The sequence below is a fragment of the Scyliorhinus canicula genome, chromosome 6 (genome assembly GCF_902713615.1).
Source record: "Scyliorhinus canicula chromosome 6, sScyCan1.1, whole genome shotgun sequence".
NCBI lineage: Eukaryota > Metazoa > Chordata > Chondrichthyes > Carcharhiniformes > Scyliorhinidae > Scyliorhinus > Scyliorhinus canicula.
The window spans coordinates 130,494,324-130,566,202 of NC_052151.1; the positions used below are offsets into that span (position 1 = coordinate 130,494,324).

General features: G+C 47.1%; 2 protein-coding genes across 3 annotated transcripts in view; both read left to right on the forward strand.

Moving 5' to 3' along the window:
* The first annotated feature begins 12,064 nt into the window (after positions 1-12,064).
* LOC119967494 (cytosolic 5'-nucleotidase 1A-like) lies at positions 12,065-38,535 on the forward strand. The gene is made up of 6 exons (XM_038800137.1): positions 12,065-12,335; positions 12,454-12,621; positions 14,894-15,023; positions 20,191-20,313; positions 33,210-33,394; positions 35,260-38,535. Exons 1-6 carry the CDS (start codon positions 12,186-12,188, stop codon positions 35,623-35,625), a joined length of 1,122 nt encoding a protein of 373 aa, XP_038656065.1. The 5' UTR covers positions 12,065-12,185; the 3' UTR covers positions 35,626-38,535.
* Positions 38,536-59,884: 21,349 nt separating this feature from the next.
* LOC119967495 (cytosolic 5'-nucleotidase 1A-like) overlaps positions 59,885-71,879 on the forward strand; it is a 168,858-nt gene continuing 156,863 nt past the window's right edge. For both annotated transcript variants that reach the window (XM_038800138.1, XM_038800139.1), the window contains exons 1-2: positions 59,885-60,216; positions 60,308-60,475. In XM_038800138.1, coding sequence (XP_038656066.1) covers positions 60,061-60,216; positions 60,308-60,475 — 324 coding nt within the window. In that variant the 5' untranslated portion in view covers positions 59,885-60,060. The remainder of the gene's footprint in view (positions 60,217-60,307; positions 60,476-71,879) is intronic.

Consider the following 71,879-nt stretch of genomic DNA (forward strand, 5'->3'; position numbering starts at 1 on the left):
TCCGTGGTTTACCAAAGAAGTGGAATCTCTTGTTAAGAGGAAGAAGGAGGCCTATGTGAAGATGAGGCATGAAGTTTCAGTTGGGGCGTTTGATAGTTACAAGGAAGCGAGGAAGGATCTAAAGAGAGAGCTGAGACGAGCAAGGAGGGGACATGAGAAGTCTTTGGCAGGTAGGATCAAGGAAAACCCAAAAGCTTTCTATAGGTATGTCAGGAATAAAAGAATGACTAGGGTAAGAGTAGGGCCAGTCAAGGACAGTGGTGGGAAATTGTGTGTGGAGGCTGAGGAGATAAGCGAGATACTAAATGAATACTTTTCGTCAGTATTCACTCAAGAAAAAGATAATATTGTGGAGGAGAATGCTGAGACCCAGGCTATTAGAATAGATGGCATTGAGGTGCGTAGGGAAGAAGTGTTGGCAATTCTGGACAAGGTGAAAATAGATAAGTCCCCGGGGCCGGATGGGATTTATCCTAGAATTCTCTGGGAAGCCAGGGAAGAGATTGCTGAGCCTTTGGCTTTGATTTTTAGGTCATCATTGGCTACAGGAATAGTGCCAGAGGACTGGAGGATAGCAAATGTGGTCCCTTTGTTCAAGAAGGGGAGTAGAGATAACCCCGGTAACTATAGGCCGGTGAGCCTAACGTCTGTGGTGGGTAAGGTCTTGGAGAGGATTATAAAAGATACAATTTATAATCATCTAGATAGGAATAATATGATTAGGGATAGTCAGCATGGTTTTGTGAAGGGTAGGTCATGCCTCACAAACCTTATCGAGTTCTTTGAGAAGGTGACTGAACAGATAGACGAGGGTAGAGCAGTTGATGTGGTGTATATGGATTTCAGTAAAGCGTTTGATAAGGTTCCCCACGGTCGGCTATTGCAGAAAATACGGAGGCTGGGGATTGAGGGTGATTTAGAGATGTGGATCAGAAATTGGCTAGTTGAAAGAAGACAGAGAGTGGTAGTTGATGGGAAATGTTCAAAATGGAGTTCAGTTACGAGTGGCGTACCACAAGGATCTGTTCTGGGGCCGTTGCTGTTTGTCATTTTTATAAATGACCTAGAGGAGGGTGCAGAAGGATGGGTGAGTAAATTTGCAGACGACACTAAAGTCGGTGGAGTTGTAGACAGTGCGGAAGGATGTTGCAGGTTACAGAGGGACATAGATAAGCTGCAGAGCTGGGCTGAGAGGTGGCAAATGGAGTTTAATGTGGAGAAATGTGAGGTGATTCACTTTGGAAAGAATAACAGGAATGCGGAATATTTGGCTAATGGTAAAATTCTTAGTAGTGTGGATGAGCAGAGGGATCTCGGTGTCCATGTACATAGATCCCTGAAAGTTGCCACCCAGGTTGATAGGGTTGTGAAGAAGGCCTATGGTGTGTTGGCCTTTATTGGTAGAGGGATTGAGTTCCGGAGCCATGAGGTCATGTTGCAGTTGTACAAAACTCTAGTACGGCCGCATTTGGAGTATTGCGTACAGTTCTGGTCGCCTCATTATAGGAAGGACGTGGAAGCCTTGGAACGGGTGCAGAGGAGATTTACCAGGATGTTGCCTGGTATGGAGGGAAAATCTTATGAGGAAAGGCTGATGGACTTGAGGTTGTTTTCGTTAGAGAGAAGAAGGTTAAGAGGTGACTTAATAGAGGCATACAAAATGATCAGAGGATTAGATAGGGTGGACAGCGAGAGCCTTCTCCCGCGGATGGAGGTGGCTAGCACGAGGGGACATAGCCTTAAATTGAGGGGTAATAGATATAGGACAGAGGTCAGAGGTGGGTTTTTTACGCAAAGAGTGGTGAGGCCGTGGAATGCCCTACCTGCAACAGTAGTGAACTCGCCAACATTGAGGGCATTTAAAAATTTATTGGATAAGCATATGGATGATAAGGGCATAGTGTAGGTTAGATGGCCTTTAGTTTTTTTCCATGTCGGTGCAACATCGAGGGCCGAAGGGCCTGTACTGCGCTGTATCGTTCTATGTTCTATGTTCTATGTTCTATGTATCCTCTACAAAGCCTCCACATCCTTTTGGTAGTGTGGCGGCCAGAATTGAACACTATATTCCAAGGCCTAACTAAGGGCGAGATTCTCCGCACTCCCGACGGTGCGGAGAATAGCGTGGCTCGTAAAATTTTACGGCCACGCTGTTCCGACGCCCTCCCGCTATTCTCCCCCCCCCCCCCCACGCCCAACTCCCGACACGAATCGCTGCCGCCGTTTTTTTACGGCCGGCAGCGATTCACAGCTGATAGATGGGCCGAGTTCCCAGCCCTTTACGGCTGTTTTTACGAACGGCAAACACACCTGGTCTGGCCGTTCGTAAAAACGGCCGTAAACACTCGCATTTTATAACCATGGCACCGATTGGCACGGCTGTACCACGGCCGTGCCAAGGGTGCCATGGGCCCGCGATCGGTGGGCACCTATCGCGGGCAGCGGGCCCGATGCCCGCGCACTATTTCTCCTTCCGCCGCCCCGCAGTATCCATTCGCGGGGCGGCTGAGGGGCAACCCGGCCCGCGCATGCGCGGGTTTCACGCAAATGCGCGATGACGTCATCCGCGCATGCGCGGGTTGGAATCTTCCAATCCGCGCATGCGCGGCTGACGTCATATGACGCGTCAGCCGGCGCTAACTCCGGCAAGCGGGCTTAACAAAATTCGTTAAGCCCGTGATGCCGGAGCTTACGGCGTCGGGCTGCTAGCCCCGACCGGGGACCAGAATCGGTTCCCGGTCGGGAAGGGGGGGGCTGGCGTCAAACCCGCCCGGGTTTGACGCCAGCCTTACGATTTCTCCCCATATGGGAGAATCTCGCCCTAAGGTTCTATACAGCATGACTTGCCAATTTTTATACTCAATGTTCGGCCGTATATAAATACATAAGTGAAGTATATTTATACTTCATCTGACCAGCAGCACTCCCGCCTACACTCTCTCCATCTGTCTCACTGCAGGACAAACTTGAGCACAACCGAAGTGAGGAGGCATAGCTGGCCTCAGCTGAGAACCCTAACCTTCTGAGGAGAGAGACCTTGAGCTGGCAAGGAGCAGGATCATATCTGTATGGAGGGATAGGTGGGGGCAGCAGACAAAGTAAGAACCGTCAAGACATGCAGCCATGGTGCAAGCCTTGCTTGAGTTAAATTCCTCCCATTGTTCATCCCCTGTGATGCACTAATGCCTTCTCACTTCCATTGTACGTCAATCAGTCGACCAGCCTGAACCATCCCCGTGCCTGGATCATCCCAATGCCCGGACCATGTCCGTGGCCTCAGGAGACCACAGACCCAAGCAGTTCTGAGGAAGCTATCTCGGAGACAAGTATCAAGAGGCGTCAGATCTATCACCCGCAGCCTCCAGCAGCAGATACTCACACTGCGGTGGGATTAACTAATAGGCAGGCTTCTGGATCACTCACTGTGAACATCTCACCTTTGAAGATCCACAGCTGGAGGACAAAGGTACGTTCCAGGGATCCGGCATTCGGTGGGATGCCGGAGCCCAGAACTTTGCTTTGCTCTTGGCTGATGGTGTGCCCTTGGGTTTGGTCATCCCAGAGCTGCTGAAGCTACAAAGGCAAAGTCGTGAACATCGGAAAGGGAGGACAACATCACTCCTCGGACTGCAAGGCCGATTGGAGGAGACCCATCATCTTCTGTCCAAGGACATGTTGCTATCACTCCAATGTAATGAGGCCAACATTTCAAGGAATGCACCCACAGCACAGGGCATGTACTTCTTGGCAAGGAATGTGCGCTCCATGGTTCAGCTCATTATCTCTATAACGGAGGGCATGGGTTCCATGGTGTAGGATGTCAACTGCATGTTGAAGCACTGGTGGGAATCTATGGAGTGTCAGCATCAGAGGACAGCGGGGCTTCTGGGTCTCACTCCAGCTGCCCCTCTATCCCATGGAGGAGCCCAGGTCTCCTGGACGCCCAAAGGGAAGATGTTAGGCAAAAGTGCAGCCAGGGCCTTCCACCCAAGGGACCCTGGGGGGTAAGCCCACCTGATATCCCCCTCCATGTGAGCGACACACCTCCAGTGCCAAAAAACAGGGCAGGCAGCACTACAACACCCGTGCAGCCCAAAGTAGGGCCAGACCCTCAGGATCCAGGCTCTCCGAGGGGATGCTCGCCAAGATCATCACAGGCAATAGGACATGGAAGTCAGCAGGGTGCCTCAAACTTAGCTGTGGATCCTGGCGGAAAACCTTGACGTTGTGGGAGGGTGAGGAAGAGTCAGAAACTATCGGCATCTGGTGGGCACTGGTGAACCTAGGCACTAGTAGAGATAAGTCGCCATTGTAATACTGCACTCATATTAAAAATTACTTTGTTCACCCGTACAAATCCTCCACAATGTCATGTCAGCACTTCATCCCTGTGGAGTTAGAGCTCTGTCACTCCCAATTCCCACATTGACAATGCAGTAAAGAAACACCACTGCTGGCACATGCCCCCAGCCCCACACCCCAACCTCTCCCATCCATGCAACAGTAAATCACACGCCCCAGCACCTTCAATGAGGGTGCCAAAGGGCTGAAAATGTGTTGGGAGCCTGTCTACCTTGTACATGGTTGGAGATGAACATCGGACACCTGTCCCCAGAGGAGGCAGCAGCAGCTAAGATTTGTCATCCAACATCCCTGTGTCCCAGATCACCCCATTCATTGGCAGGTCTCATTCAGCTCTCTGCCAGGAAGGAGTCAGACATATCACTGAGGATGAAAGGAACATCGCTCTTTCCTTACTGCAAGTCATCATCATTCTCCTGCAGTGTCCAGTCAATCATTTTATCACCCTGCCCATAATGTAGCTGCCATCACAATGACCTCTGCAGGCACCACAGTCGTGAATGGATGTCAGACTCCATGGTTGGAGAGGTCTTCACAACCTAGTCTTGGATGTCACCAAATCGAGAATCAATGAGGGGGTCCCTAGCCCTACATCCCATGCGGACCCTTCGCCATCACCCTAAGTCCTTCCTTTTCCCCCCACCTCTCAGGTTACCCCTCATCGCCATCCTCAACAAGCTCATCATCTGAGGATTTTCCATTTCCTTCTGGTCCAGTTGTTCTCCCTGCTGCAGTGGCGATGATATGGGACACCCTCTGGGGTTTGTATTGAAGACCTCCCCTGACCGGTACAGACACTGGAGCTGCATATTGAGCAGTCAAATTGCCTGCTTGCCGAGGTTGACACATGACCCTCATTATTGTGAGCCTCAGTGGGTGTTTGTGGCCTCCGCACTGGCATCATCAGCCATCTCCTGAGTGGATACCCTTTGTCCACGAGAAGCCACGTCTCTCCCTCAGAAACGGCTGGGATTTGCTTATTTTCCAAGTTCACTTTATTAACTCTGTCCTCATATATCTGTAGTTGCCAATATTTAAGTTTACAACTCTAATATTAGAACCACACTTCTCACCCTCAAACTGAATATGAAATTCTATCATGTCATGATTCTTGTTGTCTGGAGGTTCCTATTATCCTGGCCAGAGGTCAGGAAGGAAAATATATACCTATGCCAAACTTCCTGCAGTATAAAATTATTATGGTTTTTTTTTAAATGGACAAAGCCTTGGAATAGGCATGACTCCTACTAAAACATTTCTAACCTTCAGAAAAACACCAGACACTTGTTATCTCAACACACTAATGCCCCGACTGCACAAAGCCCCTTTACATTTCTCCAAAAGAATGGCCAGCAGAGACATTCATGAAGATTCTCCGTTTCAGAAACTAAGGCTGGGATTCTCCTCTGCACCGAAATCACACTCAGCGCAGGGGCGGAGAATGGGGCGTCAGACCGCGATCGGGTCCGACGCTGGTTCACGAAAAGCCGGCGACTGTAGAATTGGCGACAGTTGCTCACGTGCGGATGACGCAGCGCCGGTCAGGGGCCATTGAAAGAGGCTCCAGCAGCGATTCCCCGCCGTCGACTGGCCGAGTTCCCGCAGGCGTGGTTCACGTATGGTTCCAACCGGCGAGAGCTCGGCGCCGCGGCTGCAGTGGCCACCCTGGGTGGCGGGGGGGGGGGGGGGGGAATCAGACACCAGGGGTGTCTCCATGACGGCCAGGCCCGCGATCGGGGGCCACCGGTCGGTGGGCCCGCGTGATCTGGGGGGGGCCTATTTTCTTACGTGCCGGCCCGCTGTGTGGGTCCGCCATGTTGCGTGGGGCCGGCGCAGAAGCGACCTCTGCGCGCCTGCACAGACCCGCGGATGGAAGTGCAGGACCGCATATCGGCAGCCGGATCTGCGTGGAGCACTCTGGCATCGTGCTGATCCCCTGTGGGCCACAGAAGCGCTGGGCCAAGAGGCCCGTTGACACCGGCATGAAACACTCTGGTATTTACGCCGGCCTCAACACTTACCCGCCATTTTTAAGAATCACGGTCTAAGTGTTGACGCCAGGACTGAATCGGTGTTGTACGACAGGAAAACTGGTGCCGTTCCCGGAGCAATTCATCAACTGTTAATGGGTTAGCAACGGTGCCATGTGGAACACGACGGATTACAATGAAATATGGTGTTTGATTCGCCGGAGTCGGGATTGGCACTCGAGAGGCTGACAAGCTGCAGCTGTATGTAAGCACTCCACTCCCCACACACACTCAACCCAGCCAACAAGATAGCAGCAAGAACAGCACTCCGTTTCACCAACACGGAACTGGAGACACTGGATGCCGAGGTGGACAAGCAGGTTACCCTGTACCCCGGGGTGGGGAAGGAGTTTCCACCCGCCACCATGCACTGGGCATGTTTGCAGGAGGTAGATGCAATGGGCAACACTGCCAGGACTGACCAGCAGTGCCGTAAGAAACTGCACAACTCCTCAGGGTGAGTGGCCGCACTGTGTCCCTGGCACCATCACTGTCCCACACACCCGCAACCCCACCCCTTGTAACATGTACTAGATGCTGTGGTATGAAGAGGCAAGAGTTCAGCTCCTTTTTCACCAACACACCTTTAATGATTCAAACTCACTCTGCACAGAACTCTATAGATCATCACAAGCTCCAGAGTCCACCTGAAGCCCCTTTACATATCAGTGTCAATCATTGAACACTTAACATAAATGAGACAATCATTGAACACTTAACATAAATGAGACAACTAATTGCAATGTCTCTTAACCCATTACTTAACACCCCTCCATCCCACCACCCGGAGAGCGAATAAACCCCCACCCTGCAACACCTGCCAGCACCCATACCGGATGCCATGGCCAGGTGCCCTGGCCTCCAGCTACCCACCCACTGTGTAGCATGCAGCTGACTGTCTAACGCTGCGATTTCAGTCACCCGGCCCAGGAGAAGTCGACCCACAACCGCCGGGAGAGGGAAAAGACTGGAGGGGGACTGCCGTACCTGGGGTCCCTTGCCACAACAGAGCAGAGGGCATGACCTGGTCAGCGGGCCCAAAGAGAGGGCAATCAGCGAGGCCAAGGTCAGCATCGTGCAACCAAATGAGACCCTCTGCGATGCGGTGTCCCATGGCATGTGTGTCATCCCCCCTCCACAACCCACCCCCACCTCACCTCACCCCAACCCCACCATCACCACCACAGCTGCTCCCACTCCATCCTCTCCACCACAACCCCTCCACCACCCAAGAGCCCCCCTCCACCACGAGCACCCATCACCCGAACGTGCGGTCCAATCAGGTGTCTTGACTTGTGTCTCGCAGGATCACCTGGCGATGAGGGTGCCCTTCTGGTGCCCTAGCCCCCGACCTTACCACAACGCCAGGTGGAGGATACGGGCACAGACGGGAGCCCTCGACCCACAGACCGAGACAGCACCAGAGCACCAGTCCGGGGACGACACTGACTTCCTGACACACCTGTCTTCAATATCCTCCACTCACCTCAGATAGGCATGTTAGTGAAAAACCTCCTGGGGCAGTATCTGCTGAGCATGCCACATGCGCAGTGGTACAGCTGGTGGAGGGAGGAACACCCGAGGGGGTGGATGGTTGGAGGGATGATCCATCGATAGTGGAACTGCAGTCTCAGAGCCAGGGACTACATGAAGGGTTGTCTGCAACCACCCAACGCCTGCAGTTGGAGGAGTCCAAAGACCTGCAGGAGCAGGAGGTGGTGCTGACCATGCATGCCAGCCAGTCCAACACAGCACAGGTGGTGTTCGCACTGGAGGCCATGTGGGCAAAGGTTTCGGTCAAGAGTCAGTGTGCCCAAGGCCTGGGGCATTCTGTGCGGGTGTTGGCAGAGATCCAGGACAAGGCTGCCCTCTCACAGGCAGCCATCGACCAGGGCCACTTAGACATTGCAGTGGTGCTCCAGAGAGTGGCCTAGGCACAGCGGGCCATGACTGTTACCATCAACGACATTGGCCGGGCACTGGCCGACTTGGGGCAGACGCAGAGGAAGGTGACGTAGTCACTGGCTGATGTGGCACAGACCCACTCCCTGTGCTCCAGGACCACAAGCGTAGAGACCATGATTGGGGTGGGTGTAGGCCTCCAGGACTGGCAACAGCTGGTGGCAGAGGAGCCTCAGGTGTTAGCACCGCTCGCACCCCATCCCACGGAATAGCCCATGGGCCATCGGACACCCCGAGGGAGGAGGGGGAGATGTAGCCTGTGGCGGTGACACCAGCAGGGAGGTGCCAGAGCACTGCAGCACCTCAGACTCCCCCTCCTGTTCCTGGCACAGCTGATGGGCAACGGGCAGAACAGGGCAGCACTCCGTCACCTGGGACACCCAAGCAGCAGCCGGGCCTATCCAGGCCTGATCGCCCCAGAAGACAGCCAACAAAGGGGGCCCAGGTCACAGGTCAGGAACCGTAGCAGCCACCTCCACTCGTGATGTACTATCTGGGAATCCACCCAGGCGTAGCGTTAGGGCCCGTAACGCCAGAAAGGTGGACACCAGTTAAGTTGACACAAGTGCAGCACAGGATAGCAATGGGGACGAGAGCAGAAAGCTATATATATATATATATATATACATGTTTGCTTGTTTACAATAAACACATGTTCCCAACATAACAACCTGCCTCGGTGCTCTGTCAGAATGATGTGAGGGCTATGCTGGTCTGGGCTAGTCACATACGGGCACTGGGGGCAGTGAGGCAGGCGGGGGAGGGGTTTGGGAGGACGTTGGGGGTGGACTTGGCCCAGGGACCCGATTTCAGTCAACGCATACCACTCCAGTGGTCCCACCCCCATTTCTCTCTCCCGACCCCCCACAACAAGGGTTCGATGGGACGTGACATGGCCAGCTCATATGCAGGGATCATGCAGTGGAAAGCCCTATCGTGGACAGAAGTCAGACGTTGTTAAATCGTGCAGAGCACCAGAGCTCATCCCTGAGTGAGTTGTCATCATCCTCCCATGGACCGGCCCTGCTGTTACTGCCAACCCAGAGCCCACACTCCGTAGTGTGACAGGTAGGAAACACGGAGTGGTTATAAGGAGGGGGTGACGCAGGGAGGGCGTTCATGAGAAGGGGTGGTCCATTAGGGGTGGGAGTGTCTGTGGGTGGAATGGGATATCTGTGCCGCTTGCCAGGCCCCCTAGTCTGTGAATCTGGAGGTGATCAAAGGGTTCTGAGTGCACCGGCCCAGGCCTCACGTGCTTGCCCGGGCCCCATGTCCTGCCCATCATTGCCCTCCCCCTCAGCCTCCTTGTTGGACGAAGCCTGGTGTTCTCCTCCAGCACATCGTCCCTCTGCTGAGCAATGTTGTGAACGATGCAGCAGGCCACTATGATCTGGGAGAATCTCCTCATGCTATACTGGAGGGTCCCTCTGGAGCAGTCCTGACACCTGAATCACATCTTCAGTTTGCCAAAGCACTGCTCGATCACGCCATTGGTCGCTGAATGGGCATAGTTGTAGCGGGACTCCGCGTCAGTCTGTGGCATTACCAGCTAGGGCCGCAGAGGATAACACCTGTCGCCATCCCCATACCCATACCCGGCTGATCCCCCAGCATGCTGCCCTCAGCACCCCTGGCCCCATCGGTGCCGGCACCAAAGAGGCTTCTGGCCCTGGTGCCAGTCTCTGCTCATAAGGGTACAGTTGGCTGGTGCTACCGATGCTAGCGGTACACTCCATGGTCCCCGTCTGGTGCCATCCTGCAGGGGCTACTGTGGACATTGCCCATTGGTGGGCCGCGTGCTGTCCTGCTGGCGGCTTCTCATTTCTCTCTCTCTCCTGATGACCGCTCTAAGGTCCTGAAGAAAAGGCCTTTCTCTCCATCTCTCCACAGCCAGTTAATCCTGCAGGAAGTTTCAGAACAAACCAGTTGTTGGCAGGCAGAGTTATTTGAAAACCTCCTTTTAAAATCTGCTAATTGGAGAACTCTTATCTCATCTCTCAGTGAGGCTGATAATTGCGAGTTCTGACTGAATGCACATACCAGAAGATCCAATCCAACTGGTAGTTTTTCCAACACTCCACATCCTGAGAAGATAGTCAACTACAAAGACTTCAACATCAGCAATAAGAACACATCTCTCTTACTCCCATATTTGAATCCCCTATCATTTTACCCCTTTCCCTTCCTCTTTGTGCATCTGTCTTGTGTGTGTTTCGGTACAGGGTGGGACGGTCAAATTGATTAGCGAGCCACAATTGTAGTTCAATTATTTCATGTTTTAACTTGTTTCTTGTTATAAATAAACAATTATTGTGTTTTTACTTACAAATTTGGTGCCTGTAAGTCATTGGAGCAGTCTAGGGTCAAAAATCTCAAAAACATTGTAAGAATTATTGGTTAATTCACTTACGGTATGACTCTGGGTTAAGGGGGCTGGAATTGACCGCATCCTAGCGCAGGTAATGTTTAAAAGTAACATTTATTGAGGATTACAGGTAACAATATAACAAGATGCAAAGTCTGTACCCTCCATAATCAGGGACAATGTAAAGTGTTTGTTGTACAAACATCACTTTTAGAGAGTAAAGACTGCTGGTGTACAGGGAAATGAAGGCAGTGGCCAGTGTCCAACCGGTCTGAGTGTGAGAGAGTTTGCACTCAATGCTAGTGCACCACATGGCAGAAGTGGCAATGCTGCCAGGTTCCTTGACACCATCACCAAGCAGTTTTGGTTTCCTTACCTTAATTTCATCCATGAATATTTGGAGGTTCTATTTTTGAGGAATTGTGCCCTGCCCTGCCCCTTTGTTTGGCTGCATGTGCCAACTGCTCCTGTGTTGGCCACTCATGAAATCGTGTCCAAAAACAGCCAACTGGCTCAGTGTGCCAGACGCTGCTCCTTAGCTATCTGATCCTGACCCCAGTTTGCTCTTGCAGTGTTCAGGCAGAACTGCCATTGTTAAGTCCATACTCCAACCTCCCAACATGTATTTCTGCACATTTGAAAGGGAGGCTTACATTTATGAAGCATCTTATGCTCTTGGAATGTACCAAAGTGCTTTAGAACCAATAAAACGTTTGAAGTCTGGTCACCAGAGTAATAAAGGAATCACATTTTTTAATGTCTTATTCTTGTTTTTCATGGATTTTATATCATCAAACCAATGAATATGCAAATAGAACATAGGAGATTTTCATACTAATACCTCTCCTGGCCATCAACTTTCTTATGGCAGGAAAGCAGTCTAACTACACTGAAATTTGCGGCATCTGCAGTTGTGACACCAAAGCCTTGATACTAACCTTGATACCAAAATGGGGCTGTTAGGAGGTCTGGTACCCATTTTATCCCCTCCACTTAAAGGAATAATTGCAGTATTTGCAACATTTTCTGTTTATATTTAACATGTGTATTTCTGTCCTTTGAATTGTGAAGGGAGTTGCACTCCATCCTACTGTGCTGTCCAAGATCATGGAATTTTAAAAAAAACATGCCAAGCCCAAATCCGCCAATGACTGCAAAAATAAAAAAAGTTCTTTTCTGGAGGGTGGGTTCTTTGAGCAGAATGATCCAGGGTAAAATTAAGTTAATTGAAAATTAATTGAAGGAGGGGATCAAGTTATTTTTTAAACACATTGGACCTGCAGATTTAGATCCCTCCCCTCCCAGTGGGGACTGATCGCATGCAGCTCAGTCTGTGCTGAAGTGACGCGCCTCAAACACAGAGAATCATGGGTTCAGGACCGCCCAGCAGCAAGCTTGACATTTCCTCGTTGTGGTTACAGGAGCTTCTCTTCAGCAGCTAACGCAGCTCTTAAACCTTCTTAAAAATGAGCGAAGAGGAAGTCAAAACGCAGGCGAAAGCTTCCGGCGCAGTTGCTCAAAACAAAGACAAAGGATGCTCTGTCGATAGAGCAACCGATTGGAAAGATGCACAGAAAGACTTTGAAAGGCTGTCATCCACAAAAAAACTGCGGACTGTGAGTGCAAAACGGAAATGAATAGGGGCTTTAGTATCCTTTCAAAAAAAAAATGCAACTGCCCGTATCTTTTAGCAAGGAGATAATTCGTGTATCTATTTGTTTTTCTCTCGGCTAGCCCAAGTCTCAGTATGCCATCACGATCGCCGTGTCTTCACGCTGCCTCTTTAACATGGTGGAGGAAAGAAAAATCTACGAGCAGGACGGAGTGGAAAGTTACGTGAAGTATCAACAGGAACACGAAGAGGAACCGCTGAAGGAGGGGCCGGCTTTCCCATTAGTGAAGGTACAGCAGATTTCTGAGCATTCGTGGTTTATTCCCTCTTTTACTCTTACATTGAGATCATTAAAAAAACACATACATTTTATGATAGATTTGATTTGGCGAGGCCCTGAAAGGTATGTGAAGCAATTTGGATTCCAGAGAAGGGTGGCATGGGTTTGGAAAAAAAGTTGGCTAACTGACATACTGTGAGGAACTTGTGGAAACAAATAAAAGTGCTCCTTTTGAACACTCAGATCTTTTTATAGAACTCAAACCAGAAAATGGAAAAAGTGCTGTCTCTCAGCACAAGTTTCAATTTTCCCAAAATTTTAACCAGAAAATTATTTTAAAACTTATCCCAGGAATATTATGAATATTTCATTTCTCAACTTCTAGTTTCTAATATATGGAAATTTGCAGAAAAACCCTCTTTTTAAATATGTTTAAAACTGTACACCATGCTCTACGTGGGCCTCACCAACACCCTGTGGAGTCGTTGCAAGACTGTGTTTGTATACCCCACCTCCCTAATATATAAGGCTAACATCTATTTGCCTTCCTTATTACTTGCTGTGCTGAAGGCTAATGCTTTGTGTTTAATGTACAAGAACACCCAAATCTCTATATTGCGACATTCTGTAGCCTCGCTCTATTTAGATAATTAAATATTTTGCTTCACTCTTCTTCCTTCCAATGCAGATAACCTCACATTATAATCCATCTGCCAAATTTTTGTCCACTCACTTAACCTATCAATTACTCATACATTTTGTGATGGATTTTTGTCCTCACAACTTGCTTTCCAATCTATCTTTTGTATCATCAGCAAATTTGGCTATATGCATTTGGTCCCTTCATCCAAGTCATTAATACAGATTGTAAATAGTTGAGGCCCCAGTTCTGGGGCTGAATTCTCCACCGTCAGGATTCTCCATTTTGCCGGCAGCTCGGTGGTTTCCCGACGCCGTGGGGTTGCCCCACAATGGGAAACCCCACTGACCAGCCGGCGAACTAAGAATCCTGACGGCATTTCTGGTGCGGCGTGATGGAGACCCTGGTCTCTATTGTACACTGTTTGTCAACCTGAAAAATAATAATCGTTTATCATCTTTATTATTGTCACAAGGAGGCTCACATTAACAGTGCGATGAAGTTACTGTGAATGACTCTTCTTTCTTGACTCACTATTTCCTGTTGGTTAGCCAATCCTCTATTCATCTTAATATATTACCCTTAACACCACAAGCAGTAACCATTTATATGACATTATATTGAATGCCTTTTGGAAATCCAAATACACAACTACAGGTTTCTTGTTAGCCATCCTGATTGTTACATCCTCAAGTTACTCTAATAAATTTGTCAAACGCAATTTCCCCTTTAAGAAAGCCATGTTGACTGCTTCATTTTATTATCACCTTTTAAAAAAATATCCTGCAACTTCTTTAATAGATTCCAGCACTATCCCAAAGACAAATGTTAGGCCAGTTGGCCTGCAGTTTCTTTCTTTTTGATTCCTCCTTTCTGGAATAGTGGTGTTACAAATTCAGTAATCCACTGGGACTTTTAAATAGAATCTAGGAAATCTTTGGAAGATGACAACTAATACATCCACTATCTCTGCAGCCACTTCCTTTTAAGACCCAGGATGCAGGTCATAGTGTCAAGGGGACTTGTCAGTCTTTAGTTCCATTAATTTGTCTGTTACTTTTTCTTCTAGTGATAGTGATCATTTTACAATCCTCCCTTTTGCACCCTACCTCCACTGATTTTCTGCTTTTATTGGGATGCATTTGGTACGTTCTACCCTGAAGGCACTATATAACGTATTGCAGTATTTAAAATAACTTACCTGATGAAGGAGCTGCTCAACGCAGAATCGCCAAGCAGAAACTTATAGCCAAGTTCCGCACACATGAGTACGGACTCAACCTTGGATTCATGTCGCATTACTTTCACCCCCCCACCATCTGGCCTGGGCTTGTGAAATCCTACCAACTGTCCTGGCTTGAGACAATTCACATTCATAACCTGTGGTTATCTCTCTCTCCAGTTGCTCCATCTGGACCTGAATATGTTTAATTACCTGCAAAGACTCTCATTCAAATTCTCGTCTTGCATCAGAAGCATAATGATCCAAATGGCCTCTTTCTAAACTAATGTATCTGTGATTAGACTATGAATTTTCATGAAGAGCTTGAACCTTTCAATAAATTGAGGGTTTGATCATTGCATGGGCATGTAAAACAGTGAATTGTTTTCTCTTGGACTTCAAATAATTTATTTATTTCAGGCACTGGAAACTGTTAATTTACGTCTACGTGAACTTTACCCAGACAGTGATGAAATATTTGATGTAGTTCTGATGACAAATAACCACGCCCAGGTCGGAGTGAGGCTGATAAACAGCATCAATCACTACGGTATGTTCATTGGGATCCCTGTATGTTTACTATCATTGATGCACATTGGATTTTATTTTAATTTTACAGTATAATTTATCTGCTGCCTTCCCCAAACATGCTGCGGGTTCTTTCCACTCCTGGGGTGGCACAGTGGTTAGCACTGCTGACTCACAGCTCCAGGATCCCAGGTTCATTTCCGCCCTCGGGTGACTGTGTGGAGTTTGCACTTTATCCACGATGTCTGTGTGGGTTTCCTCTGGGTGCTCCGGTTTCCTCCCACAATCCAAAGATGTGCAGGTTTGGTGGATTGGCCATGACAAATTGCCCCTTAGTCTCCAAGAGGTTACCAAAAATGATTCACCTGAGGAAGGAGCAGTGCTCTGAAAGCTAGTGATTTGAAACAAACCTATTGGACTTTAACCTGGTGAAGACTTCTTACTTACTGTGCTCACCCCGGTCTACCGCTGGCATCTCCACATCCAAAAAGTTAGATCGGGTTACGGGGATAGGATGGAAGCCTGGGCTTAAGTGGGGTGCTCTTTCCAAGGGCCGGTGCAGACTCGATGGGCCAAATGGTCTCCTGCACTGTTCTATGATTCTGGTGCACCTCATTCAGCGAGAGGAGGTGGCTATGGTAGCAACGTTTTGTTTCTGTGGACAGCTCACTGGAACTTTATTTTTATGGATGGCATGGTGCCTCACAATGCCAGGGACCAGAGTTCAATTCCGGCATTGGGTGACTGTGTGGAGATTGTATCTTCTCCCCGTGACTGTGTGGCTTTCCTCCGGGTGCTCCGGTTTCCTTCCACAATTTAAAGCAGTGCAGCATAGGTGGATTGGCCATGCAGTCACTCAAGGCCGGAATTGAACTCTGGTCCCTGGCATTTTGAGGCATCACTGTGCTAAAAATGCTCCTCAGTGTCCAAAGATGTGGGGTTATGGAGATAGGGCAGGGAGTAGGCCTCGGTAGGGTGCACTTTCAGAAGGTTGATGCAGACTCGATAGACCGAATGGCCGCCTTCTGCACTGGAGGGATTCTATGGATTCTGCATCATTTACCTGAACTTGCCAGCAGATGCTTCTGATAAAATGAACACACCCAATTGAAATAGGTTGCTTGGAAATAGATCAAAGTCAGATGATTTTAAGTTAAAAGTTACCATTTCTGGGTTGGGCTGCCACAGTACATTTATTTAGTCTATAATTATGCATTGATTTTTAAAAGCTGAGTTTACAACCACTCAAAAGGCCAAATGTTTGAAGAGAATTTAAAACACACTCTTGGCTGGATATTTTAAATTTAAAAAGAAAGTTTCAGTAATTTAAAAATGCGGCGTGTTCAAATTCTTGACAATGTTCATTCTTGTCAGTGAGACCATTGACATGCCTGATATGTCAACTTAAATGTAATGCATTCAGTTGCTAAACATCTGTAGCTTTATTCACATAACATTGACATAGCCCATAAGCACTTTTTTTAAAATATAAATTTCGAGTACCCAATTATTTTTTTCCAAAAAGGAACAATTTAGCTTGGCCAATCCACCTACCCTGCATATCTTTGGGTTGTGGGGGATGAGATCCACGCAAACACTGGGAGAGAGTGCAGATTCCAGATGGACAGTGACCCGGGGTTGGACCTGGTCCCTGGTTGTGAGGTAGCAGTGCTAACCACTGCGCCACTGTGCTGCCCTGCCCATAAGCATGTAAAATCCATGAATAATATAGAATGTAGTGGATATATTTACAGAATTGCTATGATGTCAAACATGTTTACATAGAATTTTTTTACATAGAATTTACAGTGCAGAAGGAGGCCATTTGGCCCATCGAGTCTGCACCGGCTCTTAGAAAGAACACCCTACCCAAGCTCACACCTCCACCCTATCCCCATAACCCAGTAACCCCACCCAACACTAAGGGCAATTTTGGACACTAAGGGCAATTTAGCATGGCCAATCCACCTAACCTGCACATCTTTGGACTGTGGGAGGAAACCAGAGGAAACCCACGCACACACGGGGAGAGCGTGCAGACTCCGCACAGACAGTGACCCAAGCCGGGAATCGAACCTGGGACCCTGGAGCTGTGAAGCAATTGTGCTAACCACTAGGCTACCGTGCTGCCCAATGTTTATTTGTGCTAAACTGCTGTGATGTTAAGCATGCTTTTCGGACGTTCAGAGCAAAGTGGGCACCATGGCATATGCATGTTTCGCCGAGAGTGACACACCCAATTGGTGTGTTGGGCATTCCAATGAGGAAGGGCATATAAATAAATGAAAATCCCTCAATGAAAACAGTCAGTTGCAGCAGAAAGGAAAATGCACAACACATAATCTGCAAGGGGAGTGACAGATTGGAAAGTTAATTAAAAAATGCAGGAGGTTCACTGGATTAGTGATTCAGAGACCCAAGCTAATTCTGGTGGAATTTAAATTAAATTAACAAATCTGGGATTAAAAGCTAGTCTAAAAGTGACCACAAGAGCATTGCAGATTGTTGTAAAAATCTGTCAGGTTCATTCTTCTTCATTAGGGAAGGAAATCTATTTTGTCCTGGATGGTGGATCCTGAGTGTTGGTAGACCTGCAATCATCCAGGTGAGTGGCGAATATTCCATCATACTGCTGACTTCGGTCTTGTAGATTGTGGACAGCCTTTAGGGAGTTAGAAGTTACTCGCCATAGGAATCCCAAACTCTGACCTGCTCTTGTAGCCACAGTATTTTCAAAGCTAGTCCAGTTCAACTTTTAGTGACTGGTGGCCCTCAGGATGTTGATATATTCAGCAATGGTAATGCTGTGAATGTCAAGGAAAAATTATTAGATTTGCTCTTGTTGGATATCCTCATTGCCTGGCATTTATGCGGCATGAATGTTACTTGCCACTTATTAGTGTCAGGCTGAATGTTTTCCAGCACCGATGACCTGAGTTCTGCCATCGTTGAGGATGGCAATGTTTTTTGAGTCTTCTACTCCAGTTAGTTGTTTAATTGCCAAGCATTATTCATGCTTGAATGTAGCAAAACTGCAGCGCTTTAATCTGATTGGTTGGTAGTGGGATTGCTTAGCTTTGTCTATTGCATAATATTTCTGCTCTTTAGCATGCTGGTACTCCTGTGTTGTGGCTTCACAAAGCTGGCTCAATTTTATGTATGCCTGGTATTGCTTCTGCTATACTCTTCTACAGTCCTCCATTGAATCAGGATTGATTCAATTTAAGGTGGCACAGTGGTTAGCACTGCTGCCTCAAAGGAAGCTGAGCTTGATTCAGAATTTGGGTGATTGTGTGGAGTTTATATGTTCTCCGGTATCTGCATGGGTTTCCTCCCACAGTCCAAAGTTGGACAGGTTAGGTGGATTGGCCATGTTAAATTGCCCCTTAGTGTCCAAAGGTTAGGGTGGGGAAGTGGGCCTACTTAGAATGCTCTTTCCGAGGGTTGGTGCAGACACGATGGGTTGGATGGCCTCCTTCTGCACTGTAGGGATTCCATAATTCTATGACCCTGACTGAATATTAATGCTAGCATGAAGGATATGCCAGGTTCTGAGGCTATAAATTGTGGTCAAATACAATTCTGCTGCTGCTCATGGCCCACAATGCCTCATGGATGGCTAGTTTTGAGCTGCTAGATTTGTCCTGGGGTGGACGTTACGGGGTAGATGGCAGTCAGCATGAGGTTTTCCTCTCCGTATTTTCCCTGATGCCTGAGACTTTATAGGATCACAATCAATGTTCAGGACTCCCAGAGCCACTTTGCCGTTATCTCTGATTTGTAGACAGGCAAGTATGTATTCATCTTGATTAACAAATATTCATATTTGGTGTATTTTGTGCATTGCAATGAATAGATCATCCATTTTTGCTATTTTGTAAAGACAAAACAAAGTTTGAAAAATAAACTGGCAATGGGAAAATTTGCATTCAATTATTTTTGTGACAGTGACGAAATCTGATCCCTCCACTTTCAAACTAAGCAATCTTATAGGGCATAATTATTAAATGCCTGGAGGTTATCAGTTTCCTCCTCCTCCGAGTTTATTCCCTTTTGCTCAGAATCGTGAATTTAAGTTTTTGTTCTGCACATGGTGTATGGGAGCCCACTGATAGGTGAGGAACCTGCAAGGCCAGGGATGTGAAGGCCCGAACAATTTTAACAGCAGGAGGCTGCACCAAGGGGCTGCTGCTGGTAGAGCAGTCAGGAGGAAGGCTGATGGGCTAGGTTTTGGGGAGTTTTGGTAACTTGGAGAGAACACTATTGACAAGAGATTGGATGGAGAGGGGGGTTTCGCCAATGTAAGAGAGGTGCGCTCCTGCCCAATAGAATAACACCTTCAAACTATACTTTATCTCTCTCTACTGAGCAAGATCCATCTCCTGTCAGGTTAGTCTAGCTGAGCAGCGTATGCTGATTAGGCCTTCAGCCAAAATTACAGATTCTGTCCTGATGATATGTGTAAATTTATTCTACTCATAAGTGTTCTGTCTTATGTTAACTGTTCCCCAGCCAGGTCCCCCCAGGTAAAATTTGGGCGAGAGTCTCTCAGTGTAACAAATGCTTTGATGAGTAATCAGGTCACATTGCTCTCACTTAGAAACACCAACTTGTTTCATAGCCCTCAGCTTCTGGAAGTGTAATGATGAGAGTTATTGATAGGGTGCAGTTCATGTATTTCTTCCCTATATCCTGCATGGAGTCCTGACTCTCAGCATACAGTATTGCACACATTCCCTCAATCACAGGCTAGACTAGAGCACTGAGTGAAACCGACAAATCTTTACTTGTATTACAGAACTTGGGTGCAGCATGCCTTCATGATGTCTTGCACCATGGCATCTATTAGCGCAATTCAACCAGGATTGACTTATTACCCTAAGGTGTGTGTGTTTGGAAGGATGGAGTAGAATTTATACATTTATGTGCAATGCACATGTCTATAATTTTTACTGAAGATTGACCTTGGTGCATCATAGATGTGTCCAGGTTTAAACAAAACAAATATGACAGTTTCTGTCTGCTATTATTTATATAGATGTTAAATTCACCTGGGTGTGTTGGCTTTGGAATAGAATGCAATTAAGCACACATTTGTAGAAAATACGTTTTCATGGATAAATGCTTGTGAATTGTTAAAGAGGGCCACATCTTAAAAATAACATTGATTTTGTTCTTTTTTTAAACAGATCTGTCAATTGAAAGATTTTGTATGACGGGTGGAAAAAGCCCAATTGGTTATCTGAAAGCGTACCTCACCAATTTATACCTTTCATCAGATTCTGAGAAAGTGGGGGAAGCAATTGAAGCAGGTAGGGAATCAACAAACTCACATAGAACTGAACAAATTGCTGTAATAAGTATGGAAAAGAAACGATAACCATATCCTTAATCAGCATAGCCACAGCAGTTAAGCTGCTTGGTTCAAGTGTGTGAGTATCGTCTTGGCAAAAGGCATTCTGTAAGGAATTAATTTTATCTTCAACCATAAGACATAATAATAATCTTTATTATGGTCACAAGTAGGCTTACATTAACACTGCAATGAAGTGACTGTAAAAAGCCCCTAGTCGCCACACTCCGCCTGTTCGGGTACACGGAGAATTCAGAATGTCCAATTCATCTAACAGCACGTCTTTTGGGACTTGTGGGAGGAAATTGGAGCACCTGGAGGAAACCCATGCAGGCACGGGGAGAACGTGCAGACTTCGCACAGACAGTGATCCAAGCCAGAAACAAACCAGGAAACCTGATGTTATAAAGCAACAGTGTGAACCACTGTGCTACCGTGCTACCCAGGAGCGACACAGAGTCTACTCTGCCAATCAGTCTTTAAGACCTTTTTCCCTGACTTTTTTGAGCTTTTGAGCGCTGAAGTGAAAAACAATAGCACTCTAGATCTGAATCCATACAGAGTTGTGTGGACTTAAGGAGCAGAAGGGAGCGAAACCAGGCGAAAAAGGGGCTGAACAAAGGTGGTGTGGAAGCTCAAATGGGAGGAAAGATGGCCGACGAATGGACCATGGAAAGGATGGTCCAGACAGCACTGGACAACATGTTGCAGGTCATGAAAGAGAGCTTCGCATCACTGAAGTGGGATAATTTGGAACCGCTCCAGAAAGTGATGGAGCGACTTGACCAGAGGCTGGATGCTCAGGATAAGAAGGTCCAGGCACTGGAGAAGACCGTGGAAGAGCAGGCAGATTTCCAAATGGTAGCGGACGTGGAAATTAGTAAGTTGAAGGAGCAGCAATCAAGGCTGATGGACAAGCTGGAGGACCTGGAAAACAGGTCTCGCCGGCAGAATCTGAGAATCATTGGGCTCCCGGAGGTGGCCGAGGGAGTGGATGCCACGGCATATGTGGCAGACATGCTGCAGAAGCTGGTGGAGGGATGATTTCTTCCCGCTTCCGTTGGAGCTGGACAGGGCACACAGAGTGCAGGCGAGGCAGCCGTGAGGGCCCCCCCCCCCCCCCCCCCCCCCTGGGCGATGGTGGTCAGGTTCCATAAGCCCGGGGACAAGGAGCGGGTTCTACAGTGGGCCAAGAGCACGAGGAGCTGCTCATGGAACAACAGTGTCCTGCGCATTTACCAGGATCTGAGCAAGGAGGTGGCCAGAAAGAGGGCAGCTTATAGACAAATTAAAGAGATCCTGTTTAAAAAGGTCAAGTTCGGGCTACTTTTGCCGGCGTGGCTTTGGGTCACATGCCGGGAACAGCAACGTTATTTTGACGACCCGGAGGAAGCAATGGACTTCGCTAAGGGGCATGGACTGGTGCCAAACTGAGGACCCATGGACTCGAGTTCGAGTGTATTAAGGGATGTTTGCATTTGTTCGCAGATTGCCGTTCGTGTTAGCGATGTCACTTGGCATGCTCTTTTACTTAAATTGGGGGTGTTCTTGTGTTTGGAGTTTGCCTGTTTGAAAGTTTTAAAGTTAAAGCCAAAGTTATAGTTAAAGTTTAAGTTGTTGGATGCTGGGGGGCTGTTTGGGTTCTTTTTGCTTTTTTTTCTGGGAATGTTGGGAGGGGGGTGGGTGGTAGCGCCCACCTCATTACACAGTTGGAATTGCACTATGGTGGGGGCGAGCTTTGTTCTTTGTTTGTTTTGTCTCTGTCTTGATCCCAGAGCGATTGTTCGAACAGGGCTGTTCTTGGGAGGTGGTGTTGATGGGCGGGGGTGAGGGGAGTGGGGGGACAATAGGTGGGAGACATGGGTGGCGCCGGAGTGGAGAGCCACCAGGCTAGCTGCTTTGAGCTAGTCAACGGGAGCGAGGTGGGGGGTGTGTATACAGTCAGTGTATGGCAGCGATTGTTGCTGGGGGGAGGTGGGGGGGGAGATGATCTGCTGACTAGGGAGGGAACTGAACCAGGTAACAGGGAAGGGGTCGGGGGTGGGAACTGCTAAGAGGCGGGCCAGGGTAGGCGCGGCACATGGGCAGGGGGTGGGCCCAAGAAGGGGGAAGGCTGATAGGTGTAGGGGGGGGGGGGGCAGGGTGCCCTCCAACCAGGCTGATCCACTGGAATGTTAGAGGATTAAACGGGCCGGTCAAGAGGGCACGTGTGTTTGCGCACTTGCGGGCTTTGAAGGCGGATGTAATGTTGCTGCAGGAGACACATTTGAAAGTGGCGGACCAGATTATATTACGGAAGGGTTGGGTTAGCCAGGTCGCCCATTCGGGGCTAGACGCTAAGACCAGAGGGGTCGTGATCATGATTAACAAACAGGTTAAATTTGAGGCGGACAGCACAGTTGCGGATGGGGGTGGTAGATTTCTCATGGTCCGGGGCAAGCTTGAGGGGGTGAAGGTGGTCCTAGTGAATGTCTACGCTCCAAACTGGGATGATTACGATTTCATCAAAAGGCTTCTGGGGAAAATCCCCGACTTGGATTCGCACAAGTTGATTACGGGTGGGGACTTTAATACAGTCCTTGATCCCGACCTGGACCGGTCGTGCTCCAGAACGGGCAGGGTGCCGGCAGTGCCAAGAGAACTGAGAGGGTTCATGGAACAAATGGGGGGGGTAGACCCCTGGAGAATCAGCTGGCCGACTGGGAAGGAGTTCTCGTTCTATTCACATGTTCACAAGATTTATTCTCGTATTCAGTTCTTTATTATGAGTAGGGACTTTTTGGAGGGAGTGAGGGATACAGAATACTTGGCGATCACTATTTCGGACCATGCTCCACATTGGGTCGACCTGCTGGTCTGCAAAGAAAGTTATCAGCGCCCATAATGGAGTTTAGAGGTGTGATTGTTGGCAGAGGAGAGAGTGGGGAAATGCATGCAGGACTACCTGCAGGTCAACGATACAGGGGAAGTCTCAGCAGCGGTGCTCTGGGAAGCGCTGAAGGCGGTGGTGAGAGGGGAACTGATCTCAATCTGAGCCCATAGGGACAGAACAGATAGGACAGAGATGGACGGATTGGTGCAGGAGATGATACGGATGGATAGGGAATATGCAGAGTCCCCGAGGGCAGAGCTACTTGGGGAATGACTAAGACTGCAGGCGGAACTGGGGGCGCTATCCACCGAGAAGGCCGTAGAGCAGCTCAGAAAGGCAAGGGGCACGGTGTATGAGTATGGGAAGAAAGCCAGCAGAATGCTTGCAGAGCAACTTCGGAAGAGGGAGGCGGCCAGGGAAATAGGGACGGTAGTGGACGGGGCAGGGAACCGAGTGGGAGACCTGGCAGGACTGAACAGGGTATTCAGGGACTTTTACAGTTAGCTGTATACCTCGGAACCCTCTACGGGGCCGGAGGGGATGAGGCGCTTCTTAGATGGGCTGACCTTCCCAAAGGTGGGCAGGGGGATGGTAGAGGGGCTGGGGGCCCCGATTAGAGCTGAAGAAGTAATGGGGGGCCTGAAGGTCATGCAGTCGGGTAAAGCCCCAGGGCCGGATGGGTATCCAGTGGCGTTCTACAAAAAGTTTGCGGGTATACTGGGGCTGGTGCTGGTTAGGGTGTTTAACAAAGCGAGGGACAATGGGGTGCTACCCCAACGATGTCGCAAGCCACCATCTCGCTGATATTAAAACGGGATAAGGATCCGGAAGTTTGTGGGTCCTACAGGCCAATCTCCCTGATTAATGTGGACGCTAAACTGCTGGCCAAGACCCTGGTGTCCAGAATCGAAGACTGTGTACCGGACGTGATTGTGGAGGACCAAACGGGGTTTGTTAAGGGCAGGCAGCTGGTAGCCAATATGAGAAGGCGACTCAATGTGATTATGGTGCCCCCGGAGGGCAGAGAGGTGGAGGTAGTGGTGGCAATGGATGCCGAAAAGGCTTTCGAGTGGGTGGAGTGGGACTATTTATGGGAGGTGCTGGGACGGTTTGGGTTTGGAGAAGGCTTTGTGGACTGGGTTAAACTGCTATATCAGGCCCCGGAGGCTAGTGTAAGGATGAACAGGACGACAACTGAGTATTTTAGACTACAACGCGGGACAAGACAGGGATGGCCCCGCTCTCCACTGCTGTTTGCGTTGGCCATAGAACCGCTGGCAATTGCTCTGAGAGCGGCAAGGGGATGGAAAGGAATGGTCAGGGGGGGATAGAACACAAGGTCTCGCTATACGCGGATGACCTGCTTTTGTATGTGTCAGATCCAGCGGCAGGGATGGACGGGATTATGGAACTCCTCGGGTAATTTGGCCGGTTTTCGGGCTACAAGTTGAACTTGGCTAAAAGCGAGATGTTTGTGGTGCAGGCGAGGGGTCAGAAGAATAGGCTGAGAGAGCTACCATTTAGGAAGGTTGGGGAAAGTTTTAGGGATACAAGTTGTGCGTGACTGGGGTAAGATGTATAAGTTGAACTTGTCTAGGCTGGTGGAGCAAATGAGGAGCGAGTTTCGGAGGTGAGATGCACTCCTGCTGTCACTAGCGGTGAGAGTACAGACGGTGAAGATGACGATCCTCCCGCGATTCCTGTTTATTTTTCAGTGTCTCCCTATTTTCATTCCGCGGTCCTTCTTTAAAAGAATCAATAAAATCATCCTGGGATTTGTTTGGGCGGGGAAGTCCCTGCGGGTAAAGAGGAGGATGCTGGAACGGAACCGTGGGGGGAGGATTGGCGTTGCCAAACCTCAGCAACTACCACTGAGCAGCTAACATAGCCATGATAAGGAAATGGATGGTGGGTACAGGGTCGGTTTGGGAGCGGATGGAGGCTGCTTTGTGGAGGGGCACCAGCTTGGCAGCCCTGGTCACGGCTCCCCTGCCGCTCCCGCCGGCCAGGTACTCCACCAGCCCTATAGTGGTGCCGGCTCTGTGGATTTGGGGCCAATGGAGGAAGCATGCAGGGGAAGTGGGAGCGTCGGTCTGGTCCCCAATATGTGACAACCACCGATTTGTCCCAAGAAAGATGGATGGCGGGTTTCAAACGTGACGGAGGGCGGGGGTGGGAAGGGTGGGTGACTTGTTCCTGGAAGGGAGCTTCGCGAACATGAGGGCACTGGAGGAGAAGTTCAGGCTGCGATGGGAAATTACTTTAGGTACTTGCAGGTACGGGATTTCGTACGTAGACAGGTCCCGTCCTTTCCACGCCTTCCATCAAGGGGGATCCAGGACAGGGTAGTTTCCAGGGGGGAGGTAGGAGAGGGGAGAGTCTCGGATATTTATAAGGAGCTTATGGGAGCGGAGATCACGGGGACCGCGGAATTGAAACTCAAGTGAGAGGAGGAGCTTGATGGGGAGTTGGAGGGAGGCGTAAGGGCAGACGCTCTGAGGAGGGTAAATGGAACCGCAACTGCCAGGCTCGGCCTGATTCAGTTCAAGGTGGTTCACCGGGCCCACATGACGGTGGCCCGGATGAGCAAATTCTCTGGGCTGGAGCATAAATGTGCTAGATGTGGGGGAGGACCAGCGAATCATGTCCACATGTTCGGGGCATGTGTAAAACTCAGGGGATACTGGCAGGGATTTGCGGACGTCATATCCTGGGTACTGAAAGCAAGGCTGGCGATGGGGTGTTGGAAGACCCGGCAGGGGATAGAGGCCAACGTTGTGGCCTTTGCTTCCCTGATTGCCCAGTGACGAATACTGTTGGCCTGGAGGGGCTCAAAACCCCCAAAGACTGAAGTATGGCTGTCGGACATGCCAAGCTTTTGCGGCTTGGAAAAAATCAAGTTCGCCTTATGAGGATCACTATCGGGGTTCGCCCGGAGGTGGCAACCATTCATCGACTTCTTCGCGAGGAACTAATCGTCAGCGGGGAGGTGGCGGGGGGTGGGGTGTAGAATAGTGTAGATTAGGGGGGAAGAATAGGCGGGTCTATTTGCGAGAGAGGTACTGTTATTTGCACTGTGTTTTGTCATTGGTATCTGCACACTAATGTATATTGTTACTGTTTACAATGCCAAAAATACCTCAATAAAATTGTCTGTTTAAAAAAAAAAAAAGAAGTGGGGGCCATTGGTATGGGTGGACATCCACCCCACCAACACTGACATGGTATTGCACCAAAGTGGAATATCATAAATTCAGACATAATAGTCTGATGTTGGGTTGACTCAGGAGCCCTTTAAAACGGTGGGAGGGGATCTAGATTCCAGAGTTCCTGACCCCATTCCCGGACCATGCAATTTTCAGGAGCGTCTTTAAAGTATGTGAAATTGTTTATGTCCAAAACCAGCATCTGGTACTCCCGACATTTCATTACAGGAATAGTCATGGGCAATCTTCTGCAATTTTCAGGAGTTGAGCCAGGTTTCCAAAAGTTGTGGTTCACGACCCTTTAAGAGAGACGTTTTAAAAGGCAAGTTCAAAAGATCTTCCTCATGGTTCCATGCAAAGTTACATCTTCCACCCACCTCCACTGTCCCCTCATGTCCCCTATGCCAATCTTTGCCCCTCCATCTAACCCATCAGCCTATGCTCTGTCGTTCACCCCCACACCCCATCCCATGTCTCTTTATATCCTTTATGTCAAACTATGGCACTTTCATGCCTCTTGACCCACTTTTGGTATCCATGAACACCATAGTTTAATGTGTCAAACAAATGTTCAAAAAATGTAACCTTTGGATAACTTTTTCCTTTGCTTAAAAGTGTTAATCATCCAGACCTTTTGAAGGTTCAAAAGCCACATCTCACAAATCCTTGAAACCATTTAGCTTGTGTCAATAAACATTGTGAAATTGACAGCAGAGATCAGAGAGCCTGAGTTGTTAATTAAACCATGCTTTCTCTGGGGTACAGGTGTTCTCCTATTAAGATATCCATCAGCCAAGCCTTATATGTACACTGCGATGTATATGTCCTCATCATATCTCTGTCTGGGCTCCGCATCAGATCCTTCAGTAGAGTCATCCTCTGACACCTGTGGAGCTGTCTCACTATCCTGATCTTCCAGTGGGTTTCCCTATGCCAGTGCCAGATTGTATGCACAACAGCAATAAATTATACACACTTAGAAGATATTACCAGTGCACTCCCTGAACGACGCAAGTAGCAGAGTCTTATCGTCAGCAGCCAGTGGCCCTCTTTCCCACTGCCCTTATGGGAGTACAACTCCTATTATACCTTGCTTCTGTCTCTGTCCTTGAGTGGCCGACAGGCGGCATGAGCCACCTTTTTTGTATAAATTTAAAGTACCCAATTCATTTTTCTAATTAAGGGACAATTTAGCGTGGCCAATCCACCTACCCTGCACATCTTTTGGGTAGTGGAGGCGAAACCCAAGGAAACACAGGGTGAACGTGCAAACTACACACGGACAGTGACCCAAGGCTGCGATCGAACCTGGGACCTCAACGCCGTGACGCAGCAGTGCTACCATTGCGCCACCGTGCTGACCTATGAGCCACCTGTTCAAGGGATACCCTTTGTCACCACTAATGATCCAGCTGGGCTAAAGCCACAAACTGATTTGGCACCTGGGAGTATCTCAGGATGTAAGCATCATGGGAGCTGCCAGGGTACCTTGCACTCACTTACAGAATTGGTCACGCGTATACCTCTTCATGGTATACCTCTTCATTCACCTGAGGAAGGAGCAGTGCTCCGAAAGCTCGTGTTTGAAACAAACCTGTTGGACTTTAACCTGGTGTTGTAAGACTTCTTACTGTGCTCACCCCAGTCCAACGCCGGCATCTCCACATCAAAGAAAAGCAGAGGAGTTATCCAAGTGTCCAGACCAATATTTGACTGCAATGGTTTGCAATCCCTGAAAAGACCAGCTTTGCCATGACGAGCAGTAATTTTGAGATCATTATTGTGAAGTTGAAGAATTGGAACTGAAACAATCCCATATAGCATTTGATCATTCAATGCTTAAGCTAGAGAATAACGTGGAGATGCCTGCATTGAACTGGGGTGGGCACAGTAGAAGTCTGGCAGGTTATAGTTCAACAGGTTTATTTGCAATCACTAGCTTTTGGAGCGTAGCTCCTTCATCAGATGGTAAACATGTTGGACTTTAACCTGGTGTTGTAAGACTTCTTAATAAGCTACAGAAGCCCACAGTGCTCCTGATACTTATTGTGTCAGCTGTACCACAGTGGCGAGCATTCTTGCATTCTAAGTCTTGGGACTACAGATCCACTACAAATACTCGAGTACAAAATCCAGGTTGGCATTCTAGTGCAGTACTGAAGGAACTCTGTGCTATTAGAGTTGTTGTCTTTCAGATGAAACATTAGAGTATCAGATCTTTTCATGCAGTACTAGAAAAGTTACCATGGTAAGGTTTCAAATGAAGAGCTGGGTTGCTCTTCCAATTACCCTGGCCAATATATATCCTGGAATCAACGTAAATAAAACAGATTATCTGGTCCTTATATTGCCATTTTTAGGGCCTTGTCATGTGTAAATTTGCTGTTGCGTTTCCCACAACAATGACTATACTTCAAAAGTACCTCAGTGGCTGTGAAATACTTTCAGTTGTCCTGTGGGCATGAAAGGCACTACATAAATGCAAGTCTTTTTCACAGATCACTTACAAGTATTCATACATAAAACAGCATGTACAGTAGAAGAAAAGCATACAACAAATGGGTAGAATGAGAAAGAAACACAAAAATGTGATGTGTAGTCAGCCAAACATTTAGTTTTATATTTGAAAATATATAATTAGATATTGATAATCGTCAATTGTCAGAGAAAAGTGATAGAACCTTCCCATATAATTCCTGCATGCAAGGCCTAAATGAATAATAATTTTCTCTTTTGTAGGAAAGGTGCAGTCACTTTTGTCATGAAAGATGTATATTTTTATTTTATTTTGTGATTGTTTCCTGTGTAGATAAAAGTGTGTGGGTGTGCCCAAGGTTAACTGAACATGGGTAAATTACTGGAGGCAAGTTGTTTCTGAGGACTAACAGTCGAAAGTTTAAAGGAGTTAGGTTTGTACTTTGTTGTGAGAGGTTATGGTAGGTTTGAGTTACCAGTAAATGAGTTGGATCTGAAATTTGTATTGTGAGGTAAATGGGGAAATTTTCAGCTGCTGAATTTCAAAAGGGAGAGCCGAGGCGACTATTAAATATTTGCATCTTACTGCATTTCCATGAATAAACAGGGGAAAGTATATTCAATTTTATTGACCCAAAATTAGAGACAAAATTTAAAGCATAAAAAGTTTTTGTGTTTGGAGAAGTTGAGTTCAAAGAGATATTTTAAAGACAAGGGAACGGAAAGGGGAAAAAGATAATTCAGGAAAGGAATGTTTAACTGAGTGTGAGTGGCTGTGGGGGAAAATACTGAAGGCCAACTTCCTTGTGTGGAATGCTGAGAATCTGAAAGTTTTGACCTGGAGGCAGCCACCCGGTGTTAAGCCAAGAGAGTCTTTGTGTTAGGAAGCAATTAGGGTTTCTAAACCTCCTTTTGGTATTCCACACCAGAGTTAAAGTGTCTGAGAAGTCGTGAGGTGTACCTTTATTAAAGTGACAACAATTCCTTGACTTGGGTAATATTTACTAGATTTTTATGGTGAAGAATCTAGAATGGGTTGTTGCCAAAAGGTGTTTAATTGTGTACTTTTGACCAAGCAAGTGATTTTTGGGGGTTCTTCGGCAAAACGCTTTAACTGTGTAATTTTTATCTTGTGTGCTTAAGTAGTTTTTTAAAATATATATTTTTTTTAACATTCCAAAGGTGTTACTGGAGTTTTGCACTTTTGAGATCAGTCGCTCTTCCTTTTCATTTTTGCAATTTAAAAAAAAGGTTTCTCATCAGCGAGACAGACTTCGCTCAGTGGTTTGGCTTGTTCAGCAATAGCATCAGCTGTGGCCGGAACAAAGTTTAAAATCTCAGAAATTCAATTTCCTATCCAATTCTGCATAGTATATATTAAATAATCAAATACTATGAGATGCCTCCTTTCCACCTGATTAACAAATTTAAGGCCACAACCCTGCTTGAAAATAGCATGACCAGAAGACCAAACACACACAATGCAGCAAGATTGGTTTAACCCTGTAGTTGTGTGCCTGAAAAGTGCAACTTCAAATAAAACAGCATTAAGTGAATCAGATTTCCCCTTGACAATCAATGGAATAGGCTAGGGGCCTGAATTTTCTGGACCCCCACCCAACACCTGGTATCATGGTGGGTGGGTCACCTAATTTGGTGAGAGACAAAAATTCTGTTAAATTGTTGAAAATCGTGAGAACAAAATTCCAAGGCTTCCTGACAAACAATATCAAGAAACCTATTCACATGCATTAGCATCTCGTGCATGCTCATTGAAAGGCCACCTTGCCAGAATTAAGTTCACTAACTTAATTTTCTGTGAGCAAGAATGTTGAACATTCAGTTTCATGATTGTACACAAGTGGCATGCACCTGGCGAGCTTCATTTCTTCCACAAGTTTGAGATATGTAGATGTTGCTTTCTCCTTCTGAGGACCTCATGTAACTTACTTGAGTGCTGGAGCAGGCGGGTGTGAAAAGGTGAAGTAAATGTTGAACAGAAGAGTCAGGCTTGAGGGGAAAGGATGGCGAGAATGTCCAGTGAATTCATGTGGATAGCGAAAGGTGCCCGGTGAAGGATAGGGAAAGAGTACTGTTGGAAGGGAATGTTCAGGTAAGTGAGGAGAGGTGCCCTCGTATGTGCTGGAATGTGGTTGCTCAGATGTACCAGCTTCTCTGGTATGAGCTGTGGCCATAAGGACTCCTGGCCTGGAGTGAATAAATGGCTGTCCAGGTGCCCTTTAAAAATGGTTCCAGGACCTTAGCTGCCATGAGGTAGGTGCAGGGGAGGCAGCCTCCTGCTCCCCCCCCCCCCCCCAACCAAAGATTCACCAAGCTTCTTACTGATACATAATTATTGAGCTGAAAAACAGAAGATTGTGCATGTTCACACACCTTGCCACCCAGTGGGAATCACGGCAACTTTCCTGCCAGTCACCAGGCTCGTCTCAAGAATGGAAAAGTCCGCCCATAGTAAGGTATCTTTCTCATCAGAAAAAAAACTAAAGCATTATACCCTGTAATTTCAAATGCTATTCATTCATAAATTCTTATATTCGCCAACTAAATATTCCAACTCTGTCTACATCATTGGGCAAGAGTGAGGAAATGAACGAAGGATTGAGAGGAGCTGTGAATGGAGAGGCCACTGCCAAACATCTCCATTCGGGTCATGAGCAGTCCGGACAGGAAACAATGCTATCATGAAAATCCCGATGCTCAATGTGCATATAGGCCCTGTTACATCCGTAGCAACTTGAAATTGGGATTTCCTGTATCGAAAGAAAAATATTCCAACAAGAAACAGAAAAAATAAAGAATCAACAGTGTAATGTTGGGATAAATATCTACAGGATTGTTTTCACCGAAATAAAACTTACCAGTTGCCTTGAATATCAGTCTTGTTAATGGTTTAGTATTTCAAATGTTCCAAATTTGAGATTACAGTGAAAAGTTGTGAAAGTCACTGTCAGTTGACAGTGTAAATCTTGACACAGTTTTCTGGCCAAAGTTGGCAAATTCTGGGAGCATTTATGTACGATCATGTATCCCCAATCTTCCACCACCACCCACGAAAGAACACAGCAGTTTCAAGTGAAATGTATTGTCCACTTTCGTGCAGAATTGTATACAGCAGAAAGATGCCAGTTTCAATTGTTGGCTGCTGCTTGGTCAGTTGGAGCAAAGATACGAGATAATGCAATGATCTCTGTGCCAGCGGCTATGATTTGGAAGGGAGGGATATTCCTGCTGTAAATATGTGTGGTTTTGGACGAGGCGAGGAGGTGGCTCATCTGCAATCTCCTTCATGGTGGGGGGGTAGGGATTTGGCACTTTGCCATCTTTGAGGGCAATTAGGGATGGGCAGGCATTACCAGTGATGCCACATCCCACGATCGAATAACCAAAAATTGCTTTTGCATTCATTCTTTGATTGTGCTGCACATTCCCATGGAGCAAATCTTGGCCAGTCAACAGAATGCCAAAAGAAACATTATCACATTTGTTAAGACCAGTCACGAGAAAAACTATATTAACAAATAGAAGTTATTGGCTTAGCTGACTCTGGAAAAGCTGGCCAATTTGCTTCAGGTTAGCCATGAGGGTAAATGTTCCGGTCCAACTTGCCACAGGAATTGGTGCGGTTAATACACAGTTGATAATTAACATACAATCTACACTCATCTACAACTAATCTCTACACTATTAGAAACTATGATCTGCTCTCACTCACACTATCTTTCCTTCAGTCTGTACTTTAGCTAATTCCTTCACTTCTCTCCCCACAAGGCTTAGCATCAATGTCTTATATATTTGTAACTAGCTCCATCTAGTGGCTGATCTAGACATTTCATTAACCCTTGCAGTTCTTAAATTTATTTTAATATCACAGGCGCGACCTGAAGATCCCACCCATTGTGTTATCCTGAGACTCAGACATTGGGAGTCAGTGGCTGTAACCCAATGTAAAAGCTGTTTAAAGGAATTTAATAATAATCCAGAAATATGGTACAGCTGGAAATAGTTGGGGGGGGGGGGGCGGGGAGGGAGAAAGAGATGCAGAGGATGATGATGGCAACAAATAAATGTGTTGTATAGTGAGCTTCTTGCTTACAGAAAGCTCTCCCCAACCCATTTGGTTAAAATCGCTCTGTTTCCTTAGAGGCAGCAGGTCAATTTCAAATTTTATTTTAACAGGCTGCAGTGTGGCGTTGCTGGAACATGTGGTAATAAATTGATGTACTTGTAACATGACTATTTAGCAATCATGCACTGTAATTATATTTTTCTTTCCAATTTCAGGAATTGCAGCAGCCACTATGTTTCAGGGTGAGAAGGACCTGCACCTTTCAGATAGCCAGCTGAGGGTGGCATTTGATGGAGATGCTGTTCTTTTCTCTGATGAGTCAGAGAAGATTGTAAAGGCTCATGGATTAGATTCGTTTTTTGAACACGAGCAGAAGTTTGAAGACAAGCCACTTGCACAGGTCACTTATATAATACGTTGTTCTGTTTAGTTTCAAAGAGGCACTGATTGATTTTCAACTGCAGCTCTACACTACGTCTGCATAGTGCTTGGCAGTAAGCGCAAATAACTTTAAATTCTTTGATCTAAGCTTATTTGCATAAACTATCACAGCAAGGACAAGCTAGTAGTTCAAGTCCATTTTAATGGGATGAGGTTACTCAAGGGAAATGTCGGCTTGGGAAGAAAAGCGCAAACGCAAATCTTTGGACAGTTTCAGAAAAGCCAAGCTGGAAGAAACCAGAATCCAAAAAGAGCTGAGCATAAGTAAAGAGATGGATTCATATTGCATCTGGAGTCATCTATACGCTACTGATGGATCAGCCTGAAAAGTTCACCCTGAATTCCCCTCTCACCTCTGTTTCTAAAACCTGCTGAAGACTTAGGTGTCCAGTACACATGTTGGCTGCAAAATGTATACATGTACAACTAAGTCTCCTGCCTGATCCAAATGGGAGCTTCTAACTTGCCACTCCAATTGCCAATAAACAGAAGATAGATTCTCTGTTAGCTTGACAGAACTTCCTGCCATCTCATTTCATGGTCACTTATGGCTCAAGTGTTTAGCAAACCTTTATTCAGTTGGGAGAAAAACAAAGTGGTAGATGTTTTTAGTTACAGAATCAGGAGGAAGTAATCTATTTTGTTGCAATTTGCCATTGCATTCTGCTTTTATGGATAAGTAGAAAGTTTGCCACTTTTTTTTCTTCAAAGTAGTGTTATTTCTGAAGATGCTATCTAGTTAATATTTTAGATTGTTTGAATCCAATTCCTGTAGGAATTGGATTGGAATAAAGCACACACAATTTTCCCTATCCTCCTTGGCGAACATTTTGCTTCCATTCAGCCTCTTTCTCGCATTTCGGACTTGGGCTGAATTCTCAACATGGAAAAACACTGGACCAATGTAACCACAAATTACTCTTTTAAAAAAAAAACCTTTGGTATGAACCATGACTTAGGCAGGGAAACCAACAATTGTAAATAGTTATAGAACATCTTCTCAAAGGAACTGAAATCTGATGTACTAGGAGTGGAGCAGTCTCAGAACCCACTGGTTTTCTGTCCCTCACTGGCTCCTGCATGAATGTCTGACTGAGGCATCTTCCATGAATGCTTGCCAGAGAGGGTAGCACATAAATGCCATAATATGCTGTTAAAACAGCACCCCACCCCCTACTTACCAAATGATAACATCTACAGCATCACCTCCCTTGATTTGGGAGCACAAAATTCATGATTTTGAAAACAATGTTCCTGAGTAAGGGAAGAGAAGACTCAAATAAGTTAAGAGGAAGGAAAATCCGTTAAAGGTTATATGTTAGCTGGCAAAAACAGAGACAGAGGTTTCCACAGTGAAATGAGAGGAACATTTGAAAATAATAATTTAGCAATGTTTTGATTATTTTGAGTAAGATAAAAGTATTCTTTCCCAACCCCATCAGATTTTTAATCGAGTTTGTCACTCAAGACAAAATGAAACATAAATGTACATAGTAATATCGGACTGCTATTCTGGGTAAGGTGAAAAGGAACATCTTTCTTCCATTATGCTTTGGGAGTATTTCGGGAAAGTATAGGGAGAGCTGCCAATTTCAGTTGATCCAAATTGGTGTTGACTTAATAGTACATGGGGTGGGGGAAGGGACAGCAGTAAAGGTAAGTACTTTTGAGGTAATAACTTGTAATAGTACCACCAATTATCTCAAATGACAAGTGTAAAATGAGAAATTAGCTTTAAGTAGAAGTTGAATATTTCTGATCTAGTAGCCATTACACAGCAACTGTTTCTGAAAGGTGTAATTTACTCATTTATTTTTCACTTAGGGACCCCTCAAAGGATTTTTGGAAGTATTAGGAAAGCTCCAGAAGAAGTTCCATGCCAAGGATTTACGTTTGAATTGCCCCATCAGAACCTATCTTGTCACAGCGAGAAGCGCCGCCAGTTCTGGAGCAAGGGCTTTGAAGACACTGCGCAGCTGGGGGTTGGAGGTTGATGAAGCGCTCTTCCTTGCAGGGGCACCAAAAGGGCCACTTTTAGAAAAAATACGCCCTCATATTTTCTTTGATGACCAGATGTTCCATGTTAAAGGAGCGCAAGCATTGGGGACTATTGCAGCACATGTTCCTTATGGCATTGGGCAAAAGTACAATAAGAACACTCCCATAACTGAACAGGCAAATAAAAGTTAATCTTGACCAGGACAAACTAACACCAGATATATTTTTTAAAAAACAAGTTCAGCTCATTTGCTGTTATGTGGTGTCTTTCTTTGATTCTCTACTGCCTGTAAGTGCAACGTTTTTAAAAAAAGAAATCGGGGTGGACGGTGACGCAGTGGTTAGCACTGCTGCATACGCCGCTGAGGACCTGAGCCCTGGGTCACTGTCCGTGTGGAGTTTGCACATATTCTTCCCATGTCTGCTTGGGTTTTCCCCCCACAACCCAAAGATGTGCAGATTAGGTATATTGGCCACACTAAATTGCCCCCTAATTGGAAAAAAATAATTGGATACTCTAAAAAAAAATTTAAAAATCCAACTCTGTTAAGGCAATGAGAAAAGTATAATTAAGTCAGTAGGGCCCGTTCTGCAAAGCTCCTATCCATGAATTTGTCTCTGTCACATTTTCTGATATTACAGCTTATTTATCTTTTTATACTATCAACCTTGGGGTGTAAGAGAGCTGCACAAATGAATTCACTTGCATTTTCATGTTACTGGCTACCAAAGTAGCCAGGAAATTTTGTTGATATAAAAAAAATTAACTGTCAATGTTTGAAATTGTTTCACCATATCCTTTTGTTGTAACTTAATTGTAAATTTTGCTTGGGTTTAAAAAAAAAACAGATCAATATCAAAGGTTTTCCTATCATTTAAATAGTGGTGTTGAATGTCTACCAGTAATTTATGTTTTCATTTTTCCATTGTACTTTCAGCCTCTTTGTTCCATATGGCATCTTCCATTGAAATTCTGTTTGCTCCGGTTAGAAATTGAATGAAGCCAGATGAGTTTAAGTCAAGGAGCCCCTTAGAAACAGAATTTTACATACATTGAGCCATTTCTGTGCCAAATCTCTGAAAGACCTGTCCACTTAATTCCATCCCCTTGCTCTTTCCCCATACTTGGTATGATGTAGTTCTTATTCATCTATTTTCCTTTCAAAAGTTAATCAACTTTGCTTTTGCTACTCTTTATGATAGGATATCCTCTAGGTTATATCTGGGAGTGCTGAATTTTGGGACCCCAAAGACAGCATTATTCACTGGCATACTAATGATGAGGCTTGAGGAATCCCTTAGACTCAGACCTCAACTTCAAATTGGGTTTAAGCTCGGGAAGGAGTGTGTGGGGATACAGGCCAGCAGATCTGAATTCTGGGCCTGATCAAGATCAGGGTGAGTGGGGTAAAGAGTCAAAATTGGGCCTGAGGTTTTGGGTTGTGGAACTGGGACAGTGGCAATTATGGTAAATACTTTTTATTTTAAATCTGGTTGATACAAGCGTTTTGCTGAAATGCTGGCTGCAAACCATTGCTGCAGCAGGGATTAGATCTTGCATTAGCATTAGCACAGGACCAAATGCCTGCTTCTAACATGGGGGAAAATGTGCATATTTGATCTTATAAGTATGGTGGATCATGCACTTCTAGCTGGCATTATGTACATGCTTCCTGTCCCTATTTTGCAGCCTTGAGGTCGCACAGCACCCGAGAAACAGGTGCTTTGCGGCTCAATTTATCCCATGTCCTAATAGCCTCTGTTTAATTTTTTCTTTCTTCCTATCCTCTCCATTTGATCTTTTTCCTCTATTCATCAACAAGGAAACATTTTTTCTACCCAATAAAAATTATTTGTATTTATCAGATTTCATTTGCTGTTTATAGGAAGTTTCCCAAGTGCTGCCTCATAACTAATACTGTGCTTCCTGATACAATTGCTGAGCATTGATTGTGTTCAAATTAGATTTGACACTACATTGGACTTATTTTGAGGATGGAATCCTGGGGGAGGGGGGAACAAAAAAGTGTCCATGACTTGTGCAGTGATTCTTGGAAGATGTTCCAAGATTTTCTATTTTGAATTGCAAAATCAGAAAGTGCAATTGATTTTAAGAATGAATATCTTTCATGAATGTCATTTGATAGATTTGCTGAGGTATAGTTTTTAATAATTTGCACTCTTCGGACCCGAGTTTGCTCAGCAAATGAAAATGCATTGGAAGGTTCCTGTTTTTAATCCTATGAGCATCACTTTCAATTTGTGAACTGCTACATTGTGAGAAATCCATTGGAATTATTTATAAACATTTTATGATGAATCTATTTATTTAACTCGCTCTCAAAAAGCAATTTGAAATTTCCTTTATTGAATGAAAACCTGGGAATAACACGTGGTGCTGTCGGGTTTTTATGCTGTCTTTCAGCCTCGACAGGATTCTATTCCAAATCGGACTTTATGGGCTGGAAACATTTTATTTCTTTTTTTCTCTGCGAAGCTATGAATGAAGTGTCTGAAAAGGCTCAGCGCAGTTTACAAAAACTTTTCCTAAATTAGCAATCTCATTGAAAGGACCAAGAGGATGGTTGCTATGGCGAGTGTAAATGTCACATTGGAGCAGTATGAATTCCTCTTCACTAACTATGGCTGGAGTTGGTTGGAACCAAGTGAAAGGACACTTATTTGTAGGTGTACAAGTGGGAACTTTCCACTCTGTGCTCCTAGCAACCAAGATTTAGAAAATCGTATCTAAATGACACTACATTATAAATCAAGTATGAAAGACACTTCAACTGTTATGCTTCTATGCCAATTTTAGTTCATGCATGATTATTTCAGCATTTAGAACTTCTATCTGTAGTGCATTTTTTTAAAAATGAGTTGCAGTTTAAAAACATTATTTAAATACATTATTTGAATACATACGGTTTTATTGGGATGCAAAACTGTAATTGGATCAGGTTATAAATGGAAACTATTGTGGTTTACCTTTTTGCATTGTGGTTTATATTTGTTTTGTTACCAGCAATTGCTTTTATGGATGTTTTTTTAAACCTAGTATTTTGTTCAATTTCAATAAATCTGGCTTATATAAAATCACAATCAACATGGTCCTTGCATTTTTCATTAAACATGTATTTAACCAATTAAAATAACATTTTTAAATGTTAGAAAGGAGAAACCGAAAATTCCTGATATATACATATATATGAGTCTTGAAAGCCCTGCTGGACCAGATCACCAGTCAGGAGAGTAGGGAGCTTCATCTGACAGTGTTAACCATGTTTCAGATTGCAGGTCTGTTCACGTAAAGGAAGTGAACACCGAGATCACTTGGAGTGTGAGACGTGTGTGTGTGTTCAATTCTCCGACACAGTATCCTAGCTTCCAACAGTTTCAAAGGCCCCCTAAATCACAGCTGTCAATGCATTCACCCATCCACCTCCATTGCAACCCCATGCCCCTAATTGCCCATTCCACTCTATGCCACTTCTATGCTCCATGTATCCTTAAGAATCACTCACTCAGTAGGCACACAGTCTTCAGGTTTCATGCAAAGAAAATCAGTGAAAAATATTCATCTCTTGGAGAATAAACAAGAACAGTACAGGAACAGGCCCTTCGGCCCTCAAAGCCTGTACCAGTTATGATACTAACCTTTGCCAAAACCCTCAGCACTTCCTTGTGCCTTTATCTCTCCATACCAATCCTAACCATGTGATTGTCAAGATGTCTTTTGAATGCTGTTAATGTGTCTGCTTCCACAACCTCCCCTGGCATCGTGTTCCAGGCACTCACCACTGAAAGGGGGTGTCCTGAGATGAGACCCCTTAAAACTAAATAGCTAGGATAATACAAGAATAGTTTTACGTAAATTAGTTTATTAAGGATTAAGAATAATCATAGAACGTACAGCCAGTAATCATTGATCATTAAACATGTATTTTTAGGACACAGTGGTAATAAGCATTCAAACTCTTGCGATAAGCAGTGGCCACGATGCATGATGGGATTTAAGCTAGCTAACTTGCCCATGTTTTTCAGACAACAGGATATAAAAAAAGTAGTGTTGTCAGCAATAACATTCTCAATTGAGTAAACAGTTCTTATCAGTGTCCCAAATTTCCTGTCTTGGACAATCCATGGTGTAAATACGAACCAACTTTGGCATCCTGTCCCTGGATGAACAATGAGATAGGCAGGAACTGGCTGTGACACGTAATATGGGAAAGTCAGAAAAACAACTTTATAATGGACACAGGATCCCAGTAAACAACGGGTGGCAGGATGGGTTAAATCATGAGTTGATCACAGTCATCATTTTGCTTAGAGTAAATTTTACTGGTCAATATAAAAGTGACAGCTTTAATGATTGGATCAAGTCCAACTGGGGTGGGCTATTGATTTTTGGAAGTCTATAATTGGTGTGTTTGTACCAGTGTCAGGCAGTGAGATTTTGGCATTGATCCAGATCTCTCCCTTGGATGTACAAAGCTTGGAATAATAAAACCGTCTTAACCAGGTTGATGTGTGTCTGCAGATCTGTGTCTTCAGCTGAGCTGCAACTAAGATGGAGTAACCCCATGTAAAAGCTAGCTCAATACTCGGGGCTTGGAAACACTCCTACCACCACCCTCTGGGGATAGCACAGTAGCACAATGGCAGCACAGTTGCTTCGCAGCTCCAGGGTCCCAGGTTCAATTCCTGGCTTGGGTCACTGTGCGGAATCTGCATGTTCTCCCCGTGTCTGTGTGGGTTTCCTCCGGGTGCTCCGGTTTCCTCCCACAGTCCAAAGATGTGCAGGTTAGGTGGATTGGCCATGTTAAATTGCCCTTAGTGTCCAAAAAGGTTAGGTGGGGTTATGGGGATAGGGTGAATGTGTGGGCTTAAGTAGGGTGCTCTTTCCGAGAGCCAGTGCTGACTTGATGGGCTGAACAGCCTCCTTCTGCACTTCTACCAACTAATAAGAGTCGCTGTATGATTGATACTATTTAAAAATGTTTTCTGCCATGCGAAAGAAAATGCAATACTTATAATCGTGTTAGCTCAGGGTTTTTCAAATTCAGGGCCATGATCCGCAGGTGGGTTGTGCGCCGTGTGTGGGAGCGATCGGTACTGATGTTGCCATAGTGGTCCAGATCCATGGGTAAAGCGCCCAACAGCTGATATTGGCTTTTACATCAAGAATTATTGAATGGAGACACATTAGGGTGTATGGAGTCTTCCGGCCAGTAGTGGTAGCAGAGAGCAGGTCACACACCCTGCATGTAGAATTACATGAAGTGCCATCTCGGTATATGCTTTTCGGGTAAAAGCAGGGAGCAGAGATGTTTCAATTTTTCAGCTGCTGGCAAGAAGCGCAAGTGAACGGTGAAGAGCAATGGTTTCTTAAAAAGTAAGAGACAGCCAGAGATTCAAAGAGGCAATTCACTTATTGGACAGGATCTCGCAACCTAATCTGATGGAGCGAGCTGCGCAGGGGAGTCCAAGGCAGGACCGAGCAGTGGTAGCATTAGAGCTCTAGAGCCTTTGGTTAACAGTCCTAAAAAATAAGCTTAACTTGGAACAAATATGTAGAAAGATGGGTTTCTTGAGGTATGTTTTTTCCAAGTGTGTCAATACAAATAAGGAGGCAAAGTCCATGTGTGTTATATGCAGGGAACCAAATGAGAGGTTTCAGAATTTCGAAGAGAAGAGGTTTGTGAAAAATTCCTTTTCAGATTGAGACCACAGAGTCAGTTATTAACTTAGAATGACTCCAAATTAAAAGACTACGCTGCTGCAGCTTAGCTGTAATACCACATTAAAAATGTGCCATGAGGCTGTCAGCATTCTGGTGTAGCATCTTGCAGGAGTTTCCAGTGCTGAGTAAAACATACATTTTGTTGCTATTTTCCTTCATGCCAAAATGTGAGAAATTGGATTTTCTGTTGTCATAAAGATGAAGATGGCACAAAGAAACTGGCTGAAGTCTGCACCTGATTATGCGCACTTTTGAACCGGGTTCAAGTGAGATCATGAGGACAAAGCAGGCTTCCCTTTCTCGTTAAAAGGTAAGCGAACATGGCATGTGTCACAAAGGTCAGTCAGCATATGTAGCGAAGGTTGGCTGGTTGCCAAAGGTGAGTCCCAGGAAATAAAGTTTGAAAAACACAACTTGTTACAACAAACCAGAAACCACATTAAAGAGACAACCTGCTATTACAGGTTCTTGAAATTGTCATTTATTCTCACCTGAATGGAAGAGCTACTGTGTTGAAACTCAGCCAAGCATTGATAATGGCCACCGCTGTCCAAACAATAGATTGCTCCCTATAAGAAAAGAGCAGCAGGTGTCCATTTCAATTTCAAAGCACAATGCTTGTCGATCACTGTAAGGGAGCATATGGTTAAATCTTTCCCAGATATAGGGTTTCTCCACATCCCCTCCAAGTGTTTATTTTATTCCCTTAAGTGTAAGGTTCCCCTCCCCAGTGTAATTGTTTTTCTCCAAGTGTACATTTTTTCTCTAAATCTAGGCTACACTCTCCAAAGTATTGTTGTCTTTTCAAGTGTAGATATTTTTCAGTGCAGATTATTTTTCAAGTGTCAAAATGAGTTTTAAAAAAACATCTAGAGTAATTAAAATCACAGTAGAAAGGGTGACAACACAGGCTGACACGACATGTATCTTTTTCCATGTAGAGAAATACATCACTGTGGTCAATGGAAAGGACAAATCACCTTTAAAAGACAGATCCCCAATGGTGAATCACGGCATTAAAACACATCTAAACTACACCACTTAATAGTGACATTTGGAGTTGTGAAAATACTCCACACTTATCTTTTTGAATATTCCAGATTCCTAAACACACTTTCTATTTTCTTCAAGAACTGTCAAACCAACTACGCTTTTAAATCTTTGCACCATTAGAAAAAAAGGCTGAGAGAGGAAATCTGACTTCCAGATCTCAGTGGGGCAAGTGTGTGTATTGCACAGTGGTCATTAATTTCTCCCAAAAAGGCCAGAGGAAAATGACGCAGTGGAAAATCGAATTTCCTCCAAAAGGAACAAAGCATGGCTATAACCATGCCTCCGTACCCAAATGAAAATTCTGTGGGTTGCATTAGAAGCAGCAAAAAGCTTGATAAGGACTTTGCTGCAACTCAGTTAATCCACCAAAAGGGAGAGATAGGAGATTACCATAATAGAAATGGAGTCATGGTAAATGGCAAGGAAACAGATACAAACTTGCAAGATGTAGTCGACTCCTTTGTGATCCATGATGTATTTTTTTAAATTACTTTGTCAGAGAGAGTGTGGACAGGGCAAACCCCTAATTCAGTTTCTTGCCTACTCCGAAAACCAGTTCAAATTGAATCCAATTGATTCTAGAGGCTTGTCTGCATTGGATGCAGTCAATAATACTCTGGCCTTGGAAACAGAACACTAGCCTGCTGTTTCCACTTGTCCACGGCAGTACAGTAGCACAGTGGTTAGCACTGTTGCTTCACAGCACCAGGGTCCCAGGTTTGATTATTGGCTTGGGTCACTGTCTCTGTGGAGTCTGTGCATTCTCCACGTATCTGCGTGGGTTCCCTTCACGTACTCCAGTTGCCTCCCACAAGTCCCGAAAGACGTGCCATTAGGTCATTTGGACATTCTGAATTCTCCCTCTGTAACCCAAACAGGTGTTGGAATGTGGCGAAAATTCATAATGCCAAAGTACAAAGGGATCTGGGAGTGCTAGTCGAGGATTCCCTAAAGGTAAACATGCAGGTTGAATCTGTGATTAAGAAAGCGAATGCAATGTTGTCATTTATCTCAAGAGGGTTGGAATATAAAAGCAGCGATGTGCTACTGAGCCTTTATAAGGCTCTGGTTAGGCCCCATTTGGAGTACTGTGTCCAGTTTTGGGCCCCACATCTCAGGAAGGACATACTGGCACTGGAGCATGTCCAGCGGAGATTCACACGGATGATCCCTGGAATGGCGGGTCTAACATATGATGAACGGCTAAGGATCCTGGGATTGTATTCATTGGAGTTTAGAAGGTTAAGGGGAGATCTAATAGAAACTTACAAGATAATACATGGCTTAGAAAGGGTGGACGCAAAGAAACTGTTTCCGTTAGGCGAGGAGACGAGGGCCCGTGGGCACAGCCTTAGAATTAGAGGGGGTAAATTCAGAACAGAAATGCGGAGACATTTCTTCAGCCAGAGAGTGGTGGGCCTGTGGAATTCATTGCCGCGGAGTGCAGTGGAGGCCGGGACGCTAAATGGCTTCAAGGCAGAGATAGATAAATTCTTGATGTCGCGAGGAATTAAGGGCTACGGGGAGAATGTTGGTAGGTGGAGTTGAAATGCCCATCAGCCATGATTGAATGGCGGAGTGGACTCGATGGGCCGAATGGCCTTACTTCCACTCCTATGTCTTATGGTCTTATGGACTAGGGGCTTTTCACAGTAACTTCATTGCAGTGTTAATGTAAGCCTACTTGTGACAATGAAGATTATTATTATTGAGGAAAATGATTGAGCAAACTCAGCATTAGTCTCCTGCTAAATGCAGACATGAACTGCAGGATGAGTGATGATACTCATATCCCAATGACAGTTCAGCCCTTTGCTTCTATGCCACTAGCTCCTTCAGATTATAAGTGGAAATGTAGTGTGTTGAAGATTGTTGCAAGAAACAACATGACTCTGATAGGACTGGCGGGGGCGGGGGTGGGGGGGTTAGGGGAGTGCTGCAGGTATAAGACTCAGGCCTCTCAGTAACCAACATACAATATGGGAGAGGAGCCATGATGGCCATCTTCTACGCAGGATCAGCTGAGGTCCAGATACAATGGAAATCAACCAACAACTGATAACTATAGCACCAGAATAATGATTTGTATATGGCAAGACACAAGGATCCAATGGCAAATCTGAAGAAGGTGACAAAAAAGGGAAGGGAACACAAGCATGTTGCAATGGAGTAGCTAAACACCAAGTGCTGAGAAATATCAACCATCAACACAAAGAAGAATAGGACAAAGACATGCCAAGATCGTTACTCGGTCTGAGTTCAATGATTTTATTGCTCTGTTCTGGAGCATGGCCTGCAGTTGTAAGCATCACTTTTAATTGTTTATATTGACAAATGACTGCCAGTAAACTAGCTGATGAGACCATCAATTCACGCGGCACGTGGTTAGAAGCGAACAGTGGTTTTAATCGTCTTACAACAGAGTCTGCCTGTAACGTGATGAACTCTTGATGAACTGGCAGGCAGGCTCACAACAGCAATCTTTATACTTCCGGTTAGGGGGAGGAGCCATGGGCGGAGCCAAGGGTGGCGCCCAGTACAAGCTCCTCATCTCCCCCTATGGATAGAGCCGCGCAACTACACATGATCTAGTACAAGGTACAGGCTCAACACATGTTGTACAATACAGTGTGGATTATTAGTGTTCATAATTCACCACATTCACCCCCTGTGAAAAAATTAAGTCCGGCAGGGATGATGGCTTACAAATTGAGTCTGTCCGCTGGTCGAGTTGTCCGTTGTGATCGGCGGAGCACCGGGGTCGCAGCCTCTTCTGGTGGCTGGACGATCACGGTTGGTTGGGGTACGATGGCGGACTCCAGGGGTGAGTCTGTCTGAGCTTCGTACCCGTCTGGTTCAACTGGGGACTGGGGGCGCTGGAAGCTTGTGGACGTGGAACATGTGTAGCGACCCGGTAAGTGCGGGGGTGTGGGGCGTGACGATTTGGGTGAGGTGTAGTGTGAGGGGTACCTCGGCGGTGGTAGTGGTGGGATTCGATCCTGCCGGCGCTAGGTCCCGGAGGGAAACAGTGTCCTTTTTTTTTTATAAATGTTTTTATTCAGTTTTCATATTTTATATTGAACAAATTACAAATTGTTAGGAGAAAAAAAAAAGAAAAAAAACAAACACGCAAAAATTAACATACATATTTACAGGTAAGCATCTTCGTAGTAGTAACTGCGCCCCCCCCCCCCCCTCAACATGTTTATTTAGTTTGGTTTTGGGCCTTAGCTAGCCATCGAACCCCCGTACCGAACCTGTAGCCCCCCCCCCCTCCCGCTACCTTCCCCCGACTATTCTTCCTCTTGTACATTGGCCACAAATAGGTCCCGGAACAGTTGCATGAATGGCTCCCACGTTCTGTGGAAGCCGTCGTCCGACCCTCGGATGGCAAATTTGATTTTCTCCATTTGGAGAGATTCCGAGAGGTCGGACAGCCAGTCCGCAGCTCTGGGCGGTGCTGCTGACCGCCAGCCAAACAGGATTCTACGGCGGGCGATCAGGGAGGCAAAGGCAAGGGCGTCTGCCCTCCTCCCCAGGAATAGATCTGGCTGTTCTGAAACCCCGAAGACCGCCACTATCGGGCATGGCTCCACCCTCACTCCCACCACTTTGGACATAACCTCGAAGAAGGCTGTCCAGTACTCCACGAGTCTGGGGCAAGACCAGAACATGTGGGCGTGGTTGGCCGGGCCTCTTTGGCACCGTTCACATCTGTCTTCCACCTCCGGGAAGAACCTACTCATACGGGTTCTTGTTAAGTGGGCTCTATGTACCACTTTTAGTTGCGTCAGGCTGAGCCTTGCGCACGTGGAGGTGGAGTTGACCCTATGCAGTGCTTCGCTCCAGAGTCCCCACCCGATCTCCATCCCCAGGTCGTCCTCCCATTTCCTCCTTGTTGCGTCCAGTACGGTGTCGTCCCTATCTACCAGTCGGTCATACATGTCACTACAGTTCCCTTTCTCTAGGATACTTGCGTCCAGTAGGTCTTCCAGTAGTGTCTGTCGTGGCGGTTGTGGGTACGTCCTTGTCTCCTTTCGTAGGAAGTTTTTGAGCTGCAGGTACCGTAGCTCGTTCCCCCCAGCTAGCTGAAATTTCTCTGTCAGTTCGTCCAGTGTTGCGATCCTGTCGTCCGTGTATAGGTCCCTGACTGTCAGTGTCCCCCCGTCCTGTCTCCACCTTTTGAAGGTGGCGTCGGTCAGTGCTGGTTTGAACCTATGGTTGTTGCAGATGGGAGCCCTGTTCGACATTTTGGTCAGGCCAAGTTGCTGCCGCAGTTGGTTCCAGGATTGGAGGGTGGCTGTCACCACTGGGCTGCTGGAGTGTTTTTTGGGTGGGGATGGGAGAGCTGCCGTGGCGAGGGCCCGAAGGGAGGTTCCCATGTAGGAGGCCTCCTCCGCACGCACCCACTCAGCTTCTGGCTCCTGGATCCATCCCCTTACTCGCTCGGCTGTTGCTGCCCAGTGGTAGAATTGTAGATTCGGGAGGGCTAACCCTCCCCTGGTTTTTGTTTTTTGTAAGACCTTCTTTGGGATCCTAGCATTTTTACCCCCCCATACGAACGCCATGATGAGTTTGTCCAGCGCTTTGAAAAAGGCCTTGGGGATGTAGATCGGAATGGATCTAAACAGGAAGAGGAACCTGGGCAGTACGTTCATTTTGATCGTCTGAACTCTCCCCGCGAGGGAGAGCGGGAGTGTGTTCCATCTTTGCAGGTCCTTTTTAACTTCCTCCGTCAGGCTGGTGAGGTTCCATTTGTGGATCCCTTTCCAGTCATGGGCTATTTGGATCCCCAGGTAGCGGAATTTATGTCGGGCTTGTTTGAACGGCAGCCCCTTTAGTGCTGCCCCCCCCCCCCCCCCCCCCGCCCCTTGCGGGTGTACTGGGAAGATCTCACTTTTGCTCATGTTGAGTTTGTAGCCCGAGAAGGCTCCAAACTCTTTCAGGAGCGCGATGATTCCGTCCATGCTGCTTTGTGGGTCCGAGATATAGAGGAGCAGATCATCCGCATAGAGTGAGACTCTGTGCTCTCTACCTCCCCTTCGGATCCCCCTCCAATTTTTTGCTGCCCTGAGCGCGATTGCTAGCGGTTCAATTGCTAGTGCGAACAGCAGCGGGGACAGTGGGCATCCTTGTCTGGTGCCCCTGTGCAGCTGGAAGTATTGGGAGTTGGTATTGTTGGTCTGTACACTTGCCATGGGAGCGTTGTACAGGAGCTTTACCCAAGCGGTGAACCCTGTTCCAAGCCCGAACCGCTCCAGTACCTCTATGAGGTATTTCCACTCGACTCTGTCGAAGGCCTTTTCTGCGTCCAGGGAGACGATCACCTCTTGTGTTCTCTCCCCGGAGGGGGTCATTATCACGTTCAGCAGGCGCCTGATGTTCGCGGTCAGCTGTCTACCTTTGACAAAGCCCGTCTGGTCCTCTGTGACCACCTCAGGTACACAGTCTTCTAGCCTTTTGGCTAGGATTTTGGCCAGTATTTTGGCGTCTGCATTCAGCAGAGATATGGGTCTGTATGACCCACATTCCGTTGGGTCTTTGTCTTTCTTAGGTATCAGCGAGATTGAGGCCTGTGCTAACGTGGGTGGCAACGTGCCCCTAGCTAGCGAGTCTGTGAACACCTCCCGCAGGTGCGGGGCCAGCGCTGCCGCAAATTTTTTGTAGAAGACCGCCGGGAATCCGTCCGGTCCCGGCGCCTTCCCCGCCTGCATGGAGCTAATGCTCTCCATGATCTCTCCCAGTGCTAGTGGTGCTTCCAGATCCCGTTTTCTGCCCTCTCCCACAACTGGTATGTTCAGTCCGTCAAGAAACCGGTTCATCCCAGCCTTCCCCGTTGGGGGCTCTGAGGTGTACAGCTCTTGGTAGAAGGCCTTGAAGGTTTTGTTAATCCTCTCTGGTTCTGTTTCCAACGTGCCTCTGGTATCTCTGATTTGCGCAATTTCTCTGCTGGCTGCCTGCTTTCTCAGCTGGTGGGCCAACAGGCGGCTGGCTTTGTCTCCGTGTTCGTATAGGGCCCCGCGTGCCTGGCGGAGTTGGTGTACTGCTTTCCTGGTGGAGAGCAGGTCAAAGTTCCTTTGTAATTCTTTTCTCTCCGCCAGGAGTTCTACAGTCGGGGCCTCGGAGTATTTATGGTCTACCTCCAGTATGGAGTCGACCAGCTTCTGCCTAGCCACCCTTTCCTCCCTATCTCTTTGCGCTTTGTAGGCTATGATTTCCCCTCTTAGTACGGCCTTAAGCGCTTCCCAGAACGTGGAGGGTGAGACCTCCCCGTTTTGGTTGATCTCAGTGTACTCCGCTATGGCCTGCGCTATCCTTTCGCTGAAGGCCTTGTCAGCTAGTAAGGCACCGTCCAACCTCCATTTGGGGCGCTGGGCCCTTCCCGTCTCTAGCCGCACATCCATGTAGTGTGGAGGGTGGTCTGATATCACAATTGCGGAGTATTCCACCTTGTCTATCTCTGGAAGCACCGTTTTCCCCACCACAAAGAAGTCAATTCTGGTGTACACGTTGTGTACTGGGGAGAAGAAAGAGAATTCTTTCTCCCCCGGGTGGGCGAATCTCCAGGGGTCTACTGCTCCCATCTGCTCCATATAGTGGCTGAGTTCCCTTGCCATGTTTGAGGTTCTCCCCGTTCTGGGGTTTGATCTGTCCGTCGTTGGGTCCTGTACACAGTTGAAGTCCCCCCCCATGATTAGTCGGTGCGTCGCTATGTCCGGGATTTCTGCCATGGTCTTTTGGATGAAGCTCGTGTCGTCCCAGTTGGGCGCGTACACGTTAACTAGAACTACCGGCGCCCCATCCAGGGCCCCGCTGACCATGACATACCGTCCCCCTGGGTCCGTAACCGTCTTTGTCGCCCTAAACATTGTCCTCTTGCCAATCAGGATCGCCACCCCCCTGGCCCTTGCCCCATAACAGGAATGATAGGTTTGTCCCACCCAGCCCTTTCTTACCCACAGTTGGTCCTGCTCCCTCAAGTGCGTCTCTTGGAGGAAGACTATGTCGGCCCTCATGTTTCTAAGGTGGGTGAGGACTCTAGATCTCTTCACTGGGCCGTTAAGTCCCCTTACGTTCCAGGTGACTATTCTGGTGGGGGGCTTCTGCCCCCTTGCTCCTGTGGGGTTAACCATATTTGTCCGGTGGACGCGCCCCTGCCCTCTGGGGTTTCCCTTTGTTAGGGGGCCGTCCAGGATGTCCACTATCACTGCTCTCCCCATGCGGTCGGGTCCCTGCGCTCCGGGGTTCCCCCTTGTCCCGGGGACACCCGCCATGGCCGTCCACTGTGTGTCCGCCACGCGGGTAGTCCCCTGCACTCCGGGGGGCCCCTTCACCCACAGACCGTACTGGGTGGGTGCTTGCAGCAGTTCCCTGTTTCGAGCCCTTGTCTGTGGCACTTTGTGGCCCTATTCCCTTACTGGCCTCCTTTGTCCCTTCGTCCCTGCATTTCCCCTCCCTGGTCTCTCGCCCCCCGAGTGCCCCCCCCCCCCCCGCTCTATCCCTTTCGGGGATACCCCTGTATACCCCTCCATTGCCCCTCTCTCCCCCATTCCTGTCCCCATTTGCTCTCCCACCTTTGATGGGTGATCCCCCCCCTCCCCTGCCTGGCGCCTTCCCCCCTGTTGGGGGTGCGCTGCGGCCCTGCTCTGTTGCGCGCCCCCTTCGCTAGCTTTCCTGCTAGCACGGTGGCTCCCCTCTCGGAGGTTGCTGTCCCGCTTCCCCTCTCCCCTCTCCAGTACTCCCGTTCCCTCGTGCCGGGGCCTGGCCTCCCACCTGGAGCGGGCCCTTGGGCATTGGGTTGTTTTTCGTTCTAGGTGTTCCTGCCAGGGGGGAGGGGGCTGGCTTTGCCTCGCCCCTCCCCACCCCCCCGTTGGCATGACGTATCTCCTTGCCATGGGCCCCTCGTCCCTACTTCCCATTTATTTTTTCCAGCCCGTGCTCCTCGACGAATCTATTCGCCTCGGCAGGGGCTGTAAAGAAATATTCCTTGTGTTGGTATGTGACCCAGAGTTTTGCTGGGTACAGCATACCAAAACGTACTTTGTTCTTATAGAGAGCTGCTTTCGCTCTGTTGAACTCCGCCCGTCTCTTAGCTATGTCCGCTCCAAAATCCTCGTAGATTCGGATGGCGTGCCCGTCCCAATTGCAGGCTCTATTCTCCTTGGCCCAGCGCAGGATTGTCTCCCTATCCCGGTACCGGTGCAGTCTGGCTATAACTGCTCTCGGTTTTTCCCCTTCCTTGGGCTTCGGGCGCAGTGACCGATGAGCTCTGTCCATTTCCGGTGGGGTGGGAAAAGTTTCCCGCCCCACTAAGGAGCCCAGCATCGCAGCCACGAATGTTGTGGGATTTCTACCCTCTATCCCCTCTGGCAGGCCCACTATCTTAATATTTTGCCTTCTCGAGCTGATCTCCTGGTCGTCTACCCTGCCCTTCAGGCTCCCCTGTGTTGCCCTCAGTTTCACCATTCCCCTCTCCAGGGATATGCCCCGGTCGCTCGCGTCAGTCGCTGCCTTCTCCAGCTCTTTAATGGTTGCCCCCTGGGCTTCCAGTATCTTCCCTTGGGCATCCACTTTCTTCTCCAGTCTGGTCAGAACCTGCTGCACCCCTGACATGGCCCTGGTCACTGCTGCCTGTGCGTCTGCTTTTAACTCTGCCTTGATTGCCTGCAGCTGCTCCCTCACCACCTCGGCAAAGGCTTCCTTCCAATTCACGCCCCCCTCTAACCCCAGGGGAGAGGTTGCCCGCCCGTCCAGCTCTTCTGGCTGCGGCGAAACATTCTTCCCGCCGCTTCGCGTGTTGACTCGTTCGCCCGAGCTGGTTTGCCCTTTGCCCCGTCTACTTCCGGTGCCCCCTTTCTCTTGGTTCCCTTCTGGCATTTTTTTCTCCCCCTTCCCCTTCATCTTTTCTTCTCTCCTTGTTCTTCTTTTCCCCCTTTTCCGCACCCTATTTTTATTTTATTTATTATTATATATCTATATATATATATATATATATATTTTTTTTTTTTAAATTCTTTTTTTTAAATTTATTTCCCCTACCCCTTTTCTCTTTACCAGTTTTCTTTTGGGTTGAACAGAAATACAAGTCTCTTTTTTTCTTTTTTGTCTTCTCTCCCCACTCAACCAGGAGAGAGAGAGAGAGAGTCCCTTTGTCTCTTTGTCCTTGCCACGTGGTGGTCACTGCAGTTGGGGGGGGGGGGGGCGAGTGGGCCGGTGGTCGCTGCCGGTTGGGGGGGGGGGGGGGTGTCCCCGCTGCTGGCTTTGGGGGGGGGGGGGGGTGCCCCCGCTGCTTGGGGGGGGGTGTCCCCGCTGCTTGTGGGGGGGGGGTGTCCCCGCTGCTTGTGGGGGGGGGGTGTCCCCTCTGCTTGTGGGGGGGGGGTGTCCCCTCTGCTTGTGGGGGGGGGGGGGGGCCCCGCTGCTGGCTGGGGGGGGGGGGGGGGGAGAGAGAGAAGGGGGGCCGCCGCACCGCTCCTGGCCCGCGTGGGGGGGGGGGGGGAGGGAGAGAAGAGGGGCCGCCGCCGCACCGCTCCTGGCCCGCGTGGGGGGGGGGGGGGGGAAGAGAAGAGGGGCCGCCGCCGCTGCTGGCCCGCGTGGGGGGGGGGGGGGAAGAGAAGAGGGGCCGCCGCCGCTGCACCGCTCCTGGCCCGCGTGGGGGGGGGGGGGGGAAGAGAAGAGGGGCCGCCGCCGCCGCACCGCTCCTGGCCCGCGTGGGGGGGGGGGGGGGAAGAGAAGAGGGGCCGCCGCCGCTGCACCGCTCCTGGCCCGCGTGGGGGGGGGGAAGAGAAGAGGGGCCGCCGCCGCCGCACCGCTCCTGGCCCGGGGGGGGGGGGGGGGGGGGGGGGAAGAGAAGAGGGGCCGCCGCCGCCGCACCGCTCCTGGCCCGCGTGGGGGGGGGGGGGGGGGGGGGGAAGAGAAGAGGGGCCGCCGCCGCTGCACCGCTCCTGGCCCGCGTGGGGGGGGGGAAGAGAAGAGGGGCCGCCGCCGCCGCACCGCTCCTGGCCCGCGTGGGGGGGGGGGGGAAGAGAAGAGGGGCCGCCGCCGCCGCACCGCTCCTGGCCCGCGTGGAGGGGGGGGGGGGGGGGAGGGAGAGGGGTTGGACCTGCTGCTGTTGGGCCCCCCCAGTCGCTTCCTCTGCCGTCGCCGCTCCGCTGCCGCTGCTCCGGCTCCTCCGCTGCCACGCTCCGGCTCCTCCGCTGCCGTCCTCCGGCTCCTCCGCTGCCGCGCTCCGGCTCCTCCGCTGCCGCGCTCCGGCTCCTCCGCTGCCGCTGCTCCGGCTCCTCCGCTGCCACGCTCCGGCTCCTCCGCTGCCGTCCTCCGGCTCCTCCGCTGCCGCGCTCCGGCTCCTCCGCTGCCGTCCTCCGGCTCCTCCGCTGCCGCGCTCCGGCTCCTCTTCCGCCGTCCGGCCTCGGAAACAGTGTCCTGACGGCCGTCTATGAAGGCGTATTGGGGGTTTGAGTGTAGTAGAAGCACTTTCTCTCCGTGTGGGTCAGTTTTGTGTGCCCTGACGTGCTTCCGGGGGAGTACCGGGCCCGGTGTCTTCAACTATGCTGGGAGCGAAGCCCCCGTGATAGTACCCCTGGGAAAAACAAAGAGCCGCTCGTGAGGGGTCTGGTTGGTGGCGGTACATAGGAGGGACCTAATAGCATGGAGCGCGTCGGGGAGGACTTCCTGCCAATGGGAAACCGGGAGATTCAAGGACCGGAGGGTCAGTAGGACGGTCTTCCAGACTGTCGCATTCTCCCTCTCCACCTGCCCGATCCTCCTGGGGTTGTAGCTGGTAGCCCTGCTCGAGGCGATGCCCTTGTCGAGCAGGTACTGACGCAGCTCATCGATCATAAAGGACGAACCCCGGTCGCTGTGTACGTAGCTTGGGAAACCAAACAGGGTGAAGATACTATGCAGGGCCCTAATGACTGTGTGGGAGTTCATATCGGGGCACGGATAGCAAAAAGGAAGCGGGAGAACTCATCGATGACATTCAGGAAGTACCGATTATTCGAGGGAAGTGGCCCTTTGAAATCGATGGCGAGGCATTCAAAGGGCCAAGAAGCCTTGACCAGGTGGGCCCTGTCTGGTCTATAGAAGTGTGGTTTGCACTCCGCACAGATCGGGCAATCCCTGGTGATGGCTTTTACCTCCTCAGTGGAGAAAAGTAGATTTCGGGCTTTGACGTAGTGGGCGAGCCGGGTGACCCCCGGGTGGCAGAGGTCGTTGTGGATGATTTTCAGGTGGTCAATCTGCGCGCTGGTGCACGTCCCGCGGAATAGGGCATCTGGGGGCTCGTTGAACTTCCCCGGTCGATACATGATATCGTATTTGTAGGTGGAGAGTTCGATCCTCCACCTCAGGATTTTATCATTTTTAATTTTGCCCCTTTGCGAGTTGTCAAACATGAAGGCAACCGATCTTTGGTCGGTGATGAGGATGAACCTTCTACCTGCGAGGTAGTGCCCCAGTGACGTACAGCCTCCACAATGGCTTGTGCTTCCTTTTCGACCGAGGAGTGTCGAAGTTCTGAAGCGGAGAGGGTCCGGGAGAAAAATGCAACTGGTCTCCCTGCCTGATTCAATGTGGCTGCAAGAGCGACCTCTGAGGCATTGCTCTCAACCTGAAATGGGACAGATTCATCCACCGCCCGCATGGCCGTTTTGGCGATGTTCTCCTTAATGCAGTTGAAGGCCTGGCGAGCCTCAGCTGACGGGGAAAAGTGTGGCCTTAAATAGTGGGTGGGCTCTGTCCGCATATTAAAGGACCCACTGGACATAGTATGAAAAGAACCCCAGGCACCATTTGAGGGCCCTGGGACAATGAGGGAGAGGGAGTTCTAAGAGGGAGTTCTCCGTTTTCCACGACATAGCCGAGGATGACTAGCCTGGTCGTGCGGAAAATGCATTTCTCCATGTTGTAAGTGACGTTGAGTTTCTGGGCCGTCTGGAGAAATCGATGGAGGTTGGCATCGTGGCTCTGCTGGTCATAGCCGCAGATGGTGACATTATCCAAGTACGGAAACGTGGCCCGCAGCCCGCACTCATCCACCATTCGGTCCATTGCTCATTGGAACACCGAGACCCCGTTCGTGATGCCAAAGGGAACCCGGAGGAAATGGAAGAGGCAGCCATCGGCCTCAAACGCTGTGTAGTGGCGGTCCTCCGGGCAGATTGGGAGTTGGTGGTATGCAGACTTCAGATCCACCGTGGAGAAAATACGATACTGGGTGATCTGATTCACCATGTCTGCAATCCTGGGGAGGGGGTACGCATCGAGGAGCGTAAACCGATTAATGGTCTGACTACAGTCCACGACCATGCAGAATTTTTCCACGGTCTTCACGACCACCACCTGAGCTCTCCAGGGGCTGTTACTGGCCTCTATAATCCCCTCACGTAGGAGCCTTCGGACCTCGGTTCTGATAAACACCCGGTCCTGCAGGCTGTACCGCCTGCTGCGAGTGGCTACGGGTTTACAGTCCGGAGTGAGATTGGCAAAGAGTGGAGGGGGGGAGATTCGCACCGTGGATAGGCTGCAGATGGTGAGTGGGGGTAGGGGTCCGCCGAAGCTGAGGGTGAGTCTTTTGAGGTTACACTGGAAGTGGAGTCTGTAGTGATCCTCGCCTGAGTGTGTACAGAAGGGGCTGATGGGAAATGGAAGTACCACCAGGGGGCAGCACGGGGACATATAAGAGTGACGCCGAAGGCCCGCCCTCGCTCACTTTGACTGGAGAGGCAGGGGAGCAGGACAGGACGGAAGTCGAGCTCAGGGCTGCGAGTGATTAGGCCTAGTTGCAGAGCATAGAAAAGCAGTATCTTTACAAGTGCCATTCTGTAAGTAAAAGCTAACAAAGTAATTTATTGTGGAGCACAATAAACCATCCTTCAACTGCTGAACGACTTCTAGCATTCTTTTAAGAAACATAAGAGTCCCAGTAAGAGTGGAGCACAGAGTACAGGCAGGACGTATAGTTGAAAATTAGAGTAGCTAGCGCCTTGGATTGTAGGGTCGCGACGGTGCGCCGTTGGAGGTGAACAGAGTGGGAGCCCGAAGCGAGGGAGATAGTTTGCCATGCAGGAAAAACAGGGCGCGAACAGCGTCTTACCAGATCTGGGTGTACGAAGCTCTCGGTGCTCCCGGAGTCGAAGAGGCATGCTGTACTGTACCCGTTGATTTTACGGTCATCATGGAGTTGCGGAGATGTTTCGGACGCAACTGGTCCAACGTGACCGCGCTGAGTTGTGTGTAGTCGGCGGCTCAATCAGCTGTGCTGGAGTGGCCCCATGATGAATGCCCGCTGAGGTCGCAGTCTTCGATCTGGGTTGCTGAGTTTGGAGAGGATGGAGCCCAAGATGGCTGCCCCGTGGATCGCATGTGGTGGGCGGAGAGGAAGATGGTGTCCAAGATGGCACCCCCCATGAGTCGCACGTGGCCGGCCGCGTGTTGGGGGTTTGCCAAGATGGCGGCCCCATGGGTCGCACGTGGTGGGTGGGGGCAGAGTCGGAGTACAGGCCGCGGAGTTACGGGGCCTGCGGGCCTGCAAATTCAGGAAGCGAGTGCTCTGGGCTGCGGGAGGGTTTGAGGCTGGAGCTTTCTTCGCCAGACATACTCTGGCATAGTGTCCTTTGCGACCGCAGCTGCTGCAGGTCACATTGCGTGCCAGGCAGTGCTGCCGCGGGTGATGGGGTTGGCCACAAAAGTGGCAGGCTGGAGCAGCATAGTGGCTGGGTGACCGCGCGGCGCAGGCCTGGGGTAGTCGCTGGTCAGCGGCCCATGATGGGGTTGCGGAGTCCGCGGGGAACAAGGTGAGGCTGCGGAACAAGACCTCCATAGTAGTGGCGAGTTCTACAGTGTCTTCTAAGTTTTGGGCCCCCTTCTCAAGCAACCGCTGGCGCACGTAATTGGATCTGAGGCCTGCAACAAATACATCACGGACAGCGAGTTCCCTATGTTCTCTAGCATTTACAGCTTGGTAATTACAGTCCCGGGATAAGGTTTTTATGTCTCTTAGCAATTCTTCTAGCGATTCTGTGGGGCGCTGGTGGCAAATAGTGAAAACGTGGCGCGTGTAGACCTCATTGACGGGCCTCACGTACATTCTGTCGAGTAGGGCCAGGGCCTCTGTATATGAGCTGGTACAATTAAGTTGAGTGGATATATGATGGCTCACCCTTGCGTGCAGTAGGCTGAGTTTCTGCTCCTCCGTAGTTTCTGTAGTGCTTACTTCAGCCAGGTAGGCCTTAAAACATCGGAGCCAGTGTGAAAAGATTTCTTTCGCCTCTGCATCCTGTGGGTCGAGTTCCAGTCGATCAGGTTTGAAGGCTGATTCCATGGTCTTTCCTTACTGTTTCTTAAGACGATTAAATTGATGAGACCATCAATTCACGTGACACGTGGTTAGAAGCGAACAGTGGTTTTAATTGTCTTACAACAGAGCCTGCCTGTAACGAGATGAACTCTATATGAACTGGCAGGCAGGCTCACAACAGCAACCTTTATACTTCTGGTTAGGGGAAGTAGCCATGGGCGGAGTCATGGGCGGAGCCAAGGATGGAGCCCAGTACAAGCTGCTCATCTCCCCCTGTGGGTAGAGCTGCGCAACTACACATGATCTAGGACAAGGTATAGGCTCAACACCAATACAGTGTGGATTATTAGTGTTCATAATTCACCACACTAGCTTAACTAATAGCAGTCTATTTTCAACAAACATCATTTCAATCACATGTTGTGTCGATCCTGTACTTCCTATTTGGAGGATAAAAATACCTGCAAAACAGGCCTCCTGTCTGCTTTTATATCCATTTATACCCTGAGCTAGTAAAAAATCTATTGATCAAGGTTTAAATGAATAGAGCTAACATCTACCGTTCTTTTTTAATGGGAAAGAATCCCAAACTTTTACCAACCTTTGAGGGAAGTGCTCCTACTTTTTCCTCTGAATACCTTAGCTTCAATTTAAAGTTTCGTTCTTTCATCAGAGACTTTTCCCTACTGATAAAAGTCTCCCTATTTATCAAATTCCTAAACCTGTTAAAATAAAATTGCTTTGATCTTTTTACAATCCAATGTATGCAAGTCTAATCTATGTAATCAATCCTTTTCCTCTTAATAGTTTTATTTTAATTTGCAATTCTATCCCTCTGTTTTGATGAGACTCCATTACCCTGGACAATCCTTTTTCCTCTAACATTGTTGCAACTTTGATATCCCTTGCAAGTTTCTCTCCACAGTCCAAGTTTCAGTTCCTATCATTTTCTCATCTTCCTTTACATTTCATAGAATTTACAGTGCAGAAGGAGGCCATTTGGCCCATCGAGTCTCCACCGGCTCTTGGAAAGAGCACCCTACCCAAGGTCAACACCTCCACCCTATCCCCATAACCCAATAACCCCACACAACACTAAGGGCAATTTTGGACACTAAGGGCAATTTATCATGGCCAATCCACCTAACCTGCACATCTTTGGACTGTGGGAGGAAACCGGAGCACCCGGAGGAAACCCATGCACACACGGGGAGGATGTGCAGACTCGCACAGACGGTGACCCACGCCAGAATCGAACCTGGGACCCTGGAGCTGTGAAGCAATTGTGCTATCCACAATGCTACCGTGCTGCCATTTCTCATGTGGCCATGTAAAATGGTGACCTGCAAAGGACCATGGGAATTGTGGTCAATTTGGTACACGGACAGGTACACAGCCTCTGTGTATTTTGCAAAGAAACCAGACTTGGCAGAAACTTGTATCCATTAAGAGTCGACCACCATTTCCCCCAGGACAATAGAGTTTGAATCAAGGAGTTACAACAGTAGCAGACTAGCCGGTGCCACGCCCCATTATTTGGAAAGGCCTACGTGCCTGCGACAATGATAGCTGCGACCCGCCCCGCTATTGAGGTATCCGCCACCTAATTGGCTGAGATCGATGAGGGTGATTGAAAACCCTATCGATCCGTTGGACCTGGAGTAAGGACCACCCTTACTCCAGGGTGCAAAAGAGACAAAGGATAAAAAGCCCTGCGCACTAGAGATCTGTCTCTTTGGGACCGGCCTGAGCGCAACCAACTGTAGCAGAACAATCAAGTTCAAGGACCCGCAACCATTCCTGAAGGATGAGTCCAGCTGAGACGAACCCAACAACTTCCAACCGACCACGTGGATCCAGATAAAGGCCTTATCTTGCACAGTGCCAGTCACTGGAAGTTAAGTAAAGGTCATCTAAGTCATTAGGTGTAGTACGGAGCCGCGTGTATGATTGCATGGAGATACAAGTCTTGTATTATTAATAAACTGTGTTTTTGAGCTAATATTGTGGTCATTTGGTCAATATAAGAAACAGCTTGTGGTTCACATAAAGAGTAAGAAACAGCAACGCTCCCAAGGGCGTGCAGCTTTTTTTGCTCACTCTGAAATGAAAGGCATTTGAGAATGCTTCTGCTCAGTTTGAGCAGGGTGATGCAAATGCAATAACCACTACACTACAGATATACTGCGCTCACAATGAATGGAAGGTAGACTGGGGTAAACTGGATTAATGATATCAATTACCATGGGTTTCTGAGATGTGTTTGAACTCTTTACAGGTCAACTAATTATAAAAAGGTCACTCCTTAAAGAGGCACTGTCTGAAACAAGGAGCAAAGGAAACTTAAACACTCAAACTGTGATTAAAAGGGCCCATAAAAGCACAGATTTTCTTCTTAAATTGACCTCATTTTCTTTGCCTTTAACTGGAGGTTGTTTGGAATAACGAGAGCTCCATTATATAGGTGCACTGCATCCTATCAAGATGAGACAGGCTATATGAAGCGGCTGGTTTATTTGCTCCTACTGTCCCTAATCACCCCTCAGCACACTTAACATTCCAAATCATTGATGCGAGTCTAAACAAAGTGCACCGCGGGGGAAATTTATTAAACTGATTCAGTTAATAGTTTTCTGTTGGAAGTACAGTAGAGTTCGGGGAATTAATCCCTTGATTCCTGAATCAAACATTAAGAGATACGCTTCAATGAATGAATGTACGCAACAACAAAAAAAACATTTTACCAGATTAAATCCCTGCACCGGTTACTCACTTGAGCCAGTTATATCATAAAATGGTTAAAACAATAATCATTTAAACAATACAGTTATGCATTCGACCATCAGACCTCGCAGTGCACTTTAGAGGCAATTAAGTATTTGTGAAGTGCAGTCACCCTTACTCCCACATGATGTTATTGGGTAGTACAATCATGATCAGATAATTTGTGTGGGATAAATATTGGCCAGGGCACGATGAATAACTCCCCTACTCTTTGTGGAATAGTGCCATGGGATAGTTTCCACCTCTCCAGCAATGCTGTCCAGATACAAAACGTTGGATGCGAAAAATGAAAGTATTTTACTGAAATATGAAGGTATCATTCGAAAAGTATAAGCAATAAATACAAAAATAAATACAGGTAACTTATCAATGGCGAATTTTTAAACATTTTCATGAATAGAGAATGTATGGTACATTTCAGTCGTAAGGCTTGCAATGGTCAGAGGTAGATAGCCGGGTGCATCACACAGCCCCCATACTCTTACCTAGTGGCACAGAGTTACAGACGTGTCCACCGCCTTTTCTTGTGACAGGGGCAAGTGTTTGTGACGCCGCCGTGTGTAACTTGTTGGAGGAGCGGCTGGGTGGGGAGGCACAAGACAAAGATTCACCCCTGACACACAAGCCAAAGATTCATCCCTGACACAAACGTTTCTGACGTTAACACGACCTTGCTCCATCCAGCCGCCTTCACTGCAACGGCAGCACCTCGGTTGGTGACTTGGGAGGCAACAAGGGAAAGCGAGTTAAGATGAGTGACACAGGCCTCTACGCTCTTGAAGACTTAGACATTTGCGCCGTACCCATACCAGAAAGATCCTCGTCAACGAAAAGGACCCGAGGAGCAAATGCATCGACCAACCCAATGTCCGATCGGGACAGAAATCAACTGCAAGTACAGTTAGAGGTGGGGCAAAGTAGCTGTTAGACCCATGTGTACAACTGGGGAGAAAATAAAAGATTTGAGAGAAACTTCTAAACCGGTTTCTTGTTTTCAGAGCAACCCTCACCAGGCCATCACCATCGCAGTGTCCTCCAGGACACTCTTTAACATGGCTGATGAAAGGGCCATCTATGAGTCTGACGGGCTGGAGTCTTACGTGAAATACCAACTGGACCACGAAAACGAACCACTCAAGAAAGGATTAGCCTTCGCCTTAATGAAGGTAGGACTCCAGCGTCCTCTTAGGATTCATCCTGGTGCTGAGCATCCCCTATTGCTGAATCAATTTGATACATTGTAAGTAGACCATTGGAAACAAATATTACTCAGTAACAACTTTCCTTCTTGCCAGCACAACGTGCATTTTTAGCTCCGTGAAGAAAGCTCTTTCAGAAATAGGTTGAGCATATTCTGTGGGCCTGTTGACAGACCTTGATTTTGCATAGGGTCCAAGATATATTTAATCCGGACTCCAGATTATGTATAATCTTCATCTCAAAGTGGGTGAGAGGGCTACGGTGATCAGTCATAATTCCATTCCCATTTCAAAATCATACATCCTGTCCTTTGGTTATTCATAGTTAACATGCAAAATCTGCATTAATTTTGGAAGCAGAGAAATAGAAGTACCGGGATTGTTATAGAAATCAGGCAGTGGACCCTCCAGTTCTCCAATTACATGGTACCACAATAATGAGGTTGTTAACAAAACATGGCAATCATAATCAATCTTTCCTCAAATAAGAGGACCAAAAGTGTGCATAATACTCCAGGTGTGGTCTCGCCAATACGTTGTTTAGTTGCAACAACACTTCCTTACCTATACTCTATTCCTTTAGCTATAAATGCCAATATTTTATTTGCTTTCTTTACTATCTGCTGTACCTGTATGCTCGTTTTCTGTGACTCATGTCCCTCTGCAACGGAGCACCCCAACATCGTTCCCCATTTAGATATGTTGCTTCCCATTTTTCCAACCAAAATGCATGACCTCATACTTGTCCACCTTAAACTCCATATACCACATTTTGGCCCACTCTCCTAATCTATTTATATCCATTTGTGAGGTTCGTATTTCGTCCGCGATTTATTGTCCCATCTATTTTTGTGTCATCTGCAATTTGGCTATAGAACCTTCTATCACTGTATCCAAGTCGTTTATATAGATTGTAGATAGCTGGGGCCCAAGGGATCAAAACCTGTGGCACTCCACTACTTACATCTTGCCATCCAGAAAAAGACCCACTTATCCCAACTCGATGTCTTCTGTTTGTCAGCCAGTCTTCTAGCCAAGCTAATAAATTACCTTTATTTCCATGAGATCTAAACTTGTGAACTAAACTTCTGTGCGGCACCTTATGACATGCCTTCCTGAAGTCCAGATATACTACATCTACAGGATCCCCATTATCCACTTTGCCAGTTACGTCTTTGAAGAACACTGACAAATTTGTCAACCATGATTTGCCCTTCATAAATCCATGCTGACTGATGGATAGCATTTTCACTTTCCAAATGTCCTGATATTATTTCCTCAATAAATGATTCTAACAATTTCCCAACAACAGATATTAAACTAGCTAGTCTCTAATTTCCCACATTCTGCCTCCCTCCCTTTTTGAATAAGAGCGTTACTTTAGTATTTTTCCAATCTAATGTCCAGGGAATTTTGGAATATTATAACCAATAGATCCACAGTCTCCACTGCCATTTCCTTCAACACCCTAGGATGTAGGCCATCAGGCCCGGGGGACTTGTCTGTCCTCAATCCCAATAGTTTGTTCAGTACCATTTCTGTATTGATGTTAATTGTTCTAAGTTCCACCCTTTCTATTGTCTATGAATCGCCCATTCCTATAGGAATGGCACTCGTGTCCCCACTGTGAAATCTGAGGCAAAATATTGATTTAACATCTTTGCCATTTCTGTGTTCCCCACTCTTAACTCTCTGGTTTCATCTAACAAGGGACCAACATTCACTTTAGTGACTCACTTCCTTTTCTGTGCTTATAGAAGTTTTTGCTATCCTTTTTGATATTTTCCACTAGTCTTCTTTTGTAATATATCTTAGCTCTTTTTAACACATTTTTAGTATTGGTTTATGTTTGAAAATTTCCCAATATTCCAGCCTGCAACTGGTCTTTGCAATATGATATATCTTAGTGTTTAATTTATATTGTCCTTGACCTCCTTGTTTGGCCATGGATGTTTTTTTTACCTATCTTACCATCTTTCTTCCTCACTGGGATATATTTTAGTTGTGAGGAATTGAGTATCTCCTTAAACAACTACCACTGCTCATCAGCTGTCCTATCTTTTAGACTTTCTGTCCACTGTACTCGGGCCAAACTTGTCCTCATACCTATGAAATTTCCTTTGTTTAATTCTAGAACGCTAGTGGGGGACTCCACATTCTCACCCCCAAACTGAATTTTGAATTCTACCATACTATGGTCACTACTCCCTAGAAGATCCTCAACTATGAGGTCATTAATTAAACCCTCCTCATTACACAATTAAATTTAGTTTTCTGGGTTTCTTTACGGGTCCACTATGCCCAACAAAGTCAAACCCCCCCCCCACCTTCCTCCCACGGTCACACTTCCCCTTTATGCTTTCCCCGGCCCCGCAAACAAGGACCTCATCCCCACCACCCTCTTCACCAGAGCCTGCCAACTTGACCCTGGCAAAATCTCTTTCCCCCACCCTCCCAAATTTGGTGTCCAATCTCAGCGATGATTTCCACTGTGGACTACCTGTAATACCAACAGTGGCCACTGCTCCTGCCTGGCCTGATGAGGCCGGCAGGTCCCTGAAGTAGAACTTCCAGTTCCTAAGGTGTAAAAATCCTGCTCTTCCAGAATAAAACAGCTAGTTGACAGTCAGATTGCAGCAGGGCAGCCAATTCTTCCCTGGGTTATCTTCGCTCCAATTTTATACCAGGGGTGGAGGGACTATGAGAATCTGAGGGCTCGGGATGCCCGAATGCATGAATCTCAAAAGGCGAGTATGCAGATACAGAAAGTAATTAAGAAAGCTAATAGAGTGTTACCATTTATTGCGAGAGGGATTGAATACAAAAGTAGATAGGTTATACATTAGTTATACAGGGCATTGTTGAGACCTCACCTGGAGTACTAAGTTTCGAAGAATGAAAGGAGATCTTATTGAGGTATGTAAGATGCTAAAGTGGATTGACTGGGCAGATGTAGAGTGGATGTTTCCCCTTGTTGGACCATCTAGAACAAGAGGCCATGGCTTTAAGCTAAATGCTGGCAGATTTAAAACAGAAATGAGGAGCAATTACTGCACTCAAAGGGTCGTGAATCTGTGGCATTTTCTACCCCAGGGTGCAGTGGATGTTGGAACACTAAACAAATTAAAAGTAGCAAATTTGCACAGTCATGGAAACATAGAAAATAGGAACAGGAGCAGGCCATTTGGCCCTTTGAACCTGCTCCGCATTCATTATGATCATGGTTAATCATCCAACTCCATAACCTGTTCCCGCTTTCCCCCATATCTTCCCTTCACCCCAAGTGCTCTATCTAACTCATTCTTGAAAACATGCAATATTTTGGCCTGGACTACTTTCTGTAGTAGCGAATTCCACAGGCTCACAAATCTCTGGCTGCAGACATTTCATAGAATTTACAGTGCAGAAGGAGGCCATTCAGCCCATCGAGTCTGCACCGGCTCTTGGAAAGAGCACCTGACCCTATCTCCATAACCCAGTAACCCCACCCAACACTAAGGGCAATTTTGGACACTAAGGGCAATTTATCATGGCCAATCCACCTAACCTGCACATCTTTGGACTGTGGGAGGAAACCGGAGCACCCGGAGGAAACCCACGCACACACGGGGAGGATGTGCAGACTCCGCACAGACAGTGACCCAAGCCGGAATTGAACCTGGGACCCTGGAGCTGTGAAGCGATTGTGCTATCCACAATGCTACCGTGCTGCCCTCCTCATATCAGTCCTAAATGATCTACCCTATATCCTCGTAGTGTGATCCCTGATTCTGGGCTTCCCTGCCATCGGGAACATCCTTCCTACACCTACCCTGTTAGAATTTTATAGGTTTCAATGAGATCCCCCTCGTTCTTCTGAATTCCAGCAAATATAATCCCAACCGACTCAATCTCTGCTCATCGGTCAGTCCCCACATCCTGGGAATCAGTCTGGTGAACGTTCGCTGCACTTCCTTTAAAGCAAGAAAGTTCTTCCTCAGATAAGGAGACCAAACTGCACACAATATTCCAGGTGTGGTCTCACTAAGGCCCTGTATAATTGCAGCAAGACATCCCTGCTCCTGTACCTGAATCCTCTTGCTATGAATTCCAACATACCTTTAGCCTTCTTTACCGCCTGCTGCACCCGAGTGCTTACTTTCAGTGACTAGTGTACGAGGTGCTGTTGCACATTCAGATAATCCGCCTTCTGATTTTTCTACCAAAGTGGATAATCTTCAATATCCACATTATACTGCATCTGCCATTCATTGGCTCACTCACTCAACTTGTACAAATCACACTGAAGCATCTCTGCATCTTCCTCAAAGATCACCCTCCCACCCAGCTTTATGTTATCTACACATTTGGAGATATTGGGCGCGATTCTCCCAAAACGGGAGAAATCGTAAGGCTGGCGTCAAACCCGGGCGGGTTTGACGCCAGCGCGCCCCTTCCCGACCGGGAACCGATTCTGGTCCCGGTCGGGGCTAGCAGCCCGACGCCGCAAGCTCCGGCATCACGGGCTTAACGAATTTCGTTAAGCCCGCTTGCCGGAGTTAGCGCCGGCTGATGCGTCATATGACGTCAGCCGCGCATGCGCGGATTGGAAGACTTCAACCCGCGCATGCGCGGATGACGTCATCGCGTATTTGCGCGAAACCCGCGCATGCGCGCGCCGGGATGCCCCTCAGCCGCCCCGCGAATGGATACTGCGGGGCGGCGGAAGGACAAATAGTGCGCGGGCATCGGGCCCGCTGCCCGCGATCGGTGGGCACCCTTGGCACGGCCGTGGTACTGCCGTGCCAATCGGTGCCATGGTTATAAAAAGCGAGTTGTTCCCGCCGTTTTTACGAACGGCCAGACCAGGTCTGTTTGCCGTTCGTAAAAACTGCGTAAAGGGCTGGGACTTCGGCCCATCGAACAGCTGTGAATCGCTGCCGGCCGTAAAAAAACGGCGGCAGCGATTCGTGTCGGGAGTTGGGCAGGGGGGGGGGAAGAATAGCGGGAGGGCGGGAAAAATGTCGGGAAGGCCCTCCCGCTATTCTCCGACCCGTCGTGGGGGTCGGAGAATTTCGCCCATTGTGTTTAGTTCCTGCATTTAAATCATTAATACATATTGGGAATAACTAGACACTGCCTGCCATCAGAAAAAGACCCATTTATTCCTGCTCTTTGTTTCCTGTCTGCCAACCAGTTTCTATTCTCTCGATACACAAATCCAATATGTTTAATTTTACATGCGGATCTCTTATGTGGGGCTTTGTCGATAGCCTACTGAAAGCCCAAATAAACTACATCAATTGTACCCCCTCATCAACTCTACTACAGTAGTTACATCCTTGAAGAATTCCAGTAAATTTATCAACCACGATTTCCCTTTTGTAAATCTATGCTGACTCTGTCTAATTCTGCCACTGTTTTGCAAGTGCTCTGCTATTAAATGTTTTATAATGGACTACTATAGCATTTTCCCCACTACTGACAAAGGCTTATTGACCTATTATTCCCTGTTTTATCTCGAATACCCTTTTTAAATAGTGAGGTTATATTAGCTACCCTCCAATCTGGAGGAACTGTTCCAGAGTCTATAGACTCTTGGAAGATGACCACCAGCGCATCCACTATCTCTCGGGCCACTTCCTTAAGTACTCTAGGGTGTAGATTATCAGGCCCTGGGGATTTATCGGTCTTCAATCCCATCAATGTCTCCAGTACCATTTCCCTACGAATACTAATTTTCTCCCTCTCACTAAACCCTGTGTTCCTCAACATTTCTGGTATGTTATTTGTGTCTTCCTTTATGAAGACAGAACCAAAGTAGGTATTCAGTTGATGAACCATTTCTTTGTTCCACATTATAAATTCCTTTCTTTCTGACCATAGGGGATCTGCATATGTCTTCGCTAATTTTTTTCTTTTTACATACGTATAGAAACTTTAACAGTCACTTTTTGCATTCTCCGCAAGATTTACTTAGAACAAAGAATAAATAATAAAGAAAAGTACAGCACAGGAACAGGCCCTTCGGCCCTCCAAGACCATGCTGCCCGTCTAAACTAAAATCTTCGACACTTCCTGGGTCCGTATCCTTCTATTCCCATCCTATTCATGTATTTGTCAAGATGCCCCTTAAATGTCACTATTGTCCCTGCTTCCACCACCTCCTCCGGCAGCGAGTTCCAGGCATCCACTACCCTCTGTGTAAAAAAACTTGCCTTGTACATCTCCTCTAAACCTTGCCCCTCGCACCTTAAACCTATGTCCCCTAGTAACTGACCCCTCTACCCGGGGGAAAAGCCTCTGACTATCCACTCTATGCCCCTCATAATTTTGTAGATCTCTATCAGGTCACCCCTCAACCTCCATTATTCCAGTGAGAACAAACCGAGTTTATTCAACTGCTCCTCATAGCTAATGCCCTCCATACCAGGCAACATCCTGGTAAATCTCTTCTGCACCCTCTCTAAAGCCTCCACATCCTTCTGGTAGTGTGGCGACCAGAATTGAACACTATACTCCAAGTGTGGTCAAACTCACTTTGTTACTCTGTTTTACCAGAAATTAAAGAAACCATTTGAAACATAACCCCCTTATAAAACCTAATTCGTAACAATGTGGACATTTCAAAGAAAGAATAGATGATATGATTTAAGCTGGGGACTGAATTATGTCTGTACATCTTGATCCTCACTCCTGTATTATATCAACCAGTGAAGACACATTACGTGTGATATCTATCTTGTCTCTCATTTCTTATGTTGCTTTTTCTCACACTATCCCTTTAAAAGTGAAATAAAGGGGACGTTGTTCAGATTGTTCTACAAATGTTGTAGCAAGAAATGGGAAGATGCTCACTGGATAGATATAAGAAAATGTAAAAACATGCTAATAAGTTGATTGCAAAATTAAATGCGCAGAAAGAAACCGAGAAACAAATGTTGTGTTTCGGGCTATACGTTAAGTTAACTGGTGAGTTGCAGAGAAATTGTGGCTCTCAGCAGCTCTCCGCTCTCATCACTACCTCCTTTTTTGTTTCTTCATTCTTTCATGGGATGTGGGCATCACCATCAAGGCCAATATTTGTTGCCCATCCCTTGAACCTCTGTGGTTTCAGAGTTACATGTAGGCCAGACCAGCTAAGGATAGTGGATTTCCCACCCCAAAAGACGTTCATGAACCAGATGGGTTTTTACAACAATCAATATCAACTGTTAATTCCAGATTTTTATTGCATTCAAATTTCACCATCTTCTGTGGTGGGATTCAAATCCGGGTCCCCAGGTTACTAGTCCAGTGACAATACCACTACACCATTGCCTCTCCTTACACCCACTGCAACCCTCACACCTTCTTGCATAGAATTGGATAGAATTTTATAGCACAAAAACAGGCCACTTGTTCTGAAAGGTCTATGCCAATGTTTATGCCCCACATAAGCTTCACTGACTTTCCAAAGGCGACATGCTGAAAGTCTAAAGGCCTCCATGCTCAACTCACCTCTCCCATCTGTTCCCCTCCGAAGAGGTTTTGGTTGCTTTCAATGTTGAACTTGATTGTACTTTTAAAAAATAAATCATACGAAGATTTGGAAGGGCAATCTATCTGTCTCTCTGCGCAAAGGTATCAGCAATTTTATTGCAATAAAACACAGTTGTAATAGCTATAGATTTTCTACTTGCTTTAAAATTGAACTACTTTTTTAAATAGAACTTTGGAAAACCATACTGTGGAAGAAATTTAACATCATCACACTCAGTTTTTCAGTGTTATACCAATATTGGGAAGGAAGCAATTTTGTATTGTAATGTCCTTCAACCAATCTCCCTCCAAAATGCTGCCAAATTGGAAGGTGGCAATTTCTATAGACGCAGGCTACCTTCCCGAAACAGACCTGGTTAAACCACACCTGGAATACGGCAAATAGAATTGAGCAGCCACACCTTAGACAGGATATATTGACCTTGAAGGATTGCAGCATAGATTTACTAGAATGATACCCATATTCCAAAGGTTAAGCTACAAGAAGAGATTAAACAAAATAAAATTATATTCCCTAAAACTGAGAAGTTACGGGATGATTTGATTGTGGTGTTCAGAACATGAAGGAGAAAACAAGTAAGTTAGAATGAAATAAATTATTTCTGCTAGGTTAAAATTCTAGTACTGGAGGCATAACCAAAAATCAGAGTAAAATCTTTCAGGAGTTAAATTAGGTAAACATCTTCAAGCAAAAGGTAGTGGAAATTTGGAATTCTCTTCTGCAAATGACAATTGATGATCAATTATTAATTTTAAAACTAATCTCCCATCCAGGAGACATCAGCCTGGTTACTTTATAAAACTACTTAAATGGACAAATGGCTGGGCTGATAAAAGGGCTGTCATTGGCCACATGATGGTTTCTAAGCAGTTCAAACATGAACAAAGAATAACACATAAAACTCCTGGAATATAACACTCCTTGTATTGTATAAACATTCCAGCCAAGCCAAAACAATGGATTAGAAGACAAAATGTCTGCACCAACCAGCTATGAACAAAGGCAGAGCTATTTGTGACACCTTATCTCCAATGTTGTAATGGTTCCACAGTGACCTCCTTAAAACTTAACAAAATACCCTGCTCCCATGCCCACATGTCTGTTCTTGGCCTGCTGCAAAGTTCCAGTGAAGCGCAACGCAAAGTGGAGGTACAACATCTCATCTTCCGGTTAGGCACGCTACAGCCTTCCGGCCTGAACATCGAATTCAACAACTTCAGATGATCAGCCCCACCTCGACCCATTTGTTTTCATTTCATTTTAACTGTCTTTTGCCATTTCTTTCTTTCTTAATATACATTTAATTTCCCCCTCCCCCCAATCTTATCCACCTTTCCTGTACCTTTCTCCTCTTTGCTTCCCCCTTCCCCTCCCCCCACACCTACAGTTCATCCTCTGATGTTAGTTTTTCTGCAGTTTGGCCTTTTACATCTTTTGTTCTCTCTGGGGACTGCCATTAACACTCTTTCCCCATGGTATCTGTGGTCATTAGCACCCGGTTTCCCTGGGTTTCTGTGGCTATGACTCATCTTTCATTCTCACTCCGCAGTATAAATATTTCCCACTTTGTCTGTTAGCTTTGACAAAGAGTCATCGGACTCAAAACGTTAGCTCTTTTCTCTCCCTACACATGCTGCCAGACTTGCTGAGATTTTGCAGCATTTTCCCTTTCGTTCCTTAAAACTCATTAGGTTTTAACAAGAGTGCCTCATTAGTTGAATAGCATAACTCAACACCACCTTGTCACATGACCGAGACAAAGAGCTGTTTGAATTCCTTTAATTATACAGCTTTTGAATTTTATCTTCAGCTGTGGTTTAACCTCCAAAGAGAACTGGACTCTTGAACCCTACCCCTGTAGCGATATGCATAAGCAATTGTACATGAAAAAGTTTGACCTCCAACCACTAGGTGGCAGGCAAGTTATACATTGCGACACTGTAACCTAGGGGGAGTCTATAGGAGAAGTCATTGTGGTTAGTTGTGTTTGTGATTGTTCCAGTTTGTTAGTATTAGTTTCCAACCCACAGTTTGTTATGCAATGATAAATTCGACTAGTCAAAATTAGATGTTCTTTGGTACGCCGACTCAATCACTGTCACAGTAACATAACAATTTCTCTCCAAGTCTGATTTCCAGAATGAATCCTGTATTTCGTCTACAAGAGTGAATTAATTTTCAGAATACAAGAATACTTTGCTGCATCTTCAACAGACTCAAACTGCAATCGAGTTGCGACCGGACCAAGACCAAGAATGCTGCCACATAAAACCACCTGAAAGAGCCTTCATTTGACATTGACTTATTGGACTCATAACTCTTATTTTTATCACGGGCTTAATAATAATAATTTTTATTGCCACAAGTAGGCTTACATTAACACTGCGATGAAGTTTCTGTGAAAAGCGGCGAGTCGCCACATTCCGGCGCCTGTTCGGGTCACAGAGGGAAAATTCAGAATGTCCAAATGACCTAACAGCACGTCTTTCGCGACTTGTGGGAGAAAACTGGAGCACCCGGAGGAAACACACGCAGACACGGGGAGAACGTGCAGCCTCCACATAGACAGTGACCCAAGCCAGGAATCAAACCTGGGACCCTGGAGCTGTGAAGCAACAGTGCTAACCACTGTGCTACCATGCTGTCGCTTAGCTCTGGACTCCTGCCTTTCTCTGATCCCTCTTTTATTGTATGAGTGCAAAAAGGAGCAGATGTTTAGAAACCCCTACCCGTGCTTTGTGCGTGTATGTGTAAAACAAACCAACCTTTTTTATTTTACCTTGTCTCAAGCTTGCTGTGGAGTTATTAATAGAGGATTGGATCACTCCATAGTTGAAGGATTGGGGAAAATATGTCAACGTATAAAAGGAAGCTATCAAATATCAATAATATCTTTCTGTTTACGGATGGGTCGTGAGAGGTGAAATCAGGGCTGTTTAAATCAATTCCCCTCCTGTCCACAACACTGAGATGGATAGATTTTTATAAACCGTAGGCATTAAGGGTTGTGGGCAAAGTTGGGTATGGAGGTTTAGGTTACAGATTAACCCACGGATTGACTGACAGAAAGGTTTTGGGAGACCAAATTATCTATTCCTGTTCCTGTGTTCCATCTTGCCTGGGGTCCAAACACTGGTTGAAGAAATCTGTTTGAAATAGATCTATAAACGAACTTGCCCACCACTCTCTCCTCCAAGTTGCTCCAGTTCTTAAGCATCAAACAGCGACTATAAATGGACCACAAGACACTCCTTTAAGTTAGGACTGTTTTTTCTTATAGTTTTGATTTGTGCACAAAATGGGCCGCAGTAATAGTCCTCTTGGTTCCTCAAACATACTGTGGCTGTAGCCATCTTAGGCTCCTCTCCCCTAAGTTTGACACCCTGTGCTCCCTCCTCTCCCTGCACAGCTCCAATACTTGCAGGCTGTCTTGATGCCAGGATGGCTGACTGGCAACCACAGTTCACCATTTTATGTAAATGAGACCTGAGGTTCAGTTCATCTAACGTCTTCAGCTATGTCATTTTGTGCCAGAAATTGGTTCAAGTGAATTACTCACTCTCTATCTCTGTTAGCTTAACGTGTTTTTCAAAGTTTATTGAAAACTAAAAAAGTTGTGTAATCAGTGCACATCTTCATTCTGTTTTGCACACTCATACAAAGCTTGTGAAATTTGCCCCTAGCTTTTCTTCAGATAACATGTTGGATGGAGCTTTGGCATTCAAGCGAAAAGCCCACAACTCAGGCTAACTGGGAAGGGGCAAAAAAATATAACCTTGCCAATGAAGCTCACATCATGAGAATATGTAAGAGAAATAATAAAAACAACTTAACAAAAAAAATCATTGG

Bases quoted from the DNA above. Each gene is read 5' to 3' on its own strand.
- LOC119967494 (XM_038800137.1), top strand. From the start codon at position 12,186: ATGAGCGAAGAGGAAGTCAAAACGCAGGCGAAAGCTTCCGGCGCAGTT. The intron at 20,314-33,209 runs GTAGGGAATCAA...TTCCAATTTCAG, and splicing joins GGGGGAAGCAATTGAAGCAG to GAATTGCAGCAGCCACTATG. The intron at 33,395-35,259 runs GTCACTTATATA...TTTTTCACTTAG, and splicing joins AAGACAAGCCACTTGCACAG to GGACCCCTCAAAGGATTTTT.